The sequence below is a fragment of the Zingiber officinale genome, chromosome 1B (assembly GCF_018446385.1).
Source record: "Zingiber officinale cultivar Zhangliang chromosome 1B, Zo_v1.1, whole genome shotgun sequence".
Lineage (NCBI taxonomy): Eukaryota > Viridiplantae > Streptophyta > Magnoliopsida > Zingiberales > Zingiberaceae > Zingiber > Zingiber officinale.
Window position 1 is genome coordinate 98,270,786 of NC_055986.1, and position 72,089 is coordinate 98,342,874.

Sequence of the window (72,089 nt, forward strand, 5' to 3'; positions counted from 1 at the left end):
TACATACAACTGCGTGGTGGTGTTTTTATTGTATCAGCCGAGTAGGCTGCATATAAATTGTGTGGTTGTGTGTTTATTCCAACCGTCTGTGGCTGAGGTATATTGTGCATGTAGAAATGATTCAGATTGTCAGCCATACAGGGGAGGTGTTGCCGAAATATTTTCGGACAGGAACTCCCTCGGGGCGTGACAATTTAGTGGTATCAGAGCAGATATACGATACTTGCTATGTGTTCTAGATTTTTGAGATTTATTTGATACCAATTTATTTGGTATCAGTGCACGGTTTACGAGTTTTATGTCCCGTGTTTTGGATTTCGTGTTTTATTTTTGTCGATGTGACTTTCAGGTTTTGGGACCTGGCAGCAGCAGGACATCTCCAAGCTATAGGAGGTATGTTGGTATACTGTTATCCTACATTTTTGTTAGTATACGCACCGTTGACTATTACAGTTTATGACAAGTATTAGCATTCTTTATTAGTACCTGTCTAGTTGATATAGCATATATTTTATGTGTTAGGTAAACCCCTGATCATGGTCGACTTTAATAGAGATCGAGGATTACAGTCTCTGGTGATTTTCCATATCATATCACCAGTAGTTTTAACTTCTGTTACTACTAGTTGGTTAGAGGTTGGAGACACATACCAGTCTCTGTTGTTATTGGCTAGGTGTTAGGTAATGACTAGTAAGTACATATTTTCGTTGACTCAGACAGTAGTGTACCGATATACTTTAGTTAGTTTCGTCAGTAAATGATTTATTTACTCTGGTTAGATTGGTCAGTAGAAGACTGATTTACGTTTGTCGACTTGGGTAGTCGTAGATCGATATACCTTTGTGATTGCGGAGGATTAATGTACATTTGTAAGATTTAGATAGTCGATCACTAATTCATTATTTTTGGTTGGTCCGATCAGCAGGGGATTGACTTACTCTATTTTATAATAATGTTGATCTTTGGGTGATTCGTGCTTAGTTGGATATCTTGAGTACATTGGGTACATGACTTGTACTGACGGGGAGAAGACTGAATTAGCGGTATACCATTATCGGTTTGGTCAATCTACAAAGGATCGATGTATCCTATTTCATGGGTACATTAATTTTAGACTGTATGTACTGAAAATGAGCATTTTTATTGGTTATTTTGGCTCTTAGACTTAGCATTTTTACCTTCTCACATGCTTAATTTGGTGTTTATATTATATTTTGTGAGTAGGAATTTATTTTGGACTTAAATGTAAATTTTCTACAATTATGGAATTTAATTTCATGTTTTTATGTGGTTTTGTAGGAAATATAAAGAGCCATTGATGAGGGTCGAGGTGGATCGAATTTGGTTTGATTTAGAGGTCAAACGGAGGAGACCAAGCTGAATTAATGTGCACCGTTGATCAAGATCTAGTGAGATCCTATCCCTTCATTCAAATATAAGTGATCCAGCCCTCCATCAAGATTTAAAGCGATCTGGGCCGTTCATAGAGATCAAGGCATCCAAGGGTTCATTTAAAGCTTCAATTAAATTTGGGAGGAATCCAATTTCAAAAAAAACCCAATCCAATTCTCAAGCCCAATTTCATCCGTATTCATTATTGGATCCGGATCTCACTCAAACTATTCACCTCCTTAACCCAAAACCCGAACCCATTAAGAAAACCCACTTCCCCTTTTCTTCCACACACACGGAACAGAACGCCCTCTCTTCTCTTCACTGTACGTGTTTCTTCCTCGCGGCTAGGGCACGTGCGACAGCAACTCCCCCGCGCGTTCTTCTTCCTTCTCTCTGGCCGGCGGCTCTTTCTTTCTCTTTTCCCCGCCGCCGACCGGACCTCCACAGCCCACTTTCTTCTTCTCATATTCCAGCGGCGAGCGACAGCAAGTTTTCTTCCCATGGCAGCAAGCTTCGGCAGCGATTCCGGTCATCCACCTCACCGGAGGGGTTCTCCGGTGTGTTCTCCACCGTCCAGCTTCTTCCTGGCAGCTCCATTGCTTGGGGTTCAGGCGGCAGAGCAAGGAGCAGCAGGCGGCGGTTCGTTCCAGCATAGCATTCCACCATTTCCCGCCAACTTCACCTTGCCGGAGGGGTTCTCCAGCAAGATCCGTTCACCATCGTCGTTGTCGAAGATTGCAGCCACCAGCAGATTGCTTCTGTCCACTGGTTTTGGGGGTTCCAAGCTGGGTCTCCGTGTGACGACGGAGGTAGTCGTTGGTAATCGGAAGTGGAAGTGTGGATTGTGGTTGGATTAGCTTAGTTTCTCTTATGTTTATTGTCAATTTACTTGTGTTGATGCTTATTGTTGAATGCTTGTAGCTAATTTGATCTTTCATGTTTAAATTGCATTAATTACGTTTAATTAGATTCACACTTACAACGTGTTCGATGAATTGCTTCAACCGAGAGTTAGGTTTAATTTGATGCATTTTAGTTTGTTTAATTCTTGTTTTGTCTTGTTCTTTAAATTTAGTTAGGTTCTAGCTTTGATTTAATGCAATTAGGCTAGATTAGTTTAGACTTTCATTACATGCTTTAGGTTTCATTGCATTCTTAGTTTCGTTAATGCTTTACTTCATGTTATGCCCATTGATAGATAATCTTGTATCGTAGTGTGACAATGCGATGTAGGAAAATCGTCAATGGTTAGATAGGGATTTCTTTACTTGCAATGTCTTTTATTCATTAGGGTTAGTTTCATTACTTGTATTGTCTTTCATTATTTAGGTTAGATTTTATTTGATGCTTCGCTATTTCATTCCCTAGATTAATCGTGTTGATAATTAACCCATAGCGTAGTGTGGCAATGCATTGTGGATTAATTATTTGCACCTAGTTAGATTTCGTTCCGCATTAGAGTAATTTCTTACTTGTCTTAATTATTTGCATCGTAGTAATTATTTGCACGATCCTGACTGGATCATAGCTATGCAAGATGAGTTAGGTCAATTTGAGAGGAGCCAAGTGTGGGACTTAGTTCCTAGACCTAAGAAGACCACCATTATTGGAACCAAATGGGTCTTCAAAAATAAGTTAAACCAAAAGGGAGAAGTCATAAGAAACAAGGCAAGACTTGTAGCCAAGGGCTATAGTCAAGTCGAAGGCCTTGATTATGATGAGACTTATGCTTCCGTGGCCCGATTAGAGTCCATTCGTTTAATGCTAGCTTTTGCTGCACATAGAGGCTTCAAGCTCTATCAAATGGACGTTAAATTGGCCTTCTTAAACGGTTTCATTAAAGAAGAGGTCTTTGTTGAACAACCACCGGGGTTTGTGAATACCGAAGCTCCAAACCACGTGTACAAGCTCAAGAAAGCTCTTTATGGGCTTAAACAAGCACCTCGAGCTTGGTACGAAAGGTTGTCAACTTACTTACTAGAAAAGGGGTTTGTAAGAGGTCAAATAGATCCAACACTATTTCTGCGTAGAGATGGTGAAAACATATTTGTAGCACAGGTGTATGTCGATGACATAATTTGTGGCTCAAATAACAAGGGCTATTTGAATGAATTTATCACTCACATGGAAAGTGAGTTTGAGATGAGTCTGGTGGGAGAATTGACATTCTTCCTTGGACTTGAAATCAAACAAACTCGAGATGACATTTATGTCCATCAGACAAAATACACTCAAGAGATGCTCAAGAAATTCAAAATGAATGACTCTAAGGAAGTATCCACTCCAATGGCGACAAACACTCGCCTTGACAATGATGAGAATGGAAAACCAGTTGATCTAACGCAATATAGAAGCATGATCGGTAGTCTTCTATATCTCACAGCTAGTCGACCGGACATACTTTTTGCTGTGGGCATGTGCGCTAGATATCAAATATGTGCCAAGGAATCTCATTTAATTACAGTTAAGAGAATCCTGAGATACCTTAAGGGCACAATTAGAGTAGGTCTCTGATACCCTCGTACTGAGTCGTTTGATTTGATAGGCTATACTGACTCCGATTATGCTGGGTGAAAATTGGATCGGAAAAGCACTAGTGGGGGTTGCCAATTTTTAGGTTCATCATTGGTTAGTTGGTCAAGTCGGAAGCAACATTGCGTTGCTCTCTCCACGACCGAGGCTGAATACATTGCCATGGGAGAGTGTGTATCACAATTGTTGTGGATGATCCACACCCTAGAAGATTATGGGCTTTCGTATAATGGAGTGCAAGTGTTGTGTGACAACATTAGCACAATAAACCTAACGAAAAATTCAGTCCATCATTCAAGGACCAAACACATTGAAGTGCGTCATCACTTCATTAGAGATCACGTAGCTAGGGGAGACATTACGCTCACATATGTTGAGTCAAAGTCAAACCTAGCCGATATTTTCACCAAACCCCTTCCGAAAAATGAATTTAGCTATTTAAGGAGAGAATTGGGAATGTGTTTGGCTCAATAGGCCATTAGGACTTCATCATGATCAATAAGGACAATTAAAACGACAAGAGAAATTGGGAAATTAATTTGGACAACTTGGGGACATCTTACACAAACTATAAGGTTTAACAAATTATTTTTGTTTGCTAGAAATGGGGTGAGATGCTAGGATCAGCCAAATTATTCAAAATATATCATGCATCCCTTGAATAATTAGGTTGAAGAGACATAAATCGAGTATGGGGAAAATCATTACATAATTCATGTGTATTTGGTTTCTAGATCTTACTCATATATTTCAACCAAGGAAACTTGGTTGGACCTTTATCTAGAAATTAACTAACTTTGGTTGATGTGTTGATTGATACCTTTGATCGATACCTTTCATGATTTTGATTGAAAATAGGACAAGTTGTTGAAGTAATGATAGAAATTTGGATATATTTTAACAAACTCGAAACTGACCATAGCAAGGATGTGTTTTGAACCAGGTAATAAATAGCCTGAGTCTTGACTAATACATTAGTTCACTATAGATCATAGTTTCAGAAGTTTTTCTGATTTTGAAACCTTAAGGTTCAAAACGTCTGAACTCTATGAGTTTGGAGTTTGTCTGTGTTTTTTTTTTAATGTTTGAAACCTTCTGGTTCTGAACAATTTCAGACCATAAGACCTCATCGTTCGGAAATATTTATGTTTGTAGATTCTTTAGATTCTAGGTTCTGAATTTGGAAGTTTCTGAACTTCTTGATTTCTGAATCTTCAGAATTCTCGATAGAAAACTTCTACGAATTTCAATTACTGAAATTCCTGGAGCATCGTCAATTTGTCAGACACTGATTGGTCTACAGTCCGATCAGGAGAGACTGGATCGGTCTATCGACCGATCCAGAACTCTCTGTTTGCTTACTGATCGGCCCAGGGACCGATCAGGTCATTCTGGTATGCAAGAAGGCGTTCTGATCGGTCCAGGGACCGATCAGGAGGCTTCCTGATCAGTCCACCGACCGATCAGGGTATTCCCTAACCGATCAGGAGGTTCCCTGATCAGTCAGGATCTCTCCTGATCGGACAGCCGTCCGATCATATCACCACCTGGATTATATCCCTCTAAACTCTTCTCGATCCTTTCTCTTCCCATTGCACGTCGAAGCCCTAGCCAACACCCTCCTTTGCCTCAACTCTTCTCTCCTTTATCTGAAAGATACATAAATGGCACCAAGGTAACTCCATTCTCCCCGAGCTCTACTCAATTTGGCACTTCATTTTCATTTCTCACCGTATCTTTATGATTTGGCTTGGTTCTCGGTTGTTGGTGGCTTCCGTGCTCACCTATTTGCCCCGTTCGTGTCACATTTTTAACCTTTAGGAAGAAACAAGTTAGTGAGGGAACCTCTAAGTCGTCAACTGAGAAATCTAAATCTAAGGCTCCCTCCCGACCTCAACCATCCGTTTCTGGAAGATTTCCAAACCATCACTTTGAACAAGTTTTTCAACAAAGAACCTTCAAACTGCTTCCTTGTAGGTCTGTGGATCAAAAAATCATGGATGAATTTTGCTCATCTGTGTCTGAAATACTTGCCTATTACAAACTTGATTCTCTAGTCTATTTAGAACGGGACATCAATTACGACTTAGTATCTAAGTTTTATAATAATCTTCATCAAACTAATGATGTTAATTATAAAACTAGAGTTGCTAAGCAGACTATTGATTTCAATTTCTCGACCTTCTTTGATTATCTAGCTTGCCGGAGGTGTTCAGGAAATGTCTTTTCCATATATCCTGATTTACCAGACCCCTTACCTTCTTCCTTTGATGTCTCATCTGACTACATTTATGAGTATTTCTTTGGACATCCTAGACCGGGTGGACAAGATGAGTTAAATGTTGATTTTCCTACCTTTGCAGCCCTGAGACTATCTGCCCCAGATTACATTCTCTTTAAGATTGTCACAAATTGCCTTCTGCCAATCAAATCTAAACCCTTGTCAGAGATCTGACCATATCACTGCTTTATGCTTTATGGATTGCGTCGGCGTCTTGATTTTGACATCATGTCGAGCATTTATTCATCTATCATCTACTATAGTGAGCCTAACAACTTCACCGTTTATATGCCTTATGGGCATATAATTATGGATTGGCTCGAGACCCTATAGATTGATGTCTCCAAGGGAAGGATAGTCAAGATGGTGAGGCAGGAATGCAGACTTGGAAAACATGCATTTTCCAAGTCTGGCATCATAGGACAATATGGGGAGGTTCGTTGGAAGGACGGGAGAGCACTGGGTGAGTTACCACGGGTACCTCCACGACAGGTTGATGCTGCTCCTGTTGCTGCTCCTCCTGCTGCTGCTGCTGAGTATGGAGAGGCAGATCCTGATCTGCGCTGGCAGATCGCTGAGCTGGAGAGCCGCATCGATCAGCACGATGAGCTGCTGGCTGCTGAGCTCCATGGGCTGCGCGTTCGGATTGACCAGCGTTACGATGATCTACGCAGCAGGTGCTTCTGGGATGGATGGCCAGCTACCCACCTCCGCAGTATTACTCTTGCTATCCACCCTCGAGCAGCAGCATGCCGCCTCAGGGACTCACTCCTCCAGCTGATGATGATGATGCTCCTCATATTGAGGATGTTGATTGATACACCTTGTTTTATGTTGGTCATTTTGATTGCCTATGTTTCGGATACTGTTTGATAGATACATGAGTCTGACCTGGATATTAGCTGTTTTCATATATTTATGATACTTGTTTTTCTATTACTTGCTTCTCTTTATGTTTCAGTTCTTATTGGCTATTTATATGCTTTTCATATGCCATATCTTGCTTGTCTCTTATTTACTGTCCGATAATATAGTTAGAGGGAATTCTATGTGGATTAAGAAAGAGACAGTATGGGTTAAGGGGGAGTCCTTTAAGTCTTATTACATAATTCACACCTTTTCGGTGTTTGACAAAGGGGGAGAAGATGACTAAGTTTAGAGATGAATGAAGTTTTGATTTTAGGAGAGAGGATAACCTTGAGGATTATTGACTTCCTTACATAGTGTTGTATCCGTCTTAGGGGGAGGATCTTGATTCCCCTAAAATTATGGAAAATGAGCATTTCTGATCTAAACTTAAATCGTGTTGTCAAACAACAAAAAGGGGGAGATTGTTGATACAGTCTGATCTGGATGTTGTTTTGATGTTGACACTGATTTAAGTTTGTATCAGATATTAATTAAACTTAGATTGATTACTGATCAAGGTTGATCAGGTGGAAGGGAAAAGTCCAAGTATGGAAACTTGGCACGCGGAGTCGGAGAGGGCTCGGTAGCTCGTTCTCCGGACTAGGTCAGAGAGGGCTCGGTAGCTCGTTCTCTGGACCGGATGGAGTCGGAGAGGGCTCGGTAGCTCGTTCTCTGGACTAGGTCAGAGAGGGCTCGGTAGCTCGTTCTCTAGACCGGACGTGGAAGTCGGAGAGGGCTCGGTAGCTCGTTCTCCAGACTAGGTCAGAGAGGGCTCGGTAGCTCGTTCTCTAGACCAGGAAGGCTTTAGGGTTTAGGGCTGGGAAGCTCTAAACCTACATAGGCATTGGATCGGTCTGTTGACCGATCCAGTGATACTATGGTTATCGGATCGGTCACCAGACCGATCAGTAACCAATCAGTAACTCTCTGTGAGAATTACTGATCGGTCTGTAGACCGATCAAGAGGCAACGAATTTCGGGAGAAAGGATAGGGGGATCGGTCTGTGGACCGATCCAACTATAGCCTGATCGGTCCACAGACCGATTAGAGACTTCCTGGACCGATCAGGCTATGGCCTGATCAGTCAAAGAGGATGTGGATCGGTCTGCTGACCGATCCACGATAATCTGTTGTTTCTCTGCAACTTCTGATTCGTCTGATTTAACCATCTGCTGTGAGCTTTTTAATTTGCAGGTTGCAGGTATCATGCCAATGCTAAAATTCAAATTAAGATCCATCAGAAGAATAAGACAAAGTGTTCGTTCTACTGTATTTCGCTGCAAATGGTGCAATTGGAGCATCAACGGTTACTGGCTGCGATCTGGCCACGATCAGTTGGCAGTCAGTTTGACTCCTGCTTATTGGTTCAAGCTCAGAGACACCTGTGAAGAACATGGGTTCTATTGGTGTGAGTTCAGAGAACTAGATGAGAAGGAAGAGTGATTGGCGACGCCTTAGCTTACAGCAGTGATTCGGTGCAGGTTGACAGCGATTCGATACAGGCTGAACGCAGTGGAAAAGCAGAGGCATAAGAAGAAGGAAAAAGAAAAAGAAAAACCATCGATCGATCAAGCAAGTGCTAAGCTTTGAGCTCTTGGCTGAGAAGCTGCTTCCTTCGTGTGCTCTGCTTTCACCGTCGTCTTCGCGTGGCTGTGAACATATTCTCCATTTTCTTTAGCCACTGATCATTGTAAGTCTTGTGCTTTATTTACATATCATCTGAGACTTTGTGGAGAGGTTACTCCACCGAGAAGGAGAAAATCTTTAGCTGGAATCTATCCGAGGTGTGATCTACCGAAAGATCAAGGGATCGTCCACCTTACGGACACGCCAAGGAGTAGGGGCAAGTTATCCCCGAACCTCGTACATACTGGTGTTAGTGGTGTTTGTCTCTTTTTCTTGTATTATCTTTTCGTTTGCATATTTCCGCTGCGCTAACGATTTGTAGGAAGAAATTCTTTAAGCTTTTAGAGGAGGCTATTCACACCCCCCCTCTCTAGCCATCCGAAGATCCTAACAATATCTTCAGCATCAGCCTGAGCAACTTTTTAGGGAGCAGTCACAACAATATTTGCAACAACAAGAAGCATAGTTCAAGCCAAGGACATATTCATTGACACAGTTACAGTTGCATTCAGATCAATCTACCGCATCAATTCCTGAGAAGATGGATTGTAGAGTTTGTGATATTCCTGACTTTTATTCTGCTTCTCTGCATGATTCTTCTAGCTTTTTACATTGTGATGTTGTAGTTGATCTTGATAATATTATTGTTGATGATATTGTTGTTCCAGATAATCTTGATGTTGCAGATATAGGAGATGATGATGGAAGAGTAGGGGAGACCCAAGAATCGCTTCCTTCGATTATTCTACCACCAGTTGAGTCTACTCCTATTTTACTTAGTGATGATGGAAGTGTGGGGGAAACTCAAGAATCACTTCCATTGATTGAACCTATTCCAGAGCCAGTACCTTTACATGATCAAGATGATGCCTCATTCACTCAACTAGAGCCTCCAGGTATCTTTCAGAATGGTAAGGTTGATATTTCTTCTGAATTTTTAGGAAATACCATGGAGGTAGTTCATTTTGATTGTAGTGGATGTGACATGTCTTTTGATTCATGCTCTATTGATTTTGATATTGTTTATAGCCCATCTCACACAGCATACGTGCAGAAATTGCATCCTCTTTTTAGTGTGCAGGATTTATACAGATATTTCATTAACAGTCTATCACACACGGATGCATTCTATCATTTAAAGAAAGCCCTAACATTTTATGCAATAATGAAGCTTCTGGAGTGGACACTCCAATTGAACCGTCTTCGGCCACCGGAGAAAATTTTAAGGAGGCAAAGGTGGAGGGAGCATTCTTCACTTCACCTACAACCATTCCACTTCCAGAATGGCTTCTAGAACTGAATCGACTCCGACCATCAGAATTTTAGGGGAGTCTGTTCCATCTCATTTCTTCTTTTCCTTTTTGCTTGTTTTCATGTCTTTACTTTCTTTAGTTTCTTTACTTTGTTTGCATTGTTTGTTTTTATTTGGTAGTTCATTTTTAGTTTGCCTAGTCAGCTTTCATAATAAATTCTCTATGCATTCTTTTTATCATCTTAGAAATTGTGAAAGTTAGTTAAATTTGATTGTCAAATTTGATGATTTATTGTCATGATTGGATTCTTGGATTACATGTGATTACAACTTGATAATGGATTCTATGTTGATAGATTGAGATGATAATTTTTGATATACCTAGTGAGGATATTTTTAAGCCTATTATTCCTATTGATGTGTGATGCACTTGTGGTTAATGCTACTCTAGAACTTGCTTAATTCTTTCAAGACCACATTATTATAAGTTTGCATGGTTTTATGAAGGCTATCTCATTTCCTTTTATTCATTCCTTTTGTTATCACATGCTTCTTGAATAAATTCATATCATTTGTCATTTCATTCTTTCCTTCTTTCTATTTATTTCCCCCATTTACTTCTTTTTATTCTTCTTTGGGATGTGGATATTCTTGGATGTGCATGATGAGTGTTTTGCCCGAGACGGACAAAAATTTAAGTGTGGGGGGAGAGAAATAGCTTAGTGGAATTTAGTGGAAGCATAGGTGAACCATGCTTGATCACCATAGGTAAACCATGCTTTGTATCTTTTTATGTGAGCTATTGATGATGTTGTATAATGTTGCACAACATGTTGAAAAAAAAAAAATCAGAAAAAAAGGAAAAAAAACAAATCAGAAAAAAACAGAAAAGAAAAAAAAATAGAAGTGAAAAAAAAATAAAAAAAATTGAAAAAAATTGCTTTAACATATTGTGCCCTTTTGTATTTGTGTGTGGTAGAATTTTTTTTTAGAGAGACAATCTTTATTATAGCAATATCTCTATTCTATTGTATATCATGAGTATATTTTTATTGAAAAGCTATAGTAAAGGTTGTCTACATGTTTATTGGAGTTGTGAAAAATGTTGATATGTGCCATTTTTATTCATTTGTAGTAGAATTTTTATGATTGACAATTTTTACTTTAGCGATATTGAGGTATTATTGTATATTATGTGTAGATTTTTAGTGTGAAATGCTAGAGTAGGAGTTGTTCACATTTTTATTGTATTGGTGAAAGGTGATAGAATTTTTTGTGAGTAACAATCTTTATGGTAGCAAAATTTGGATTTTATTGTAGATCATGAGTAGATGTTTATTGAAAAGCTATCATAGAGATTGTTCATATTTTTATTGAGTTGTGGAAAGCTAGCTTGGATGTTTGGATGAGATATCTTTTTGGGCATTGTTTTCTTGTACTCATCTATGTAACATTCCAATATATCCATGTCTTCCACCATTATCTTGATTTATCTTCTTCATTTCTTTTCTTACCACTATCATTTGCTTTGATTATATTTCCCTTACATTTCAATAATGTCTTCATTATTTTATTATGCACTCTTGTGTATATAGTGGTGGAGATTAGAAGCAAAGCAAGCATATGGTAGTGCATTTATCATGAGTAGCTTGAGTGAGCTCCACTATTGCATGTATATGAGAGGAGAGTCACCATTACTTTCCTTGTGAGGTTATTTTATTATCATTTTCAGTTTATTAATTATGGATTGAAATTATCATGTTTGTTAATTAATGTATGAATTGAATCCATGAATGCTTTGGTCATTTGAATTAGACAATTCTGGGTAACTCTCTTCTCACTATTTTCTATGTATGAGTGAGAATTGCTAGGGGAATTCATCTTAGTCATTTTCTTGTTTTATTTACTTTCTCGAGACGAGCAAGAATAAGTGTGGGGGAGTTGATAGTGAGCATTTTTATTGGTTATTTTGGCTCTTAGACTTAGCATTTTTACCTTCTCACATGCATAATTTGGTGTTTATATTATATTTTGTGAGTAGGAATTTATTTTGGACTTAAATGTAAATTTCCTACAATTATGGAATTTAATTTCATGTTTTTATGTGGTTTTGTAGGAAATATAAAGAGCCATTGATGAGGGTCGAGGTGGATCGAATTTGGTTTGATTTAGAGGTCAAACGGAGGAGATCAAGCTGAATTAATGTGCACCGTTGATCAAGATCTAGTGAGATCCTGTCCCTTCATTCAGATATAAGTGATCCAACCCTCCATCAAGATTTAAAGCGATCTGGGTCGTTCATAGAGATCAAGGCATCCAAGGGTTCATTTAACGCTTCAATTAAATTTGGGAGGAATCCAATTTCAAAAAAAAAACCAATCCAATTCTCAAGCCCAAATTCAAAAGCCCAATTTCATCCTTATTCATTATTGGATTCGGATCTCACTCAAACTATTCACCTCCTTAACACAAAACCCGAACCCATTAAGAAAACCCACTTCCCCTTTTCTTCCTCACACACGGAACAGAACACCCTCTCTTCTCTTCACTGTACTCGTTTTTTCCTCGCGGCTAGGGCATGCGCGACATCAACTCCCCCACGCGTTCTTCTTCCTTCTCTCCGGCCGGCGGCTCTTTCTTCCTCTTTTCCCCGCCGCCGGCCGGACCTCCACAGCCCACTTTCTTCTTCTCAGATTCCAGCGGCGAGCGACAGCAAGTTTTCTTCCCATGGCAGCAAGCTTCGGCAACGATTCCAGTCATCCACCTCACCGGAGGGGTTCTCCGGTGTGATCTCCACCGTCCAGCTTCTTCCTGGTAGCTCCACTGCTTGGGGTTCTGGCGGCAGAGCAAGGAGCGGCAGGTGACGGTTCGTTCCAGCATAGCATTCCACCATTTCCCGCCAACTTCACCTTGCCGGAGGGGTTCTCCAGCAAGATCCGTTCACCATCGTCGTTGTCGAAGATTGCAGCCACCAGTAGATTGCTTCTGTCCACTGGTTTTTGGGGTTCCAAGCCGGGTCTCCGTGAGACGGCGGAGGTAGCCGTTGGTAATCGGAAGGGGAAGTGTGGATTGTGGTTGGATTAGCTTAGTTTCTCCTATGTTTATTGTCAATTTGCTTGTGTTGATGCTTATTGTTGAATACTTGTAGCTAATTTGATCTTTCATGTTTAAATTGCATTAATTACGTTTAATTAGTTTCACGCCTACAATGTGTTCGATGAATTGCTTCAACCAAGAGTTAGGTTTAATTTGATGCATTTTAGTTTGTTTAATTCTTGTTTTGTCTTGTTCTTTAAATTTTGTTAGGTTCTTGCTTTGATTTAATGCAATTAGGCTAGATTAGTTTAGACTTTCATTACATTCTTTAGGTTTCATTGCATTCTTAGTTTCGTTAATGCTTTACTTCATGTTATGCCCATTGATAGATAATCTTGTATCGTAGTGTGGCAATGCGATGTAGGAAAATCGTCAATGGTTAGATAGGGATTTCTTTACTTGCAATGTCTTTTATTCATTAGGGTTAGTTTCATTAATTGTATTGTCTTTCATTATTTAGGTTAGATTTTATTTGATGCTTCGCTATTTCATTCCCTAGATTAATCGTGTTGATAATTAACTCATAGCGTAGAGTGACAATGCGTTGTGGATTAATTATTTTCACCTAGTTAGATTTCATTCCGCATTAGAGTAATTTCTTACTTGTCTTGCTTTTAATTTGTTAAATTTAGAATTAAAATCGAAAACCCCAATTCTATATTGAAAACCCCAAAAAATAGGAATAATATATGATCCTAAGTTTACCATCCTATCGTTACTTTCGTTGACGGACGACCCGAGTCATTCCTATGCTACATTAGCGTAGGAGGGGTTTGATATTACATCATTTGATGCCCAATTCGCGATAAAATTGGGTTTTGGTCAATCTACAAAGGATCGATGTATCCTATTCCATGGTTACATTAATTTTAGACTGTATGTACCTAGTTGGATAACATAGAAGGTAGCATAGGGAATATCAGGTTGATTGGATTAAATATGCTGATTCTGCATATCTATGTGGTGTGTACATATGATTATTATGTGTTGTATGAGTGTTATGATGGACGGTCTAATTGCATATAGTAGGTGTATACTTTTCCAGTTATGATTGTTGTGGGTTTCTAGTAGATTATACCCGAGTGGTCTGATTGGTTTATTGGAGGTATTTTGTCAATTAAATCTATGTTGTGAAATGTACATATGTGTTTGAGTGTTTTATTGGAGGTATCTTATCGATTTAATCTGAGTTGTGATATGTGCAGATGTGTTCGGTGTAATATTCGAAGTATCTTGTTCATTATATTTGTTCTGTGTGTACACTCGTGTCGATTATGATTTGTTGGAAGTATTTTGTTGATTATACTCTTGGCATAGGTGTATATATGTCATGAGAGTGTTGTTTGAGGGGTATTGTCGATTATACCTATGTTGATATATACACACGGGTTCGGTATGCATTGTTGGAGGTATCATGATGATTTATACATATGTTGTGAGTATGTTTGGTGTGTACTAATTGGAGGATTATGTCGATCATACATATGCTGTGTGTGCATGTGTGCCAGGTGTATGGTTGGTAGCATCATGATGATTCTACCTATGTTGAATGTTGAATATAGAATGTTGAGTGTCTACATTATGTTATTGGTTGTATTACCCTGTCAACTAATTCTCCTATTAGTGGGTGACCGACCCACTAGGATGATGATAGAGTTGACTATGGATTTGATTTGCTTACTGGGTTGTGATACCCCTGGCTACCACAGTGATATGTGGTTGAGTGATCTCGTGCAATCTTTAGTTGGATAGTTTGAGGTCTTGTTCACTTATGGAATATTTTGGTGGAGCGTGCTCCTATATATTATGGATTGCTTGTGGTGGAGCATTGCTCCCGCATATTTTGGATTGTTGTGGTGGAGCGTTGCTCCCATATGTTATGGATTGTTTGTAGCGAGATGTCTAGTCTGTTAGCAGGTGAAGGCTAAGCACCAGATACCTGCCGGATTATTTCAGCGGATTCCTATTCCTGAGTGGAAATGAAAACACATTACCATGGACTTTGTGGTAGATTTGCTTAGGACACGACGAGGCCATGACGCGATTTGGGTAATCGTTCATCGATTAACCAAATCCGCGCACTTTTTAGCGATCCGGAGGACAGATTCCCTGGATCGATTGGCAGATCTATATTGCCGGGAAATCATCAGATTACATGGTGTCCCTTTTACTATCATTTCGGACAGAGACCCCCAGTTCACGTCTCGTTTCTGGCAGAGTCTGCAGCAGGCCTTGGGCACTCAACTCCATTTTAGTACAGCTTTCCATCTATAGATAGATGGACAATCAGAGCGGACCATTCAGACTCTAGAGGACTTGCTGAGATCGTGTATATTAGATTTTTGGAGGCAGTTGGGAGGACCATTTGCCATTGGTAGAGTTCGCCTACAACAATAGCTTTCATTTGGCTATCCAGATGGCACCATTTGAAGCGTTGTATGGTAGGCCTTGTCGGACACCCACCCTCTAGGATGAGGTTGGGGAGGCCCAGTTGTTGGGACCTCATAGAGCTCAGCATGAGGCAGAGTTGGTCCGTATTATCAGATGGAGGATGTCAGAGGCGCAGGACCGCCAGAAGAGTTATACAGATTGGAGACGTAGACCTTTAAAGTTCTCTACAGGCGACCATGTATTTCTGCGAGTTTCACCCACGAAAGGGGTGAAGAGATTTGGCCTCAGAGGTAAGCTAGCTCCGCGGTACATTGGTCCTTTCCAGATCCTGAAGAGGATTGGAGCAGTAGCTTACCGGTTGGCACTACCACCACCCCTATCAGGCGTGCACGATGTATTCCACGTATCTATGTTGAGGAGATACGTACCCGACCCAACACATGTGCTTACAGATATCAAAGTTCCTATTCAGCCTGACGTCGTTTATGAGGAGGTTTCGGTACGGATTTTAGACCGAAAAGAGCGTCAGCTACGGAACAAGACTATCCGACTGGTTAAAGTCGGATGGCAGCATCATACGGACGAGGAGGCTACTTGGGAGCTTGAGGATACTATCCGAGCTCGATACCCCCATCTTTTCACTTGAGGTATGTAAGTTGTGGTTCCGTTCAGCATTTATACTGTTTAGCATTTGCTAGTACTTGCTGATGGTAGATAACAAAATTTGGGGACCAAATTTTTATTAGTGGGGGAGAATTTAAAATACCGAAAAAAATGACGCATAATGATAAGGGAATTTACTAGAATTTTTAGAAATTTTTCAGAACTCGTATGGACAAGTTTACGAGAATAAAAACGGGGTTCAGGAAAGACTGTTTGGGCTTCCCCATTTAAATGAGGAAATGTTTAATTTTTCCCTTTAATTTAGTTTTCTTTTTCTTTATTTCTTTTTCCTTCGATCCTCTACTGTGCCATTTCCCTCACCCGAGCCTACCTCCGTGTGCCGCTTTTCTTCCCCCGCCGAACCTGAGCCCCTAACTGCTCCTCACCGGTTTCCTTTCTTCTTCCCGAACCGCCCTGATCAAATTCTCCCCTTCAATGTCGGCGCGAACCTTCTTCTCTCTCGCACGCGTGGGATGCCACTTCTCCTCTGCCTAGCTGTCACGGTGAGGACTGAGCCGACCAATTGATCCACTGCCTTCGATCTCCCCTTTACCGTCGCTACTCCACCATCGTTGTCCGTCCACGCGAGCAACCGACCACCGTGCCCTAGTCTTCCTTCTCACCGGTGGTTTCTTCCTCCTTCCTCGGCCATCTCTGCACGGACGCATCCCGACTCCACTACAGCCGCGCGTGCCCTAGCATTGAGCCTTCTCTAGGCATCTCTGCCTGAAGTCACCATCTGGACCGGTGGTCCTTGCGAGCAACCAACCCCATCGAACTCCTCTCGGCTGTCAAGCCGTCGACTACTGTTGAGGTCGGGTCCTAGTTGTGCCTTCTGTTCTCGGCACACAACGCACTCGAATGTGTATGCTGATTACATCATTGTTGGGGTCAACACCAGCCTTCTGCCATTGCCGAAGAACTACCACCGCAGGAGATTTGGGGTAACGACTTTGCCCTATCTAAGTTATTTCATGCAGATGATTTAAGCAAGTTGAATGTGAATTTGGAGGTTTATGGGTGTATTAATTGTGGATTGAGGTGTTGATTTGAAGGGACAATAATTTCGCCCGCTCCGGTTATCATTATCAACAGTAAGAACCTTCAGACAAAGTTCCTGGCAGCAGGCTTTTTTGGTTGTGAGTCATCAGTGGAGTATCTTGCTACTGATGATCACATTGGAGCTTCGCTTGGTCTTGACCACTGTTACTGATGTGAGGATGCTCCGGTAGTGAGGCAGCATTAGGGTGCACTGGCATTGGGTGAGTTTTAGAGTTGATTTTATCCCTGCTTTGGATTTGGTAAATGATTCATGATGCTTAATAAATTTAGGTGTTAAGAGATAATGGATGGATTGAGTGAAGATAAATGAAGTTTCCTAATTGAATTAGGAATTTGGTTTAGCTATTAGATACGTGTTGGTATAGCTAATTATACGTTTGATATATAGGACTTTGATTCAAGATGGGCGCCTCGACGTAGGATTTCTGGATACGATCTTCTTTTGAGGCGGGTACCTTGACTTATCTTTGATATAGTCATGTTGATATGTTTAGTAGGTTATAACCTTTAGTAATAATTATGTTCGTTCTGGTTTCGATATGTCACTACCGGATACCTATTACATGCTTGTTTGCTCACCTGTTATGCATTTATTGTTAGTACCCACATGATTTTATATATGCTCATATGGTAGTGACATACCATGCCTCATTATGCTCAGGACCTAGGTTTTTATACCCTACCTGACCTGTGTACCTTAGGTCTTCAGATTTGACCATCGATACAACGGTACATATTCTATATATATGGATATTGTTATGTTGATCAGGTTATTTCCATGCTTAGTGTCAATGCATCATCTCGCATGATTGCATGCTGCGCGATAGTCTGCTCCATTATTGTCGAGCACATCGCCAGTTACATGTATCCGTACACACCACCACTCATGGGTTAGTGGTATATCAGACAGGTGTGTGACAGTTCTGCTGTTTGGCTCCGTTGGTCTGGTGACTCAGCGTGGTAGCCGGCAGACAGTTCTGCTCTGTTTGGCTCCGCTGGTTTAGTGTAGCAGCGTGGTAGCCGGCAGGCGGTTGGACTCTGTTTGGCTCCGTTGGTCCGCTCATGGGTAGTGTGACGCAGCGTGGTAGCCGACAGAGATTTCCTCCCCGTCATCGTGTACCGGGAGATGAGAGCATTGAGCTCCCCCATTTATGATTTGGGGTAGGAGGATAGATGTACTCCGACAGCATCCCGTCTACTCGGTCACTCATCAGGAGCAGTGACGTCAGAGTGCACAGTTGTCACAGCCCTACCCACTCGGTCTCACTATTTTGTGTGAGATGGTTGACTGGCGTCAGGGGTGACCATGTCATTGACATCATATGAATTTATGCATTTACTGATTGTGTTTGTTGCATTTATATGTTGCATTTGGATGGATGCATATGTTTGACATGCATACAGGATTTATGATACTCTCGGTCTGACGACCTGATTATTCTGATAGGAGGCCCTGGTGAGTATAGTTCTCTTCAGCCTTTTCTATTGTGTATTTCCAGTTTTTGTCTAGGAGACTGTACTCCATAGTTATTACTGTCTATTATAGCTTACTATACGTGTCAACTGGTATCTGCTGAGTTGTTGAACTCACCCCCGTGGACACTATCTTTTTCAGGTACCAGGTCGTTATAGAGTCGTTTGGAGTATCCTGTTTGCCGGTCCCCACCTCACATCAGAAGATTTACAGTTTCCCTTTATGTTTATTTGATTTATGTGTCAGTGTATTTAGCTTTGTGCTCCGGTTTTGTTTCTGGGGTGTTGTTATTGTTACGTAGTATTTTGTGTTGTTGTGTGGTGTAAGCCTAGCCGGCTAGTAGTGTTTTGTTTTGTTTTGTATGGGCTTGTCTTTATGTTATTTCCGCTGTGTTTGATTTTGGTACAGCCGAGTGGGCTGTTAGTTTTACACACAACTGCATGGTGGTGTTTTTATTGTATCAGCCGAGTAGGCTGTATATAAACTGCGTGGTTGTTTGTTTATTCCAACCGTCTGTGGCTGAGGTATATTGTGCATGTAGAAATGATTCGGATTGTCAGCCTTAGAGGGAAGGTGTTGCCAAAATTTCTTCGGACAGAGACTCCCCTGGGGCGTGACATGTTCTATCCTGACCAATCATTAAAATTTGATGCAATCCTACAAATTATCTCATAAGCTTTCTCTAAGCTTTACTTTAAAAAAGAACCCCCAGAGGCTATATCTAATTTACCACTACAAGAAAAAAGTCTTACAACAACAGTTTTTCACCGTTGTCGTAGCCCCTTTCGGATTGTTGTTAAAGGCTGTGTTGTTAAAGGGGTGCTCAAAGACAACAGTTTTTAACCGTTTTCTTTGAAGGCAAAGACAACAGTTTTTAACTGTTGTCTTTGAAGACAGACAACAGTTTTACAACGGTAAAAACCCGTTGTCTTGTCATTGACAACAATTTTTCACCGTTGTCTTTGAACGTATGCCTTTAATAATAGGCTCTTCAACAACAGTTTTGAACTGTCTGTTGGTTGATACTCGGAAAACCTAATGGTTCCACTGTACAAAAATTTTGTACAAAGGTCTGAACCTTTTCCTAGCTACCATGTGTTCTTTTAAATTAAACTTGGATCGCCTGCGGAACTTAACACGTTTGATCCAAAGTTTAATCTATTTGTTCTTTTAGGTTTAGACTCGGATCTCCTGTGGAACTTAACACGTTCGATCCAAATCACCTAGGTTATTAATTTCATTAAATATTAATTTCCAAAATTGGCTTCCAGTACTGACGTGGCGAGGTACATAGCCTTCTTGGATATGGGAACAACCACCACCGACTAGACAAAGCCTTTTAAGGAAAGTTAATATTTAATTTCCTTAAATAACTTTAGGTCAACCGAAAAGAACAATCAAATCACAAGGAAAAGAAAAAAAACAAAAGAACACAACATCGAAAACAAATTCGAAATACTAGAATCGCATGCCTCTTGTATTTGGTATTATTTCCAAAAATAACTAGTATGATGCGGAAAGGAAAAATACTAGTTATACCTTTTAGAAAGACCTCTTGATCTTCTACCGTTTTCCTCTTCTAACCTCGGACGTTGTGTGGGCAACGATATTCTGAGATGAGAACCACTAAGCACCTTCTTCTTCCTTACGAGTTTCGTCCATCAAAAGTTCTCCTAGGATGAAGAGGTTCGGCCACCACCACCATGCTCCAAGGGATGCTAGAAACAAAACTTTCTTTCTCTCCTTCTTCTTCTTCTTCTTCTCTAAACTTGATCCGGCCACCATATGAATCTCCACAAGAAGGATGAGGTTCGGCCATCAAAGAGAAGAGAGGTGGAGAGGATGGCCGACCACACCAAGGAAGAAAAAGAGGGTGAAAATAGACTAGAGTTGTTCGCTATAAAGCCTTCTCTACCCCCTCTTTTATAATCCTTGGTCTTGGCAAAAAAGGAAAATTTAATAAAAACTTCCTTAATTCTTTTGCCATTGAAAAGGAAAATTTATTTAAAAACAATTTTTCTTTTCAATTTACAATGGCCGGCCACACCATAAAATTTCCAAGCAAATAAAATTTTAAACACAAATTAAAACTTCCTTATTTGCTTCCGGAAATTTATAAAAAATTTCTCCAATAATTTTTTCCTTCATGATTGGTTAATAAAAAGGAAATTTTATAAATTAAAATCTTTCTTTTAACATGTGGATAAAAAGAAAGTTATCTCTAAAAATTAAAATCTCTTTTAATCTACAAATAAGGATTGATATTAAATCTTTTCTTAATCTTTTGTAGAAACTAATAAAAGAGAATTTTTAATTTTTAAACTTTCTTTTAAATAATAAACATGATTAATAGGAAAGTTTTTACCAAAATTAAAATCAACCTTTTAATCTACAAATAAGGAAAGAGATTTAGCTCTTCTCTTAATCTTTTGTAGAATCTTATAAAATGAAAGATTTAAATTTTTAAACTCTCTTTTAAATCATGTTATCCACATAAGAAAAAAAAATTAAAATTAAAATTCCTTTTTATTTTAATACGGCCGGCCACCTAAGCTTGAGTTCAAGCTAGGGCCGGCCACATGAATTCACCCATGAACCAAACCATGGCCGGCCCTAGCTTGGTCTCCAAACTAGCTTGGCCGGCCCCTATAGGATGGGTAAGAAGGTGGGTATGTGGTGGGTATAAATCTATATATACAAGAGGCTACGATAGGGACCGAGAGGAGGAATTGGTTTTGGTCTCCCGATGAAATTAAGCATCCCGTGTTCACCCCGAACACACAACTTAACTTCATCAATAATAATTCATTCCACTAAAGAATTATTATTGAACTACCGCACCAATCCCAAATTACATTTTTGGGCTCCTTCTTATTATGAGTGTGTTAGTCTCCCTGTGTTTAAGATGTCGAATGTCCACTAATTAAGTGAGTTACTGACAACTCATTTAATTAATATCTTAGTCCAAGAGTAGTACCACTCAACCTCATCGTCATGTCAGACTAAGTCCACCTGCAGGGTTTAACATGGCAATCCTTATGAGGTCCTCTTGGGGACATTCTCAACCTAGATTACTAGGACACAGTTTTCTTCTATAATCAACAACACACACTATAAGTGATATCATTTCCCAACTTATCGGGCTTATTGATTTATCGAACTAAATTTCACCCATTGATAAATTAAAGAAATAAATATCAAATATATGTGCTTGTTATTATATTGGGATTAAGAGCACACACTTCCATAATAACTGAGGTCTTTGGTCCTTTATAAAGTCAGTATAAAAGAAACGACCTCTAATGGTCCTACTCAATACACTCTAAGTGTACTAGTGTAATTATATAGTTAAGATAAACTAATACCTAATTACACTACGACCTTCCAATGGTTTGTTCCTTTCCATCTTGGTCGTGAGCTACTGTTTATAATTTATAAGGTACTGATAACATGATCTTCTGTGTGTGACACCACACACCATGTTATCTACAATATTAATTAAACAACTACATTTATCATAAATGTAGACATTTGACCAATGTGATTCTTATTTCTAGATAAATGTTTATACCAAAAGCTAGGCTTTTAGTATACATTCTAACAATCTCCCACTTATACTAAAAGACTAAGCTGCCATAACTGCTACCATACATATGATTCCCAAACCTTCAACATGCCCATCAAAAGCTCTTGCCTTAAGGGCTTTAGTGAAAGAATCTTCTAGGTTATCACTTGATGCAATCTAGGCAGCAACAACTTCTTCTCGTTTATACGATTTCTCGTATTGGGTGGTACTTGCGCTCTATTGCGTTTACTTGCCTTATAGACTTATGGTTTCTTCGAGTTTGCTACTACACCACTATTATTACAATGAATTGTAATAATCTTTGGACAAACCAGAAATCATATCTAAGTCCATCTTGAGTTTATTGAGTCATTTAGCTTTTATGGCTACCTCAGAGGCTTGCCATATACTCAGCTTCTATGGTGGAGTACGTCCAGAAAAACACCTATGCTTATCACTCTTCCATAGTTATGACTTTTCCTCCTAAAGTAAACACAAAACCCTGAGGTTGACTTATTATTGTCCCTATCTGATTGGAAGTCAAAATTCGTGCAACCCACAGGGACCAAATTAATTGCCTTGTAAGCTAGCATATAATCTCTAGTGCCTCTAAGGTACTTTAATATATGCTTTACTGCAGTCCAATGTCCTTGTCTAAGGTTACTTTGATATCTGTTAACTATGCCCTTGGCAAAACAGATTTCTGATCTCGTGTATAGCATACATTAGGCTGTCTAACTTTTGAAGCATAAAGAACTGCCTACATGTCCTCAATCTCCTTTGATGTCATCGGAGACATCTCTTTAGATAAAGACACTCCATGCTTAAAAGGTAGAAAACCTTTCTTGGAGTTTTGCATGCTAAAACGAGCTTGTTAAATAAAGCTTTAGATAAGCACAACATTCTTTTCTTGCGAACCTTGTTCCCAAGAATATGTGCTTATTTTCCTATGTCCTTTATAATGAATTGCTTGGACAACCATACCCTTACTTCCGATAACACCATGATATTGTTTCCAACTATCAAAAATGTAATCTACGTATAGTACAAGAAATACCACCACGTTTCCATCATACCTTTTGTATACACAAGACTTATCCGGTTACTAAATAAATCCATAGGTCTGGATAACTTTGATAAACCGGATGATCCAAGACCTTTGAAGTTTTGTCTAAGTCATAGACTGATTGAGCTTGCACACAAGATGCTCTTAGCCCTTTGCAATGAACCCTTCTGGTTGCTTTATATGGATAGCTTTCTTCAAGACTTCCATTAAGGAATGCTGTCTTGACATCCACTTGCCAAATAGATAAAAGAATCCAGATAGATTTAAGCATGGCTACCAATGAAAAAGTTTCCTTTTTCATCAAGCCTTGCTTTGAAAGTTTCTACCTTCCTGTCTATCCCTCTTTTCCTATTATAGACCTTTTTATACCCAAAGGCTTTTACACCATTTGGTGGTTCTACAAGCTTCCAGATTATTTTAGATTACATATATTCTAATTCTGTTATTCATTACTCTTTGCCAAGATGCTGCATCTTTATCTTGGAGTGCTTCGTCATTTGTCCGGAGATCAGGTTCATGTCCTCCAGGGATCGAGTCCAAAAACTCTCCCAAAACATTAATCTTTTTAGGTTGCCTAACAACACTCCCACTACGACGAGGCACTTTCTGCAATTGTGTATCATTTGTGATACGTGTTGCAGTTTCTTGTGATATTTCATCTTGTACAGTTGGTACTAGGTTAGACATGTCCTTTATTATTTCCTTAAGAACAAATTTACTTACGGGCACGTGATTTATTACATAGTCCTTTTCTAAAAATTGGTCATTGATGCTAACAATGACCTTCTGATTTTTAAGACTATAATCCTACTTTCATTTCTCTAGGATAACCCACAAACAAGTGAATTCCTGTCCAACTTATCATTATCTCTCTTCAGCATATGTGCTGGACTACCCGAATCCGAATATGCTTCAAAATAGGCTTATACTTATTCAGCAATTCTATATGAGTAGAGAGTTCTGACTTTGGAAGGTACTATATTCACTTCCGTTTCCAAAGTATATCCTTAAAATGAATTTGGTAATAACTCATCATCAATCTACTTATTTCCAAAAGAGTCCTATACCTTCCTTTTTCTACACCATTCTGTTGGGGTGTACCAGGTCCAGTTAGTTGGGATTGAATCCCTACTTCTGATAAGTGACTCCTAAATTCTCCCAAGAGGTACTTGCCACTACGATCTCACCGTAGTATCTTGATACTTTTACTTTGACGTTTCTCCACATCAGCCTTGTACTCTTTGAACTAATCAAAGCACTTAGTCTTGCGACACATTAAGTAAATGTATTTGTATCTTGAATAGTTGTCTATAAAATAGATGAAATATTCGATACTACGTCTTGTCTGGATAGTCATAAGATCACACAAATCAGAATGAAACAATTCCAACATATCTTTGGCTCCATACCCCTTAGACTTAAAAGCTTCTTGGTTATTTTTCTTCCAAGTAAGACTCATAGGTTGGAAAGATTTCCACTACCAATGAACCCAAAAGTTCATCAGCTACCAATGAATCCTACTCAAGTTAATATAACCTAGCCTTAGATGCCAAAGATATAATTGGTTCATTTCCGAAGGTTGCTTTCTCTTAAAGTTAGAAGATGTGTTATAATTTCCATTTATTGCATCGTGGAAGTTATTGGATTATAAATTGTCAACCAACATACCAGAATAGATAACTTCTCTATTTTTCTTGATAACAGCTTTGTTATCAAAATAGACACAATATCTATTCTATAATAGTTTAGAAACTGAAATCAGGTTCTTTCTAAACTTTGTACGTAAAGACAATTTCTAATAATCCATATTTTATTCCTATTAAAGGATAAACATCTCCCACTGCAACAGCAGTGCCCACGTGGACGGTGTTTTTATTTTCATTTAGTTGTCGGGTTTCCTGGAACCCTGCAATGAATTGTGAACATGATTAATGGCATCTGTATCTACACTCCAGGTTCTGGTAGATAACACCATTAAACATGTTTCAACTAATGAATACACCTATATTGTTCTTTAGTTCTAAAAAGACAGACTACCTTAATGTCCAAGTCCTATTTCTAATTTTTACAATCGGGACTACTAAGTCTTTTCTATAGTATAACAGCTAGGGAATTGACAAACATTTTAAATCCTAAGAATCACAAAAATATTTGGTCAAGATCAATTCCTTAAAATCCCCATGAATTTTGTATGCCACGATAGTGTGGACATATACAAAATCAAAGAAGAGATTTTATCCATTAATTTTATTATCTCGTCAACTTTACTTTATGACGAATAAAATTAATAGTTGATCTTTCTTTGATCAAATATTTGGTCAAAACTTTTGAATTTAAAATAACATTGATTCCTCAAACAATATTATTTAAATTCTCCAACACCTCAAACACCGTGAATTTTGCATGCCACGATAGTGTGGAAGTCTACAAAATTAAATATTTGTAAGAGGAGGGATTTACCCATTAATTATCTTGTCAATAAATCTTTATGACAAATAAAATTACCTCAAACACGATGAATTTTGTATGCCACGATAGTGTGGACGTATACAAAATCAAACATTTGTAAGAGGGGTTTTAATTTTATTATCTTGTCAACTTATTTATTTGACAAATCAATAGTTAGTTTTCTTTGGTCACACAAATAATAGCAGTGACTCCGATGGGGAGGATACTATTAGACGTGCCTAAGTGTATACCATTACTTGACACTAAGTCCGTTAATAAGATTGTGTCCCTTCCGATGGGGAAGATCACACGCTCTTAATTAACTTCCTATAGTCATCCAAAATGGAAGTTTAAGCTAGTGATCCGCAAACAAGCTCATCCGATATGGAGGAAGACACTCAGAGCCAACGCGCAAGCTTGTTGCATCACTTATAAACCAGTAATGGAGACCGTGGAATTTATTTAAAAATAAATCCCTCTCCCACTTAGTTATTTAAAGTGAGGAATTTTGACTATGCTAGCCTACTTAGCATGCATACTAACAAACACACACAACACAACATAAAAAGCAATAAATAGAAAAACTAATTTTCAACTATTATGACTTTTATCTATTGCTGTCCTCCGTGTGTCGCCAACCCTAGCTGCTGCCATCTTTGGCCACCGCCACTGGGTCTAGTTGTCGCATCCATCTTGCTCCTTGTTCCGCTGCGCCTCTGATCCTCAAAAGGTTCCACGCCTTGCAAGATTCGATCCGCGACATAAATAGAATTTTACATTTTTCGATCCTATATTCCTCGAAGGAATATACATGTAAACTAGATCGAACATAAAATAAAATTTACATCCATCGATCCTATATTCCATAAAAGGAATGTACATGTAACTAGATCAAAAAATAAAATCCTAATAAAACTAAATACAGCTCCTGCTATATTTTATAATACAATCATGCACACACAATAAAATTCCCTTGACATATCCAAGGGTCCAATCACACACATAATAACTATAAGTCATAATAGTTGGATCCTGCATCCACAAAGTTAGCACATCCTACTATAAACCTGCCTAAATTATGTATGACATGTGCATAATTAAACTAATACCAAATACACAGAGGTAAAACCCTAGCTCTGATACCACTTGTTGGTTGCTACTCGGAAAACCTAATGGTTCCACTGTACAAAAATTTTGTACAAAGGTCTGAACCTTTTCATATCTACCATGTGTTCTTTTAAATTAAACTTGGATCGCTAGCGGAACTAAACACGTTTGATCCAAAGTTTAATCTATTTGTTCGTTTAGGTTTAGACTCGGATCTCATGCGAAACTTAACACGTTCGATCCAAATCACCTAGGTTATTAATTTCATTAAATATTAATTTCCAAAATTGGCTTCCAGTACTGACGTGGCGAGGCACATGGCCTTCTTGGATATGGTAACAACCACCACCGACTAGACAAAGCCTTTTAAGGAAAGTTAATATTTAATTTCCTTAAATAACTTTAGGTCAACCGAAAAAAACAATCAAATCACAAGGAAAAGAAAAAAAACAAAAGAACACAACATCGAAAACAAATTCGAAATACTAGAATCACATGCCTCTTGTATTTGGTATTATTTCCAAAAATAACTAGTATGATGCGGAAAGGAAAAATACTAGTAATACCTTTTAGAAAGACCTCTTGATCTTCTACCGTATTCCTCTTCTAACCTCGGACGTTGTGTGGGCAACGATCTTCCGAGATGAGAACCACCAAGCACCTTCTTCTTCCTTACGAGTTTCGGCCATCAAAACTTCTCCTAGAATGAAGAGGTTCGCCCACCACTACCATGCTCCAAGGGATGCTAGAAACAAAACTTTATTTCTCTCCTTCTTCTTCTTCTTCTCTAAACTTGATCTGGCCACCATATGAATCTCCACAAGAAGGATGAGGTTCGGCCATCAAAGAGAAGAGAGGTGGAGAGGATGGCCGACCACACCAAGGAAGAAAAAGAGGGAGAAAATAGACTAGAGTTGTTCGCTATGAAGCCTTCTCTACCCCCTCTTTTATAATCCTTGGTCTTGGCAAATAAAGAAAATTTAATAAAAACTTCCTTAATTCTTTTGCCATTGAAAAGGAAAATTTATTTAAAAACAATTTTTCTTTTCAATTTACAATGGTCGGCCACACCATAAAATTTCCAAGCAAATAAAATTTTAAACACAAATTAAAACTTCCTTATTTGCTTCCGAAAATTTATAAAAAAATTTCTCCAATAATTTTTCCCTTCATGATTTGTTAATAAAAAGGAAATTTTATAAATTAAAATCTTTCTTTTAACATGTGGATAAAAAGAAAGTTATCTCTATAAATTAAAATCTCTTTTAATCTACAAATAAGGAAAGATATTAAATCTTTTCTTAATCTTTTGTAGAAACTAATAAAAGAGAATTTTTAATTTTTAAACTTTATTTTAAATAATAAACATGATTAATAGGAAAGTTTTTACCAAAATTAAAATCAACCTTTTAATCTACAAATAAGGAAAGAGATTTAGCTCTTCTCTTAATCTTTTGTAGAATCTTATAAAAGGAAAGATTTAAATTTTTAAACTCTCTTTTAAATCATGTTATCCACATAAGAAAAAAAAAATTTAAAATTAAAATTCCTTTTTATTTTAATAGGGCCGACCACCTAAGCTTGAGTTCAAGTTAGGGTTGGCCACATGAATTCACCCATGAACCAAACCATGACCGGCCCTAGCTTGGTCTCCAAGCTAGCTTGGTCGTCCCCTATAGGATGGGTAAGAAGGTGGTATGTGGTGGGTATAAATCTCTATATACAAGAGGCTACAATAGGGACCGAGAGGAGGAATTGGTTTTGGTCTCCCGATGAAATTAAGCATCCCGTGTTCGCCCCGAACACACAACTTAACTTCATCAATAATAATTCATTCCACTAAAGAATTATTATTGAACTACCGCACCAATCCCAAGATATATTTTTGGGCTCCTTATTATGAGTGTGTTAGTCTCCCTATGTTCAAGATGTCGAATGTCCACTAATTAAGTGAGTTACTGACAACTCATTTAATTAATATCTTAGTCCAAGAGTACTACCACTCAACCTCATCATCATGTCGGACTAAGTCCACCTGTAGGGTTTAACATAACAATCCTTATGAGCTCCTCTTGGGGACATTCTCAACCTAGATTACTAGGACACAGTTTCCTTCTATAATCAACAACACCCACTATAAGTGATATCATTTCCCAACTTATCGGGCTTATTGATTTATCGAACTAAATCTCACCCATTGATAAATTAAAGAAATAAATATCAAATATATGTGCTTGTTATTATATTGGGATTAAGAGAACACACTTCCATAATAACTGAGGTCTTTGGTACTTTATAAAGTCAGTATAAAAGAAACGACCTCTAATGGTCCTACTCAATACACTCTAAGTGTACTAGTGTAATTATATAGTTAAGATAAACTAATACCTAATTACACTACGACCTTCCAATGGTTTGTTTCTTTCCATCTTGGTCGTGAGCTACTGTTTATAATTTATAAGGTATTGATAACATGATCTTCTGTGTGTGACTCCACACACAATGTTATCTACAATATTAATTGAACAACTACATTTATCATAAATGTAGACATTTGACCAATGTGATTCTTATTTCTAGATAAATATTTATACCAAAAGCTAGGCTTTATTATACATTCTAACACTGTCTACGACAACGGCTAAAAACCGTTGTCTTTTTAGCCAATGACAACGGTTTGACAACGGTTTGACAACGGTTAAAAATCGTTGTCTTTTTAGCCAACAATATTATTTAACATCAGTTTGACAATGATTTTTCACTGTTGTCTTTTAATGCCATTGACAACAGTTTCACATATTTAAACTGATGTTTTTGGGTACAATATACAATATTTTGACAATAAATAAAAAACTGCATTTTTTCCATCATTTAATAACCATTATTTTATTTAAATAATATATCTACAAAATATCATATATCAAAAACCTACAATCTGATCCAAACATCATCATCCAGTGCAAATTTCATTAAAGTACCAAACTTCATCATCCAAACATCATTAAAGTACCAAATATCAACATCCAAACATCACAAAAGTTTACAAAACTAAATAGTACCCATAACAATATATCACACATATATATGAAGTCCAAAATATCTTATTTTGTTGGATCAAATCTTCTCTACCTGTGCATCTTCTAAATACCCTGTGCATCTTCTAAACACCATATCGAAAACTGCATCCTTTTCCCTGAGGTATTATGCAGAGTTTATATATGCTTTCTAAACACCCTGTGCTTTCTCCTCCCTCCTAGCTTCTCTCCTCTTCTCCTTTCTGGGTATGGTCATTATCTTTTCCCTGAAGTAAATAGCATATGATTGCAAGTTAAGTCATTTCCCCAGAGTAAATGGCATAAAGATGATGATGACAAAGATGTTGTACACAATTGAATATGATAACAATACTTCTTTCTAGGCACAAACAACAACAACAAATTAATAAGACAAACTTTATTTTGGTTTCCATTGTATTACAGCAAACTTATCTCAAAATCTCAATATTATTCAAGCTGATTTTTTTTTCTAATGTTCTCAAAACCTGAGCTTGATTTCCTTAGATATATGCCTAGGGAAACATTTCATTAATTCTCAGTTAAAGTATACTTCCTTCATTTCAATTCAATTCTCAGCCTTTACAAGACTTGCACAGAATCTGCACTGCATAGAATTTACACTATATTGCAAATGCTATCTTCACTGTTTTCAGTTCCAAAACTCAGACTCCAAGTTCTTTTCCAATTGTTTCCTTAATTTGCTAATTTATGAACCTATAACTCCTTCCATTCTGCAATTCAATTCTGATTCATATAAATTGGCTTCTATATTCAGATTCTGCAGTACTATAATTCTACAATCTAGCTAACTTCTGATCTCCTTTAACCATTCGGTCACATAATGATTCTCACATCACATTTCTTTCAATTTAATCTTGAACACAATAATTTTGAAATTAGGTACCCAGTCTTAATACTGGATACAAAATTCTAAACAATTTAGTTTCAGATTATAGTTGTCACGCCCCAGGTAGTCCCTGTCCGAAGAAATTTCGACAGCATCTCCCCTGTACGGGTGACAATATGAATCTCAGTATACATATATCTATACCTCGGCCACACTCGGCCGGAACGATACACACAAATAGTAAACAATCCACGAAGTTGTATTCAACATTTCTACACAGATATAATATGAACAATCCACGCAGTTGTATAAAGAAAAGATGATATAGAAATCAACGAAGATATACGTACACATCCTACTCCACTACAACGAAGAAACGAAATCCACGAAGTAATGAAATATTCGCAGCGGAAAACACAGTAACAAACCCGAATGTTCGATATAAAGTCCACAATACAAACCCACATCACAAGTATACGTATAAAAGCGAATACATAAAACGATATCTAGAAATCTTCGCGACAAAGGGCCTAGCGACTGGAATCTCTCCTGACGGCCTCAACCTGAAAAATAGTAACAACGGGGTGAGTTCAAAGAACTCAGCAGGTAATCCAATAGATATGTACAGCAATATATAACCACCAGTAACATCCTATGGTACAGTACACTAAACCATAGAGCCTACAGTACAGTTTCCTAACAGTACAACCTACGGTACAGTCTCCTAACAGTATAACAGATATGCATAGCTGAAATAAACTGTAATAACCAGCAATAGGCATAAAGTACAGTCTATAGCAAGAATAATAAGAAAATGCATAACTGAAATAAACTGTACTCACCTGCGAGGCTTGTGCAACTGACTGTGAACATACACAGATAAAAATAGTCAGAGCAAAAGCATGTATCCTGTATGCATGTCAATCATATGCAATCACCAAAATGCATCAATCATAACGAATGTAATCCGTGCATATGATGCAATATGACATGGTCACCCCTGTCAACCAGTCAGTCATCTCACACACAATGGTGAGACCGAGTGGGTAGGGCTGTGACACCGTGCACTCTGCCATCACTGCCCCTGAAGAGTGACCGAGTGGACGGGATGCTGTCGGAGTACACCTATCCTCCTACCTCAAACATAGTGAGGGAGCACAATGCTCTCAACTCTCGGTACGCGATGACGGGGAGGGATCACGGCTGCAACCCCGCTGTATCGTGCTACCCATGAGCACCCCGGCGGTGCACCACCGAGCAACCTGCCATACACACCCCGAGTGTTGTGCCACTACCCATGCAGTGGTCACGCTGTGTGCAGACCCTCATGTAGTCGGCCAACGAGCTCAACAATAATGGAGTCGTCAATCACCCAGCATGCAATCATGCAATATGGTGCGTGCGGCTACAGTATGTCATACCTGAACATATCCTCCTCCGTAGGTGCCAAAAAGGTAAACGCATATATAACAGAGATATAAGCAACATAAATCGAACAACATATAACAAGTACCTACAACAACTAGTCCAGTGGAAAGTAACACTAAATATACCTATCCATCTCCATAAACATATATACACATGGCAAAAGATAAAAGCATCCAGTTCTAAGGTAAAGCAACGAACAGAAGAAGCATGTGATAGGTATCAACTAAGCTAAGACCAGGTAAGAGATAAATCTACCATCTACCACTAGTAATTATATATAAACTATATATATCATAAGACAGTATCAAAAGATAAGTCAAAGGGTACCCGCCTCAAATAGAAGGTACAATCCCAAATCCGAAGTCAACGTCGAGACGCCTGTCTCGAATCAGAATCCTGTGTCAAACAACATATATATTTTATTTAGCTAAATCCAAATGAAATAGCTAAATAAAATTCCCAAAACTAAATTAGGGAAAAACCCTAATCACCACAATCACAACTTACCAATTTAAATCTATTGGTCGATTAGGGTTAGTGACCTAATCCCTAATCACCAATTAGATTATAAATCCAACGGTTGACTAGGGTTAATTACCCTAACCCTAACCATTCCATTAGATTTATTCTACACAATTAAATCTACACAATTTAATAACTAATTACAACATGTATCAACTAATGATATATTTCTCCAATTTATTCCTACACATAACAACTAAATCAAATCTAATACAACAAGTATCAACTACCTCTCCACATACCTCAATTCAACCACTGGAATACAAGGTAATCTGCTGGAACTAGGGGAGTTGTTGGTTGGAGTATTGCTAGACCAAGTACACCCACAATACACAGATCCTCACTGATCGGATCAAGAGAAGAGATCAACAATCCACTCCCTATTGATCCTCAACCATAGATGGTTGCTACCGGAAGGAAAACTACAGGAAACCAAGATCCCCTTCAGATCCTCACTGGATTCAATCCTTCCTACTGCTCGGATGAAAATAACATCTCAGGCGATCAAGAAATCAACACCACAGAATAGAATCGGATGCTCGGCTCTGCTCTCAGTGAGCAGTTGGTGATCTCGGCCAAAAAATCTGTAGCCGGCGGCCAAGATCCCTCTTCGACGCTGGTTCTAGGGAACAGATCAGAGAGAGCGAGGATAAATGTAGAGAAGAGCCCTAACTTAGCTAAAACACAAATCTAGCAACACCTTACCTCCAAGATTGCTCCTCAGTGGCGTCTCTCGATCCAAATCTGGCCTTGAAGAGGTGGATTGCACTGTGAGCGGCACAAGGAGAGGAAAATAGAGGTCAATTAATTGAGAGACGACGTGAATCTGGCTTCTCACCGTGCCCTAGCCACCAAGGAATCACCGTTCGGCCGCATGCACCACCGGAGCAGACTCCTCAGCCGAAGACTTGAGTAGAGTAGATCAGGATGATTCGAGCCTCCTGGTTCGGTCTCCGGCAAGCTCCGGCGATAAGCTCCCCTAATCTCGGCGCTGAGTCGTCCACGAGAGAGAACAAAGGAAGGGGAGAAGAGGGAATCGGGAAGGAGGAGAAGGTTCGGGTGAATAGGTTCGGCGATGGGTTTGGGTAAGGAAAAGAAAAGAATTTATAATTAAAACATTTCCTCTTTTAAATGTGTATCCCAAACAGGCTTAATCCGTACCCGAAATTAATCCCCTCAAAACCCGTCATACGAACTCCGAAAATTCCAAGAAAATTTCTAAAAATTCCGAAAAATTCTATAAGGCTATTTCCCAAATAACCCTATTATTAAATTTTTTCGAGATCTCACATCCTCCCCTACTAATAAAAATTTGGTCTCTAAATTTCACTATAACCAACAGCAAACACTGAAATATAACCATGCAGTATAAATGCTGAAGAAACTCTAACCCACATACCTCAAGTAAAAAGATGAGGGTATCGAGCTCGGATCGTATCCTCCAACTCCCAAGTAGCCTCCTCGTCAGAATGATGCTGCCATCCGACTTTAACCAGTCGGACAGTCTTGTTCCGCAGCTAACGCTCTCTATGGTCCAGAATCCGCACCGGAACCTCCTCATAAGTGACATTAGGCTGAATAGGAACTGATACATCTGACAGAACATGTGCCGGATCGGATACGTATCTCCTCAGCATAGATACATGGAATACATCGTGGATGCCAACTAGAGATGGTGGTAGCGCCAAATGGTAAGCTACTGCTCTAATCCTCTCCAAGATCTGGAATGACCCAATATATCGTGGAGCTATCTTACCTCGAAGACCAAATCTCTTCACCCCTTTCGTGGGTGAAACTCTCAAAAATACATGATCACCAATAGAGAACTCTAGGGGTCTCCGTCGCTGATCAGCATAACTCTTCTGACGGTCCTGAGCCTCTGACATCCTCCGTCTGATAGTACGAACTAACTCTGCATCCTGCTGAGCTCTCTGAGGTCCTACCAACTGGGCCTCCCCAACCTCTTCCCAGAGAATGGGTGTCCGACAAGGCCTACCATACAACGCCTCAAACGGTGCCATCTGGATAGCCGAATGATAGCTGTTGTTGTAGGCGAACTCCACTAATGGCAGGTGGTCCTCCCAACTGCCTCCGAAGTCCATGACACAAGACCTCAGCAAGTCCTCCAATGTCTAAATAGTCCGCTTTGACTGCCCATCTGTCTGCGGATGGAATGCCTTACTGAAATGAAGCTGTGTGCCCAAGGCCTGCTTCAGACTCTGCCAGAATCGGGACGTGAACCGTGGGTCTCTATCAGATATAATGCTCAACGGAACTCCATGCAATTTGATAATCTCTCGACAATATAACTCAGCTAATCGATCCAGAGAATCAGTCTTCTGGATCGCTAAAAAGTGTGCGGATTTGGTTAATCGGTCAACGATTACCCAAATCGCATCATGGCCTCGTCGAGTCCTAGGCAATCCTACCACAAAATCCATAGTAATATGCTCCCACTTCCACTCTGGAATAGGGATCCTCTAAAGTAAACCAGCAGGTCTTTGGTGCTCAGCCTTCACCTGCTGACAGACAAGACATCTAGCTACAAAATCTGCAATGTCTTTCTTCATATCGTTCCACCAATAGGAACGTCTCAAATCACGATACATACGGGTCCCACCTGGGTGGATAGCAAATCTAGAACGATGAGCCTCCTAAAGTAACTCCTCCATGACCGGGTGAGACTGAGGTACACATAATCTGCCTCGGAAATAAACAATCCCCTCATCATCTCGTGTAAACTCAGTCTGTTGTCCGGAAGCTATCTGGCTGCTAATGAACTGTAAATGCTGATCTCCGGCCTGGGCCTCTCGAATCCTCATCCTAATCGACCACTGAGCAACCATGGTAATAAGAATACCCTGCTCTGTCCGTCCCTGCTCCTCAAGGCCCAACTCGGAGAATCCCTGAAACAAGTCCGTGACTAAAACTCGGTGACAAGCTAAAGTCCCTCTGGACTTCCTGCTAAGTGCATCAGCAACCACATTAGCTTTACCCGGATGGTAGCTAATTATACAATCATAGTCCTTCAGGAACTCCATCCATCTCCTCTGTCGGAGATTGAGTTCCTTCTGTGTGAAAATATAATTGAGACTCTTATCATCAGTAAGAATCTCAAAAGTAATACCATAAAGATGATGTCGCCAAATCTTCAAAGCAAAGATAATAGCGGCTAGCTCTAAATCATGTACTAGGTAGTTCTGCTCATGCTCCTTCAACTGACGAGAAGCATAGGAGACTACCCTACCGTGCTGCATCAAAACAGCGCCCAAGCCTTGAAGAGATGCGTCTGTATAAAGTACTAATCCGTCATCACCAGAAGGTAAAACCAAAATTGGTGCTGATACTAATCTCCGCTTCAGCTCCTGGAAGCTGGTCTCGCAAGCCTCTTACCACGTGAACTTCACGCCTTTCCTATTCAGACGTGTCAATGGCATAGCAATGCTGGAGAAACCCTCAACGAATCGTCGGTAATATCCAGCCAAGCCCAAGAAACTACGAATCTCCTGGACTGACTTCGGCTGCTCCCAGCTAGTGATAGCCTCGATCTTCTAAGGATCTACTGAAATACCTTGGCTTGACACCACATGTCCTAGAAAACCAACTGAGGGAAGCCAAAATGCACACTTGCTGAACTTCGCATACAGATGATGTCGTCGAAGAGTCTCCAAGACTATGCGAAGGTGCTGCGCATGTTCCTCCTCGGAACGTGAATAGATCAATATGTCATTGATAAATACAATCACAAACTGATCCAGATACTCCAAAAAGATACGGTTCATCAAATCCATAAATACTGCTGGAGCATTGGTAAGCCCAAATGACCTTACCAAAAACTTGTAATGTCCGTATCTGGTGCGAAATGCTGTCTTCTGAATATCAGAATCTCTAACTCTCAGCTGATGATATCCAGACCGCAGATCAATCTTAGAATACACTGATGTAATTCTAAGCTAATCAAATAAATCCTCAATCCGTGGCAAGGGATACTTATTTCTGATAGTCACTACATTCAGCTGCCTATAATCGATGCACAACCTCAGAGTACCATCCTTCTTCTTGACAAATAGTACTGGAGACAGTAAGGTGGAATACCGTGGGGTTCTCCACAAGGACATCGAAATGCTCCTGCCCGTGCATGCCATATACAGCTGCTGCAGGGGAAGCTGTCCTTTGTTGACGATGCGAAGATTGGCCTTTCGGCCCAACTCACTGAGTCCCGGACTGACCAAACCGTCCTCCCGGAACAGAAATCCCGGAAGCTACATGCCGAGCCTTTAGCGAACAGTCTCAGGCAGTTTACAATAATAGCAAACTGACTGTCCCAGAATGCATACAGCGATGATGTGATCTCAAGACCCGCATCGGGTGCAGTGAGAATCACCGGTGGACTGTTTCCGGTTCTGCTTAGAAGACCGGGAACGTCCAGATGAAGATCGTCCTGACTTCCGGGGTCGGCCAGATGACCCAGAAGTACCCTGACCCATCTGAGTGCGACTGCTCTGCTGCTGTCCAGTAGTCTATGGCTGCTGAATCTGTCCGGAAGTCTGATCAGTCTATTTCCTCTTCTTGTTTGCATTTGCTCTCTGCTGAGCTGACTCAATCATAAGAGTCATATCCAATGCCTCTGTGTATGATACTATACCAAGACCGGCAATCTTCACCTGAAGATGCCCGTCCAGTCCTTGGACAAACTTATGCATACGAGATCTATCCTCGGCAACTAACTCAGGACAGAATCTGGCCAACCGATTAAATTCGGCATTATACTCCATTACTGAGCGATTATTCTGCCGAAGACTCAAAAAATCCTGCCGTCGTGTCATCTGATACGTCCGGGGAAAATACTGACTCTCAAATGCCTCCCTAACTCTCGTCCAAATAATATGCTGCTCGCCTATAATCGAGCGATGAGTGTCCCACCAGATCTCTGCCTCGTCTCGTACCTCAAGTACGCAGTAGTAGGCACGACTGGAGGGGGTGCCGGGTATACTGAAGGTGATACCACTAGTGGTACGTCAAGGTATGTACCTATGAAGTCGGAACCGTCGGGATCTTATAATCCGACGTGCCTATAATATCCATACGAGTCTATCCCTAACGGACAGGCTCGACCCTAGCAGATCTCTCTGAAGACTCTGTCTCCGGAGCATCTATTGGCCTCTTACGTGGATGACCACGTCTCGGTACCGGAACACGTGTATGTGTCATATCTGTAAACAAAATGTTACCCAGATATCACTACAGGTATAAAAACTATGAAATTACCTGTTTTACTTATTTGCCGTCCGGAGATGTCCTGTCGCTACTTAGCCCCAAATAGAACCAATAAAACCTCGTCAAAATACCTCGGAATTCCGAAACGAGTAAGTCGACGAAAATCCATACAAATCCAAAATACCGAGAAATGCTCACGAAAGTAAGTATCGTAAATCCGAAACCCGACAAGTAGGTATCGCAAAATTTTGCTCTGTTACCAAATAAATTGGTATCAGATAAACCTCAAAAATCCAAAACGAAGAGCAAGTATCGTGTACCTCGCTCTGATACCAAATAAATTGGTATCAGATAAACTCAAAAATCTAGAATACAAAAAACATGTATCACAGACCTGGCTCTGATACCAAATAAATTGTCACGCCCCAGGTAGTCCCTGTCCGAAGAAATTTCGGCAACATCTCCCCTGTACGGGTGACAATATGAATCTCAGTATACATATATCTATACCTCGGCCACACTCGGCCGGAACGATACACACAAATAGTAAACAATCCACGCAGTTATATTCAACATTTCTACACAGATATAATATAAACAATCCATGCAGTTGTATAAAGAAAAGATGATATAAAAATCAACGAAGATATACGTACACATCCTACTCCACTACAACGAAGAAACGAAATCCACGAAGTAATGAAATATTCGCAGCGGAAAACACAGTAACAAACCCGAATGTTCGATATAAAGTCCACAATACAAACCCACATCACAAGTATACGTATAAAAGCGAATACTGAAAATGATATCTAGCAATCCTCGCGACAAAGGGGCTAGCGACTGGAATATCTCCCGACGGCCTCAACCTGAAAAATAGTAACAACGGGGTGAGTTCAAAAAACTCAACAGGTAATCCAATAGATATGTACAGCAACATATAACCACCAGTAACATCCTATGGTACAGTACACTAAACCATAGAGCCTACAGTACAGTCTCCTAACAGTACAACCTACGGTACAGTCTCCTAACAGTATAACAGATATGCATAGCTGAAATAAACTGTAATAACCAGCAATAGGCATAAAGTACAGTCTATAGCAAGAATAATAAGAAAATGCATAACTGAAATAAACTGTACTCACCTACGAGGCTTGGGCAACTGACTGTCAACATACAGAGATAAAAATAGTCAGAGCAAAAGCATGTATCCTGTATGCATGTCAATCATATGAAATCACCAAAATGCATCAATCATAACGAATGCAATCCGTGCATATGATGCAATATGACATGGTCACCCCTGTCAACCAGTCAGCCATCTTACACACAATGGTGAGACCGAGTGGGTAGGGCTGTGACACCGTGCACTCTGCCATCACTGCCCCTGAAGAGTGAACGAGTGGACGGGATGCTGTCGGAGTACACCTATCCTCCTACCTCAAACATAGTGAGGGAGCGCAATGCTCTCAACTCCTGGTACGCGATGATGGGGAGGGATCCCGGCTGCAACCCCGCTGTATCGTGCTACCCATGAGCACCCCGGCGGTGCACCACCGAGCAACCTGCCATACACACCCCGAGTGTTGTGCCACTACCCATGCAGTGGTCACACTGTGTGTAGGCCCTCATGTAGCCGGCCAACGAGCTCAACAATAATGGAGTCATCAATCACCCAGCATGCAATCATGCAATATGGTGCGTGCGGCTACAGTATGTCATACCTGAAAATATCCTCCTCCGTAGGTGCCAAAAAGGTAAATGCATATATAACAAAGATATAAGCAACATAAATCCAACAACATATAACAAGTACCTACAGCAACTAGTCCAGTGGAAAGTAACACTAAATATACATATCCATCTCCATAAACATATATACACATGGCAAAAGATAAAAGCATCCAGTTCTAAGGTAAAGCAACTAATAGAAAAAACATGTGATAGGTATCAACTAAGCTAAGACCAAGTAAGAGATAAATCTACCATCTACCACTAGTAATTATATATAAACTATACATATCATAAGACAGTATCAAAAGATAAGTCAAAGGGTACCCGCCTCAAATAGAAGGTACAATCCCAAATCCGAAGTCAACGTCGAGACGCCTGTCTCGAATCAGAATCCTGTGTCAAACAACATATATATTTTATTTAGCTAAATCCAAATGAAATAGCTAAATAAAATTCCCAAACCTAAATTAGGGCAAAACCCTAATCACCACAATCACAACTTACCAATTTAAATCTAATGGTCGATTAGGGTTAGTGACCTAATCCCTAATCACCAATTAGATTATAAATCCAACGGTTGACTAGGGTTAATTACCCTAACCCTAACCATTCCATTAGATTTATTCTACACAATTAAATCTACACAATTTAATAACTAATTACAACATGTATCAACTAATGATATATTTCTCCAATTTATTCCTACACATAACAACTAAATCAAATCTAATACAACAAGTATCAACTACCTCTCCACGTACCTCAATTCAACCACTGGAATACAAGGTAATCTGCTGGAACTAGGGGAGTTGTTGGTTGGAGTATTGCTAGACCAAGTACACCCACAATACACAGATCCTCACTGATCGGATCAAGAGAAGAGATCAACAATCCACTCCCTGTTGATCCTCAACCATAGATGGTTGCTACCGAAAGGAAAACTACAGGAAACCAAGATCACCTTCAGATCCTCACAGGATTCAATCCTTCCTACTGCTCAGTTGAAAATAACATCTCAGGCGATCAAGAAATCAACACCACAGAATAGAATCGGATGCTCGGCTCTGCTCTCAGTGAGCAGTTGGTGATCTCGGCCAAAAAATCTGTAGCCGGCGGCCAAGATCCCTCTCCGACACTGGTTCTAGGGTACAGATCAGAGAGAGCGAGGATAAATGTTGAGAAGAGCCCTAACTTAGCTAAAACATAAATCTAGCAACACCTTACCTCCAAGATTGCTCCTCGGTGGCGTCTCTCGATCCAAATCCGGCCTTGAAGAGGTGGATTGCACTGTGAGCGGTGCAAGGAGAGGAAAAGAGAGGTCAATTAATTGAGAGACGACGTGAATCTGGCTTCTCACAGTGCCCTAGCCACCAAGGAATCACCGTTTGGCCGCAGGCACCACCGGAGCAGACTCCTCAGCCGAAGATTTGAGTAGAGTAGATCAGGATGATTCGAGCCTCCTGGTTCGGTCTCCGGCAAGCTCCGGCGATAAGCTCCCTTAATCTCGGCGCTGAGTCGTCCGCGAGAGAAAACAAAGGAAGGGGAGAAGAGGGAATCAGGAAGGAGGAGAAGGTTTGGGTGAATAGGGTTCGGCGATGAGTTTGGGTAAGGAAAAGAAAAGAATTTATAATTAAAACATTTCCTCTTTTAAATGGGTATCCCAAACAGGCTTAATCCGTACCCGAAATTAATCCCCTCAAAACCCGTCATACGAACTCCGAAAAATTCCTAGAAAATTTCTAAAAATTCCGGAAAAATTCTGTAAGGCTATTTCCCAAGTAACCCTATTATTAAATTTTTCTGAGATCTCACAATAGTTCTTGAATTATTCAGTATTGCTCAAATTCCTTCTCAACTTGAGTTCCTGTTTTTCTTAATAAGCTGCTCTTGTCTTATTAATATTAAACACCCTTTTACTTCCTCTGAAAATAAAAATCACATGATTTTAATCCAATTTAACAACAAGAAGTCTAGCTAGTCTCCAGTAATATAGAGCTTTAGAGTTTGTAAAGTATATAACAACAACTGGCTAACAAGGTTTATTATTTTCTTCATTGTGATATACTGTAAATTAAACTTCTCATATAGTATTTTCATATAACAGATCCTAAAAAATAGACGTTGGTTTCCTATGTTGAAACATTGCCAATTTGTTTAAATTTAACTGAATATTATCATTGTCAAATTCAATAAGATGAACTCATGTATATACCTATTCATAAATATGATCTTGTATGCATTCGGCTATTTCAGAGCGCACTTCATCAATTTCTTCTTGAGATTATTCCGCTTTTGTGAACTGTGAACACACATAAATTATATGATCTTAAAAAACAAAATATAATTAATTGGAAAAAAATAATAACTAAATAACTTCTAATTATTTGAGATGATAAAGATAATATTACTATTGATGGTAGTGTATCCCCCTCGATCATTGCAATTTCTTCAGTAATTTGTCTCATAAATCTCATCACGTAATAACCACATTGTTTCGCATCTGGCTGCCTAGGAGCCTTCGTTAAAGGCAATTCATATTGTTAATGATAAATATACACATTAAAATATTTGATTGAAATAGAAGTACCCATACCTTGATTACTTCCCATTGTACATGCTTTCTTCCTTTCCTTCCATTGTTCGAATTAAATAATCTTAATGCCCTTCATATATACATTCAACATAGTTGATATATAAGTGTTTTATGACTAAATTAAATACATAATAAAAAGCATATATAAACTCACATTTCCATAACATATTTCCAATCTTCATCACAAATGCGATGACTTAAAGAATCCAACACATAAACAATCTCCTTATGAGGTTTAATGACAGTCAAATTCCAATGGAAACTACACACAAATACAAAATTAGTGCATACAATTCACTAAAATAGTCAATTGAAAATGATATTAAAGATGTTCATTACCCATTGCAACTTGGCACCAAAACTAATTGATTAATTGATGCACCACTCATCCTATCTACTAATTGATTATGTATGTCTGCATAGGAAATAGGCCAATGAAGGACAGAACCTGCAAAATATTATGTATGTTGTCAAATCCTGGACAACATTTGATGTTACTTGGAACGTTGGTGGCACGCTAGGAAACTTTGTCAATAGAACCTACAAAATATAAACATATATTAGAAAATAAAAATATCCAAAACAAGGTCATTATCCCCTCAACTAGTTAGGTTTCATCTTTGCAAGGCTTGCCACTTATCCCAATGATTTTAAATTCTTGATTTGTATGAGTTGTCTTCACTCTCGAATTTTCAAAACTCTTCTAGCTTAGCAACAACAAACAGTGAAAAAATAATTTTAGTAGACACAATATGAAGAATGAAACAAGCAAGCTAAAATAAGTTACCTCAATAGGTATATTATATATAGGCATTCAATAACCTAGAAAATAAAAATAAAGAACAAATTATTAATCACCTTGTTTCAGTCCAGTTGGTATGCATCCTTGACATTTTGATTTGCAAGTAGAAAACCAACCAATAGTCCAGGACACACAGTCATAGTAGTAGAGACATCTATGTTCAACAAATAAGAAAGATAATAATATTTTTAAAACAATAAAGTGATTGAATGGCAATGCAAGCAAAAGCAAATAGCAAAGGTGTAGAGACATTGTAAGTTCTTACCAATACTCAAACAAAGACCTCCTTGTGAAGTCCTCAAATTAGAAGGAAAACCTCTGTATCCCATGACTCCACCACCAAGGTCAATAAAGTTTTTAGGATTGTTTTGAAAAAATAATTGTCTCACAAGAAGACATTCCCTAAAAATGTATTTTGGTAACTATCAGAATGCAACAAATAAACCCACAATTATGTAATCCATAATTTCAACAATAAATGACTAGAAGGAAATTCACATACTATTTTTCCGCATGCTGCCGCAAAATAATGTCAGGAACCTGTAAGGCCTCCTGAGAGTTCTCAGTTTCATTGACCACTCAGATAGATTGTTCCTGAATATGATGGTTGTATCATTGATTCACATATGTGGAGTAATCATTCTAGTCTTTGACAGCTTGATCATAACATGAAGAATGCAACAGAAATGACATTTATATAACTAGGAACAAAAGATTGCATATAAGTGCAGTGACCAAGCAATCTTCAATACAATTCACCACCTCCAAAGAAATAGGCTGGGGATGCATAACACGCATGTACATAATAATTGCCACCATTAGTAAATTCAGACAGAACAGTAGGCTGAAATGTTGGTGCCTAGCACTGACCTGTTTCGAGAGTTTTCGATTCTTAAATTTGAATGGGATGGTGTCTAGCACTGACATGTTGGTGCCATGTTCATTGCTGTAGCAGTCATCAGCATTGAGGAAGTTCAGTATCAGTGCTTGTCTCATAGAATCAGTGCATGAGTCCCTGCCAAAGTAGGCTGAAATGGCCTTCGAGAAAACCAGGGTTCGAACCCAACCCAACCTCTCAGTCTTGCGTTCGGGTTTGAATATGAAAGAGGCTGCTAAGAAGAAGTCCTCCAACAGGGTTCTTCTGCTCACACCATGCCATCCCAGGCCTGCCTCCTCGTACCACCTTGAGTGGAACCACACAATTGAAACTTGAATAGGTTGACTACTTGTACAACACTGAACCAATGCAGGTCTCAATTAGAATAAGAAATATTTGACATACTTTTGAAGATAGAGCCACTCCAGCTGATGGTGAGCTTGGCAATGGTTAAAGTCCAACCTAGCCAACTCCAAATACATATCATTGTTTACCAGAGGCATCCTGCCATATCACTCTTTCAGTTAATCATTCAGTTAAGTAAACAAGTTTAGTAAGTAGATATCTTAAAGTAAGGAACTGCGATCAGTAGATGAGCTTACCTGTAGAGAGTCTTGCCAAACCAAATATCATTTCCCCCTCCATACTGCTCCAAGTAGAGTCTTGCCTCAACGCGAGGCAGGCTCGCATACCAGGGGAAATCCAGAGCATACTCCACCTGCTCCGTTGATCAAACTAGGATATGGTACTAATTCGACACAAGTAGAAACTGAAATTTATCTATTTTAGTTGGACAATTACCTCCCCGGGCAAATCCTTGGTGATGATCCATTTGTCGAGCAGCTGGTGTGCAACTTGTTTCTCTCGCAAGAAGGCATAGGAGAAGCTCTTAGCTCTCGCCAGTATCTCTTCGTCGAGGAAGGCCAATTGCGCCGCCCGGTTCAAATTGTACAGAGAGGATGAAACTGTCTCCAAACCCAGAATCGATGGGACAAGGAAGTAGGAGCAGCACGTTCCGGCAGCACCATCTGATCTACAGCGTCCAAGAAATTAGGGTCCTCCGCGCAGGCCGCCTCGGAGCAGAGCCGAAGCGCCAGAGCTAGCTAGAGCTGGTACGTCTCCTCAGCCTGCTGCACCCAGCTCTTGGCCGCCGCCGACGACAGACCGACAGCGACGCCGTCCTGCCCCCTCCCCTCTGCTCCTGCCTCTCGCCGCCGTATCTCTTCGTCATCATCCATCTCATCGTCCTCATCATATGGAAGCTCTCCGACCAAAAGCACCACCACGGGCCGCCGGAGGCGACGGAAGCCGTGAAGATCAAGTCTTTCGAGAGTGCCCCTCCTCCTCCCGCTGCTCAAGTCGTCCCTCTCTCGCCCCGACCTACGCCAGCAACGCCTAAACTCCTAGATCCATATTCCGACGGCGATCCATTGGACAAGGAGGCGGAGAGCTCGGAGGAGAACGACTCTATGGAAACAACTTGGAAGGCAATCATGGAGAAGAGCCACCAAGGCGGAGAGAACCCAGGACCGAGGAGGTCGCCTCCGCTTCCATCGCCACCTCCACCCAGCAATCTGCACAAGCAGCAGCAACCACCCACGCTCCTACCTCGCGTTTTAAAAAAGGGGCATACTTCCACACTCGCCAAGATCGTATGAGGAGAGCAGTATGAAGATCGTATGACGATAGAGGTTTAGGGTTTGGATAGGCTAAGGGGGGAAAATAGGGCGCTAAAAAATTTTTGGAGAGAGGGAAGCAAACCATTGCTACAACAAAAATGACGAATGAGAAAAACGGCGAATAAATAAAGTCAAAGACAACAGTTTAATAAACTGTTGTCTTTGACCCCTAAAAAAACACTTAAAGACAACAGTTTTAGAAAACTATTGTAAAAGGTGTTGTTGATTTTACAAAAAGTCGTTCAACAACAACGGTTTTTACAAACTGTTGTCTTTTATTTTTTTTGGGCGCTCAAAGAGAACGGTTTTGTCAAAAACTGTTGTCTTTTACCAAATTAACAACAGTTCTTTCTAAAACCGTTGTCTTTGTGGTGTTGTCTTTTAACAATTTTGTTGTAGTGTACTTTTATTTGAGAAAGAAAGCCCAATATAGAATAGGTGCATGATTAACCATCCCTCAATACCATAATGTGGGCATAACTGTAAAAGAGATGAATATCTTTCCCAGGCTTGATGTAACTCCTCTCTAACCAGTTGCTTAAAATTCAAGATTTGACTTCTCAAATAAGTAGTCTTCTATGAAGGAAAATATTTTTCCAGGAATCTCTGCTCTAACTCATCCCAGGTTTTGATACTTTGAGATTTCAAAGAATCATACCATCTCTTTGCAGCATCTTTCAGACTAAAAGGAAAAACCAGTAGTTGTATAACATCAGATGGAACCTCGTTATATTTCAAAGTATAGCAATATCTATAGAATTCCATGAGATGTGAATAAGAGTACTCAATCTCTAGACCCCCAAACTGAGCTTGCTGAATCATTGAGATAAAGGATGGTCTAAGCATAAAATTTCTTGCTTGAATTTCAGGGTAAACAATTGGCCCAAATTCTTTAGTAGACTTTGGGGCTCCATAATCTCCTAATGACCTGAATACCATGGTTGATGTGCAAAAGAAGAAATATATGAGATACAAATTACAAGAAAGAAATATGACAACAGAATTCTAAATATTAGTTTCAACTATGTAATGAAACAAAAAAACAGGTTATGTTTAGTCTAAGGCAATTGATAATCCCTAATGTTATAGCGCAGTCCCTGGCAACGACGCCAAAAACTTGTTGACGTTCTGCAAGTGTACGGAAATGTCGTAAGTAATAATAAAAATATCGTATCCACAGGGACTGGAATAACCACTAAAGATGTCTCAACGTGAGTTAGCTAAACAACTAATCAATTTATTCACAAAGGCAAAGTGTAACTATGAAAAGTAAAACATAGAAACAAAAGAATAAGAAACAAGAATAAGGGCAATGATAAAGGGATGTTCTAGGAGCTTTGGTTTCTTTTTAAGGATATTCAATGTAAATGATCTACCAAATCTTATTCCTCAATTGTTCGTCATTTGTAGAAGGTTGTCGGTTCTCTCTTGCAATAGACAACCGGCCTAAGACTGAAATATATCTAAATGTGATCAATTAGGAATGAACCCTATGTTGTCCTTACACGGGCTTGCCTGTCACGTGCGTCCCTCGGATAATCAACATAAGAATTCATCACTTCTCAACCTCATTGAGATATAAAGATTAATGCATACAATCTATTCTACCCTCTTGAATAACCTAATTTCCCCTTCAAGATTATGTTGGTTGCTACTCGGAAAACCTAATGGTTCTACTGTACAAAAATTTTGTACAAAGGTCTGAACCTTTTCCTAGCTACCATTTGTTCTTTTAAATTAAACTTGGATCGCCTGCGGAACTTTACACGTTTGATCCTAAGTTTAATTTATTTGTTCTTTTAGGTTTAGACTTGGATCTCCTGCGGAACTTAACACGTTCGATCCAAATCACCTAGGTTATTAATTACATTAAATATTAATTTCCAAAATTGGCTTCCAGGACTGCATGGCGAGACACATGGCCTTCTTGGATATGGGAACAACCACCACCGCCTAGACAAAGCCTTTTAAGGAAAGCTAATATTTAATTTCCTTAAATAACTTTAGGTCAACCAAAAGGAACAATCAAATCACAAGGAAAAGAAAAACAAAAGAACACAACATCGAAAACTAATTCGAAATACTAGAATCGCATGCCTCTTGTATTTGGTATTTTTACAAAGAAATAAAACTAGTATGATGCGGAAAATAAATACTAGTATACCTTTTCTTTTGCAAACAAAAACCTCTAGGTCTTCTACCGTATTCCTCTTCTAATCCCGGACGTTGTGTGGGCAACGATCTTCCGAGGCGAGAACCACCAAGGCACCTTCTTCTTCCTTCCTTCAAGTTTCAGCCAAGCATATCTTCTAAAGGATGAAGAACTTTTTTTCACCAACCAAGCTCCAAGGGATGCAAGCTTTCTCTCCTTCTTCCTCAAGCTAGATCCGGCCACCTCCTCCAAGCTCCAAGAGATAAAGGATTTCGGCCACACAAGAGGAAGAGAGAAAAGGAGAAGGGTCGGCCACACCAAGGAAGGAAAGAGGGAGAAAATAGAATAGAGTCGTTCGTTATGAAGGCACCTCTACCTCCTCTTTTATAATCCTTGGTCTTGGCAAATAAGGAAATTTAAATAAAAATTTCCTTAATTCTTTTGCCATGAAAAGGAAAATTTATTTAATTAAAAATAATTTTCTCTTCTCTAATTTATTTGGTCGGCCACTCTTCTCCCCAAAACAAGGAAAGTTTTAATTAATTAAAAATTCCTAATTTGTCTCCAGAAATTTATAAAAAATTTCTCCAATAATTTTTATCCCTTCATGATTGGTAAAAAGGAAATTTTTATAAATTAAAATCTTTCTTTTAAACATGTGGATAAAAAGAAAGTTATCTCTAAAAATTAAAATCTCTTTTAATCTACAAATAAGGAAAGATATCAAATCTTTTCTTAATCTCTTGTAGAAACTTATAAAAGAGAATATTTAATTTTTAAACTCTCTTTTAAATCATGAACATGGTTAAAAAGGAAAGTTTTCTTTAAATTTAAAATCCACCTTTTAATCAACAAATAAGGAAAGATTTCAAATTTTAAACTCTCTTTTAAACATGTAGATGATTTACAAATAAGGAAAGTTTTTACCAAAAATTAAAACCATCCTTTTAATCTACAAATAAGGAAAGAGATTAATCTCTTCTTTTAATCTTTTGTAGAATGCTATAAAAGGAAAATTTTAATTTTTTAAACTCTCTTTTGAAAACATGATATCCACATAAGAAATAATTTTAATAAAAATACTTTTTAATATTCTAGTCGTCGGCCACCTAAGCTTGGGACCCAAGCTTTGGCCGGCCCTAGCTTGGGCTCCAAGCTAGCTTGGCCGGCCCCATTGGATGGGTAAGAAGGTGGGTATGTGGTGGGTATAAATCTCTATATACAAGAAGCTACGATAGGGACCGAGAGGAGGAATTGGTTTTGGTCTCCCAATGAAATTAAGCATCCCGTGTTCGCCCCGAACACACAACTTAATTTCATCAATAATAATTCATTCCACTAAAGAACTATTATTGAACTACCGCACCAATCCGAAATTACATTTTGGGCTCCTTCTTATTATGAGTGTGTTAGTCTCCCTGTGTTTAAGATGTCGAATGCCCACTAATTAAATGAGTTACTGACAAGTCATTTAATTAATATCTTAGTCCAAGAGTAGTACCACTCAACCTTATCGTCATGTCGGACTAAGTCCACCTGCAGGGTTTAACATGACAATCCTTATGAGCTCCTCTTGGGGACATTATCAACCTAGATCACTAGGACACAGTTTCCTTCTATAATCAACAACACACACTATAAATGATATCATTTCCCAACTTATCGGGCTTATTGATTTATCGAACTAAATCTCACCCATTGATAAATTAAAGAAATAAATATCAAATATATGTGCTTGTTATTATATTAGGATTAAGAGCACACACTACCATAATAACTGAGGTCTTTGTTCCTTTATAAAGTCAGTATAAAAGAAACGACCTCTAATGGTGCTACTCAATACACTCTAAGTGTACTAGTGTAATTATATAGTTAAGATAAACTAATACCTAATTACAGTACGACCTTCCAATGGTTTGTTCCTTTCCATCTTGGTCGTGAGCTACTGTTTATAATTTATAAGGTACTGATAACATGATCCTCTGTGTGTGACACCATACACCATGTTATCTACAATATAAATTAATTGAACAACTACATTTATGACACCATACACCACGTTATCTACAATATAAATTAATTGAACAACTACATTTATCATAAATGTAGATATTTGACGAATGTGATTCTTATTTCTAGATAAATATTTATATCAAAAGTTAGGCTTTTAGTATACATCCTAACAGATTACCCCTCAAATGTCCTTAAACGGGCTTATTCCTGTCACAAACATCCCTCGAAAAATAGAATGAGAAACAATCTCTACAAGATCCACAAGATATTCGAACATTCAACCAAGCATGGTAATTAGGTCCAAACACAACAATCCACACAAGATCAAATGGATACAAATAGGGAAAAATCATAGAAATAGGAATTTGGCAAATCCACAAAAGTTTTACATCAAATCTCCATTACAAATACACCCTCCATCCTAGAACAAGAGATCTACTCCATAAAATGAGGTAAGAAATCCGAAGAGAAGAAGATTACAAACATTCTTGATCTCAAATCCAAGAAAAGAGAGAAAGAAAGCTTATCTACGATGAAGAACGTCTTCGGATCCAATCCTCGATTCCAGAGTCGATGCCTCGAAGATCTCCCCTTGAATCGCTGCAAAATCCCTCCAAGATGGAGAAGAATCACCCAAATTTTGCTCTCTCTCAAAGGGGAGAAGATCCCCTTTCAAATCTTGAAGAAGGCCTTATATAGAAGGGAAGTTTGGGTGCCACACGACCCTGAGACACTACCGTGTGAAGCTCATACGGCCTGGCTCACTCCCCTCACTGCCTATCTCACACGACCATGTGGTATACACGGTCGGGCATGCACCTGCCACTGCTCCCCTTGCACGATCGTGTAGATCTACACGACCCGCACTACCTCCAGCTCTGGAGCTCTTGCACGGTCGTGTGGTGCACACGGCCAAGGCATTCTTGGGCTCTGGAAACGCTGCACGACCGTGTAGATCTACACGACCGTGTACAGCTTCGATTCTGGATGGCTTGCAAGGTCGTGTGGTGGACACGACCATGAACCTTCTTGGCTTCAAACCTGGCACGACCGTGTGATGCTCACATGGCCATGGCTTCTTCCTTCTCTACTGCAGCCACACAAGTAGTGATCACCACATGGCCTGGGCAACCCCCCATGTCATGGTCGTGTGGCACACAGGGCTTGCGCCTTCCTTATTCGTTCAAGCGTCAAATCTTCTCCAAAATCGACTCCTGCAAACAGAAAATGTCCCAAAATTAGATCTCTGAACAAAAAGAGTAAATATGCTGAAAGAAAAGCTGGAAGTATGAAAATGCATAGATAAAGCATGCTCAAAGTACGTGAATGTGCGTCAAAACATGCAAAACAAGTGTATACAATCTACACACATCATCGATCAATCAGTGTAGTTTCCTTCTGCTCCTGATCGTTATTGTCTGTGCTGAGTCATCAGGGTTCGGTCAACCAATTTTACTGTTCGGTTGATTGATCATGGCTTGATCGGACTCGGTCTATTCTGGTCTGATCTGAACACTGCTTTGATCTCTTCTTGTTCGGTCGACCGATCCTCCGGTTCGATCGATCGATCCAGCCGGACCTACAACATAATGTTAGACAGAAAAGAATCCTGTAAAATAAATGTTAGCACAATAATAATATTATAATACATGAGTAATATAAAAGACAGTAGAACTGTCTTGATCTCAACTTTGAAACCTTCCTAGTTTCTTCAGTTGGATCAGCGACCTTAGGTTGTTCCCTTCAGGAACCCGACTTCACTGTCGCTCCTCCAGTTGTTTACCTCAACTTACCTGCTAAACATGGTCCTCCAGACATGTTTGGACTTTGCCTGCTCAGTGTCTGATCACCTGATCCACTAAGATCTTTCCTGCAATACTATATTAGCCAACAGTAATAATAGTAATACAAAATATAATGGTAAACCTAATCCTAGATTTACCGAGATTCGCTGGTCTAGTCGATTGCGCACGGTTGACCGGAAACCATCCGATCAACCTTGCTCGGAGTTCACTCCTCCAAGACTTCTCGTTACCTAAGGTTATCTCCCCCTAGGTTTTTCACTACTTGGCTTCAGTCACCAAGACTCAGTATTCGGCTACCCAGGGATCAGGTCCTCCAGACCTATCCACCTGGCTTCCACGATATATCGAGATTTCCCTTGCCTCAGTATTCGACAACCCAAGGATCAGGTCCTCCAAACCTATCCACCTGGCTTCCACGATATACCGATATTTCTCTTGCCTAGCCTCCAACTAGGACTTCCCTTGCCTAGCCTACAACTAGGATTTCCCTAGATCAAGCTCCATACTTAAACATATTTGTCTGACATTAAAACCTTGGAGGTCGATTGCACCAACAATCTCCCCCTTTTTGATGTTTGACAAATATGTTTAAGTTAGGTGTATTCATAAGATTTAGATTTCTAAATTAAAACCTTCTTCTCTCCCTTTCTTCATTCATCAAAAAGAATCCTTCATAAATTGATTTCTAAGGTATCCCTAAGTTTTGCACCAACAATGATGTAGTACCTTAAACATTCTTACGATAGTTCTTAAGGTATTTCCTCACTCTTTTGAAAGACAATAATAAGATGTATAATAGGTTTTAAAAATTGAACATGCATCAAAATTATTTTGAAAAATATTGATTCTTAGTGTCAAAAATTCTTTTGAAGAAGTTTTCAATATTGTTTTCAAAATAAAGATAAAATATTTCTAGGCTAATTTTTAAAAAAAAAATTCAAGGATTTTTTTTTTTTTTTGCAAAACCAAGATATGGATGCAAAAAAAAATATTTATCAAGAAATAAGAATGTCATAAAAATAATTTTCAAAAATATTTGCAAAGAATTTTTCAAAGTATGAAACATAAATTTTTAAAGGAAATTTCAAAGTATTTTTTAAACTATGATTTTTCAAAGAGTATGAGTTTGAAAAATCTGATTTTGAAAAGATAATGCTTGAAAAAAATAATTTTGTAAATGTAATTTTCAAAAAGTATTTGATTAAGAGATTTTAAGATAATTTTCAAAAAGATTTGTAAAGAAGTTTTATCAAGCATTTTTCAAAGAGTGTTTTGAAATATTTTTCAAAGGATGTTTTCAAAAGTAAGATTTTGAATAATCCATGAAGAATATTTAAAAATATGTCCTTCAATAAACTCGCTCAACCCTTAACCAGACACTCATTTTAGATATCCTTGTTACCCACAAGGAAGATATTCCTAGATGTGTCTAAAGGTCATGGTTGACTTAAAGATCTAAAAACTTAGGTAGTGAATTATAATAATTTATATATATAATACACCCAATCAATCATCAATCAAAATTTGAAAATATTTCTTAAGAAAATAGATATATAAGTTTTCAAAACATGTTTAAAAATATTTTAAATTTTAATTTTCTAAGCACCTCGCCTATTCTAAATTTTCAAGTATGGTAATCCTATAATTGTGTGAGAAGACTTTATTGATTGTGAATTTAATTGTAATTAAGTTAAAATTGAGTTTTAGTTGAACTTTGATTATGTTAAATTAATTTTGGGTTAAAATGGATTATTAATTAATTCAATATTAATGATAACATTTATTTTTATTTTGTGAATTAATTGAATTTATAAATTAATTTTAGTTTAGAAATTGTAAGGTTATTTGTTATAGATAATTAGCTAATTAATAAAAGATTTAATTTAGGGACAATTAAGTTGATTTATAATTTAATGATTATTAATTAGATTAAGAATTAATTGTAATTGTTATGGTTATAGGTTGAATTTTTAGATTAATGATCCCGTTAAACTTAATTTGGAATAATTCAAAGTTAGTTTCAATTGAGTTTAATTTAGTATGATTATTAATTAAGGATTAAAAATTTGATTTATAATTGTTAGATTATTGCTTATTTCAATTAAGGTTGATTATAATTTTCATAATTAATAGTTATTAATTGATTATGAATTATTATTAATTTAATTAGTTTCTTAAGAATTAATTTGGTAAAGTTTTAGAATTAGTTTTAATTAATTTTGTTTAAGGTTAAAGTACTTTATTTGTTGATTAAAGTTATGATTTCAAGTTGAAATTCATTAATTAAGTGCATTAAGTTAAGTTAATGATTAATTTAATTAAGTTAAAGTTATTAATTATTGATTAATTTATTTATTGAAGTCATTAAAGATTAATTATGTCTATTAAGGTAAATTGATTAGGTTTAATCAATTAATAATTAATTTAGTTTTATTTTTTAGTTTGCATTTAAAGTACACTTAATTTAAGTTTAAGTTTAGTTTAAATTTATTTAATTTTATTTTAGTTTTATTAATTTAATTTGAGTTTTAAAGAAGTTTGAATTAAATTTTGATTAATTTAAAGTTATAATTAATTTTAGATTTTAAGTTATGTTTTTACATTTTAGTTTACATTTAAATTAAATTCGGTTTTCATAATTCGGTTTAATATTTGAATTAAAGTTTTAAAATAATTTTGATTAAGTTTAATTTTTTTTAATTAAATTTAATTTTATTGAATAAGTATTTTGAAAAAGGTTATTGAACCCATGTTAGATTCAAACTTAGCTTTGAGTTAATCAAGCAGGCTTTCTAAGGATAAGTTTTCAGTTCAATGGCAAGACATATGACCTTCTTGTGTATCAACGGTGGACCACTTGCTGAAGACTTTCCAAACTGTTCTCGCTCAAAAATCTTAATACTAAATTTTGGTCTAACTAGCCCATGTTTGACTTGGGTAGCTTCGGTCAGATCCACTAAGTCTAGTGCACCAGGTAGAATACACAAGATTCAGCCTAGACATACCTTCGACAAAGTTTCCTTGACGTACTATCATCCCAATCCATTATGATGCTATGTTGTTAGGGTTTGGTAAACCTTTTTAACTAACCGTTCTAAATTAAGAGAAGATGCATGACATATTATATAATAGATAAGTATGCATGATCATGGCAAATCAAACAAGTCAAACAAGTCATGCATGATACAAATTATTTGTGTTGTTGATGTTGCTGTTGTTGTTTTATTATTGTTTATTAATATTATTGTTTTATTGTTGTTGTTGTTGTTTTAATATTATTTTATTGCTATTGTTAATATTATTATTGTATTGTTGTTGTTTTAATATTATTGTTTTATTGTTATTGTTAATATTATTGTTGTATTTTTGTTTTATAGTTATTATTATTATTATTATTATTATTATTGTATTGTTGTTGTATTGTTATTATTATTATTATTGTATTGTTGTTGTTGTTGTTTTATTATTATTATTATTATTAGTTTCATAATTAAAGGGTACATGATTATAATTAAGTTTATGAAAGTTTTGTTTTAGATTTGGTTTTGATTTATAACTTAAATCGAGATTTTGTGAGTTGATAAAATTATTAATAATATTTTCTAATTTATCAATTTTATTTTTCAAAACATTATTTTGTTTTTCTAGTTTTCTAAAATTTAATTTTGTATTTAATTTATAGTTTTGTTTCTTATTTTTATTTTTTTAAATTTTTAGTTAAGTTCTGTTTATTGTTAATTAATTTTAGGTAATTATCATTTTGATTTAAATTTAAATTATCTTGAATAAATAAGTTTTGATTAACTAGATCTAGGTCTTGATTATTGTTTGGATTGAATTGATCGATTTTAGTTACATTCAAATTAATTAAGTTTTTATTAATTAAATTAGTTTTGTTAAGTAATGTAAGATTTTCATGCTTTTTAAAATTCATAGTACAATTCAAACAAGAAGAATCTAAAGCATGCAAATTTTCAAATAATTTAAATTTATTTACCATAATTGCTCCCCCTGAATCCTTGGGTATTCTCTCCGAACATTGAGATTTGTAATGTCCCATCTTTTTGCACTTGAAACATTCGATGCGGTCCTTCGTTTTCCAGACTCTAGGCATTGGTTCCTCCTTTGCCTCCGGTTGTGCAGATCGATTCATTGGACATTTATTTTTGTAGTGTCCTTTTTCACTGTAATTAAAATATGTTATATGAACCTTAAATTTAGAATTGATAATTTTACCTTCTGAATCCTCATTAGGATTCTCCCCCTTGATCATTGCCATTTCAGATTCAGGCTCGTGCATTTGGTCGGACTCAGGTTCGGGTTTGGACACTTGTTCTGACTTGAGTTCGGATCCATCAGCCTCCTCCTCAGCCACTAAAGCGATGAAGTTGATTTTGTCTTGTTCTTCTAGATCCGGCTCTGAGGATAGCTCTTCGGATTCGGACTCAAATTCGAACTCACTTTCGTCTTGATCTTCTAGCCTCGACGGAGTCTCGTGAAGCTCGATCAATTTGGTCCACATCTCGAATGCGTTCTTGTAATCTTCTAATTGACACAAAACTTTATTAGGAAAAATACTAATTAAAATGTCTATTGCCTTTGTGTTTGTTTCTAAGTTTTGAGAAGGTTGTTTCAGTGCGATCCAGTTGTCGAAATTGTTGCTTCCAACGAAGTATTCCATCATTTGACTCCAGGAATTGAAGTAGACTTGATCGTACGGTGGAGGGTTGTAGATACTTCGCCCTTCTTGATATGACATCGAGATTCTTGCAATCAAAGAACTAAAAGAAAAATATTTCCAAGACTTTCATCTTGGGATTAGTAGTGTGGGGAAAACGAGAATGAAAGAAAATTCAAAAAATAATAAATGAAAGAAAAGTTTTAAAAGTACTTTGAAAAAAGGTTAAGTTATTTCAGAGTTTACAAGGCTTTGATACCAATTGATAGATCAAATGAGTGCGATAGAGGGGGGGTGTGAATATCACGCCTTTTTAAAAACTTCTCTTTTCCTTTGAAATCAGAGTCGTGAGCAATGGAAAGTAAATAGACAAGTTTGTTTACTGCATTCGGAGTCTAGGTTGACTCCTACTCGAAGGCCCGCGATCCTTGACCGCACCGATGAGCAATCCACTAAGATTCTTCTTCCCGAAAACCTCGGAAATAAGTAATGCGTACAAAATACAATGATATAAGATAGTAACAACCTACTATCTTATATAAGATTAAGTGCAATACAAAAACAATAAAGTATACCGACTGTGTGTAGGAGTTGAAGCTTAGTTGTCACTTGTTTGCGTGTAGAGGAATTGTAGAGTAGTCACACAAGTAGAACTAGCACAGAATTGAACCACAACAGATTGCATACATAGCCTCAGACCTTGAGCTTCAAATTATAAGATTGTCAATGTTTGGTCGACCGATCCCTGTGTTCGGTCAATCGAACCAGCTCCCTTCATTCCTGGCTGAGATCTTATTGCTAATTCGATCTTCGACATTAACTGTCTATTAAGGGTTCGGTCGACCGATCCCTTTATTCGATCGACCGAACAGGCTCCTTCCCTGTTCATCGAGATTCGCTAAGATTCGCATTTACTGTGCATTTAATGTTGATCATTCAGTCGACTGATCATCTGTAACGCCCGAAAATTCTCAAAATTATTTTAGAAATATTTTATGATTTTTCTGGAATTTTAGGATATTTTTACATAATTTTTATAATAGCAGAAGTAGCAAAAATAAATAGAATCGTAAAACAGCTTAAGCGGGAATTGAACCCGAGACCTATTGGGTTCTATGACTTAAGGTGAACTCTAGTAACCAAGTGAACCCAGCAGGGTCGTGCTGAAAGAAAAGGGGAACAATTATATTTATATTTGAGTTGGGCTGAATTACCCACTTAATATAAATAGGGAAGAATTAAGTGAAGAGTTATTTTTAACGTAACTCTCCTCTCCCTCAAAAAACCCTTACACGCCGACCCCTTCTCCTCTTCTTCTCTCGACGCACCAAGCCCCAAGGGCTAGGGTTCCGTCTCAAGGGTTCCAGGAGCACCTTCCGGCGAAGACTCCGACACGAGGACGTTTCTCTCCGCAAGAAGAACGCGTGGACGCTAGAAAATCGTCGGGAAGATCGTCTCCACCGGAAAATTAGCAACTAGATTCATAAGAAAACTAGTGCAGGAGGTAAGAAACCCCTCATATGCAGTATAAGTAGCTTCCGTGTGAATTTTATGCTTCAGTTTTGTCACGCCCCGAGAGTAAGGTTGTCCGACGAAAATCGGACAGCACCTCCCCTGTAGCAGTGACAAATAGAACCGGTATACAACACCACAGATAATACATATACAAATATATATATCACAACCACGCAGATAATATACAGCCCACACGGCTGGACAAACAAACACAGCGGAAAACAAGAATAACAAAGATAAAATAACAAAAACTCACCGCGGGCCGGCCCGGCTTGACTCATCGGCAAAACAACCAAATACAAATAACAAGTCCACAGCTCAATTATTACAATGCTAAATTCAAAGGTTTAACTCACAATAAAATGAAAACCAAAACCGTAAAACCATCCTCAGAAGTGACATGGGACCGGCAATCGGGATCCTCCTCCAAGCGTACTAGCATCGCTATCAGCTACCTGGTGAAATTACCAATGCGGGTGGTGAGTATAAAACTCAGCGGGTAATAGGATAGACAGTGCATGAGTAACATAAAGATCAGGAATACAAAAAAAGGATACAGTCTCGGAAAGATAAATAGCAGATACTGCAGGGTAAACAAAGTATATATATCCATACCTGAAACCATATCCTAGGCTAACAGTGTAAGGTCTGAGATAAAGTAAACTGCTACAGTACTGCTCATAACTACCAGAATCACATATAAAGTATACTGCAATAGTAATCAGTGTCCAAGCATATATAACAGGTATGTGATAACAGAACTACATAAGTAAGCATGAACAGCATAAGCAGGTATATCAAAAAAAATAGCATATGCACGGATGGTCACTCCCGCCCACCCCTCAAGTCCATGACCCCAGTATGGACGAGAGGCCGGGACAATGACAAACTATACACACTCCAGCTACCACTACTCTCGAGTGGCCAAGCGGACAGTTGCATAGTAGCTGAATAGCTACGTCTGCGACGGGGGTCCCTGCTGCCCGCGACTCCAGCAGACACTACCCATGAGTGAGCGAGTGGGGGGCACGACAGGACATGCGGCACGCTCCAAGCTACCACTACCCATGAGTGGCCGAGCGTGCGGCCCAGGCCAACGACCGTCTCAACCACAAGGGAGCCAAAGTCGTCGGCAATGCATGCAATGACATGATGCGAATAATGCAACAGTCATCATATATATATAACAGAAAATCAGGTATGCTACATGAATCCGCATGCTCAATACTAAGCATAAATAAACAGTAATCAAACAGGTAAGCATGGCATCTAGTATCTGCTAGGTATCAAGAATAACAACGGGAGACTGTATAGATAAGAAAGTGATCATCTCGAAGATTGAGTGGATAAAGTATCAAGCACAAGAAATAAAATGAGTGGAGTCAAAATAAATACTGCATATATGAAACTAACTCATGCACTTATACCGATATCTAAAGGAGCAAGTTAAGAAGTACCCGCCTCAAATGTAGGTCGAATCCGACGTCAACCTCGTCACAATACCCGCCTCGATCAAAGTCCTGTGTCAACGTACAAAATTTAACTGAATACATAGAAAACAGAATAACTAGACTAGTGTACAAGGCATGCGAATTTAATCTGAGTCCCAGTCATTATCCAAACGAAATCGCACTAATTTGCACAACCCAAACCAAAACCATAGTTTATGTCTTCAGATCAAACAATTTCCAACCGAAACTATATCCATTTGAATTCCCAAATCATGCATTTCGTCCCCAATGCACGAGTACGTATTCGAAAAACCTAAAGCTTTACCTCACAGAAGTCTCCCCACTGATAACTTGCTGTCAGAAGTTGAAATCGCCGGCACTAGTACACGGATGCTGCCCACATTGTAGATCCACATATCTGAGCTCTTAACAGAGCTATACGCATCACAAACATCCCAATTGATGCATAATCAGTATCGAATTCAATCTAAAACCAACATTAAGGTCTACAACCTAACATCTGTATTGGCAGGGGTCTTACCCAAGGAATCCCGGATGAACAACAGTAGCGGGAGATTGTGGCAGAACACCTCACGGTATGCCACTGCTAGAAACGAAACTCAATCAATAAAATCTCACTGAATTCCTCACTAGATCTACAAATCGAACTTCTGGAGTGGTGTATAGCTTACCTGATGTTTCCCGGGTGAAGAACAGCAGCTGAGAGTTGTGGCCGAGCCCCTCACAGCAAGCCACTGCCCAAAACCATCCCACAAAATCCGTTCACCCTCTCATCCGACATCAAATCGCAGATCCCATGGCTAAAAGAAAAACCCTAATCAAACAAACCTCACCTCAAATACCTTGATGCCGGGAACCTCTGCCGTGGACAAAGAGAACTCCGACGAACTCAGCTCAGTTCTAGAGCTCGGGAAAGCGAGACCTCCGTCTGGAGTGTACCCTCTCCACCAAAAACGACCCGGAACTCGGCGATCCAATCTCCAGCGACGCCGAAGCCCAAACCTCCTCGCCCAACCGAGAATCCCTTGTGTGAAACCGCAATCTGGAGAGGGGAGGAGGAGTTGTAGACAAAGGGGAAAGAGGCTCCGGCGATCGACCGGGGACGTGCGTCGGCGCTGATCCCGTCGACGGATGGAGTGAGCTCGAGGGGAAATCGGCAGTCTTCGGGCAGAGTGGACACGAAGGAGAGGCGGCGTTTCTCTTTAGGGCACTGTAGCTTCTCACTTATATAGGTAGGGTTTAATTACTCTACCTAATTAACTCCCTAATAAGCCTCTCAAATGGTGATTTCCATTATCCCTTTAAACACTGTCATAATTCCTCCAAAATAAATCCAGAAAAATATCCACAAATTCCCTTAAATCATTTTAGGTTATTTTCTTTTGTCGTATCTCACATTCTCCCCCTCTTATAAGAATTTGTTCCCCAAATTTATGACGTAAATGCAATAAACGACATGCGAAGTAAATCATTTTATGAAATAACTTACATACCTTCATCAAACAACTGTGGGTACCGCGCTCGGATCTCATCCTCCAGCTCCCAGGTTGCCTCGTCATCGGAATGATGCTCCCATCCAACCTTGACCAATCGGATTGTCTTGTTTCGCAGCTGGCGTTCCTTACGATCCAATATCCGCACTGGAGCCTCCTCATATGCTACATCTGGCTGAAGGGTGATCGAGACATCAGCCAAAATATGCGTAGGGTGTGGTACATATTTCCTCAACATAGATACGTGAAATACATCATGCACCCCGGCAAGTGAAGGAGGCAGCGCCAGTCGATATGCTACCTCACCGATCCTCTCAAGTATCTGAAAGGGTCCGATGTAACGAGGAGCTAACTTCCCTTTCAATCCAAATCTCCTAACTCCCTTGGTAGGAGACACTCGCAGGAACACATGATCACCCACAGAGAACTCCAAAGGTCTCCGTCTCCGATCTGCATAGCTTTTCTGTCGGTCCTGAGTTTCTGTCATTCTGCGTCTGATGGTGCCAACCAACTCTGCATCACGCTGAATACGCTGGGGTCCCAAGACTGACGATTCTCCAACCTCGTCCCATAAAGTAGGAGATCTACATGCTCTGCCATATAATGCCTCGAATGGTGCCATCTGAATCGCTGAGTGGTAACTGTTATTGTATGCAAACTCCACCAAGTGCAAGTGATCCTCCCAGCTACCGCCGAAGTCCATGACACAAGATCTCAATAGATCCTCCAATGTCTAAATAGTCCGCTCCGACTGCCCATCCGTCTGAGGGTGAAATGCAGTACTAAAACGGAGTTCCGTACCCATGGCCTGCTGGAGACTCCGCCAAAATCGAGAGGTAAATCGTGGATCTCTATCTGATATAATACTCAGAGGTATACCATGCAATCTGGTGATCTCTCTGCAGTACAACTCTGCCAATCGATCCAGCGAATCCGTCCGACGGATCGGTAAGAAGTGTGCAGATTTGGTTAACCGATCAACGATTACCCAAATCGCATCATGACCCTTCCGGGTCCGGGGTAGTCCTACCACAAAGTCCATCGTGATATGCTCCCATTTCCATTCTGGTATTTCTATCTTCTGCAGTAACCCAGCTGGTCTCTGATGCTCTGCTTTAATCTGCTGACAAACTAAACACTGTGCCACGAATGTCGCAATATCCTTCTTCATACCATTCCACCAGTATGATCGTTTCAGATCCCTGTACATGCGAGTACCTCCTGGATGAATCGCAAATCTAGATCGATGTGCTTCCCGTAGTAAGTCCTCCTGGACAGGATGTGACTCAGGGACACATAATCTGCCGCGGAAATACAGAATTCCACTATCATCACAAGCAAACTCTGTCTGCTGTCCTGAGGTAACTCTGCTACGTAAAAACTGCAGATGCTGATCTGTAGCCTGAGCCTCTTTGATACGCTCTACTGTAGGTGACTGAGCAACCATGGTGACTAGCAAGCCTCACTCTGTCTGTGCTTGCTCCATCAACCCCAACTCAGAGAAGTTCTGTATCAACTCTGTAACCATCACTCGGTGACAAGCCAAAACTCCACGGGATTTCCTGCTCAAAGCATCAGCCACCACGTTGGCTTTCCCCGGGTGATAGTTAATTGTGCAGTCATAGTCTTTCAAGAATTCCATCCATCTTCTCTGTCGCAAATTCAGTTCCTTCTGGGTGAACAAATATTTGAGACTTTTATGATCAGTATAAATCTCAAAGGTGATCCCATATAAATGATGTCGCCAAATCTTCAGCGCGAAGATGATAGCTGCTAACTCCAAATCATGGACTGGATAGTTCCTCTCATGATCCTTCAGCTGACGTGAGGCATATGACACCACACGATCGCGCTGCATAAGTACGGCACCCAGCCCCTGATATGATGCATCCGTGAAAAGTACAAATCCATCCACGCCAGAAGGAAGTACTAACACTGGTGCAGTAACAAGTCTCCGTTTGAGCTCTTGGAAGCTCTGCTCACAAGATTCTGTCCAGCTAAACTTCTCTCCCTTCCGGGTCAATCGAGTCAATGGTAAGGCTATGCTGGAAAAGCCCTCAACAAATCTCTGATAATACCCAGCTAATCCCAAAAAGCTACGAATCTCCTGTACGGTCTTCGGCTGCTCCCAACCAGTGATGGCCTCAATCTTCTGTGGATCCACAGATATACCTCTGCTGGAGACAACATGTCCAAGAAAACCCACCGAAGGTAGCCAAAAGGCGCATTTACTAAACTTCGCATAGAGGTGTTCTCACCGAAGCGTCTCCAAAACTATGCGAAGATGTCGCATGTGCTCCTCCTCAGATCGTGAATATATCAGAATATCGTCAATGAACACAATGACGAACCGATCTAAGTACTCAAGGAACACTCTGTTCATCAGATCCATAAACACTGCTGGGGCATTGGTAAGCCCAAATGGCATTACCAAGAACTCGTAATGACCATAACGAGTGCGAAATGCTGTCTTCGGAATATCCGCATCTCCAACCCTGAGCTGATGATAGCCTGAGCGCAAATCAATCTTTGAATATACACAGGTATCCTTCAGCTGATCAAATAAATCTTCTATACGTGGCAGCGGATATTTGTTCTTGATAGTGACCGCATTCAATTGTCGGTAATCAATACATAGTCTCAGTGATCCGTCTTTCTTCTTAACTAAGAGTACTGGTGCTCCCCACGGAGAAACACTGGGACGAATAAATCCTCTGTCCAACAGCTCCTGTAACTGAACCTTCAGCTCCTCTAACTCCTTTGGTGCCATGCGATAAGGGGTCTTGGATACCGGTGCGGTTCCCGGAACCAACTCAATCGTAAACTCGACTTGCCTTTTAGGAGGCAAACCGGGGAGTTCGTCAGGGAATACATCTGAAAATTCTCGAACAATAGGAACGTCCGAGAGTCGTGGTAATGCATCTGTATCAGCTTTAACCATAGACAGCAAATATCCCTGACAACCCTGCGACAGCAATCTTCTCGCTTGCATTGCTGATATGACTGATATCCCATCACCCCCGGTTCCGATGAATGACCACGATGGTAAACAGGGAGGTCGGAATGTGACTACTCTTGCTCTGCAGTCAACTGTGGCATGGTTCATGGCCAGCCAATCCATGCCCAAAATAATGTCAAATTCCACCATCTCCAATACCTGCAGATCCACCATAATAGTCTGACCATTGAAGTCTAAAGGACATCCTTTGACTTCCAGACTAATACTTAGTACCTCGCCAGATGGTAGAGATACTGTCAGCCCGTGTGTCCGATGACTAGGCAATCTCCCGATTTTACCCAGAAATACTCGAGATATGAATGAATGGGAACTACCAGTATCTATCAATAAATCTGCCGTAAATGTATAAACTAAAATAGTACCTCGGAAAACCGATCCCTCAGCTCGCTGCGCCTCCTCCCGTGTAACCGCATAAACACGACCCACCTCTGAGCTCGGCTGTGGTATCCCTGAAGTGGCCTGCGCTGGCATCTTAGGTGTGGGAACCGGCTGCTGATACTGAGACTGAGGCTGCTGCTGATATGCTGAGTAAGGCTGATGTGGATGAAAATCCTGCTGTGCTGGAAATGCCTGATGAGAAAACGCTGCGGCAGAATACTGTGTAGTCTCTGGCTCCTGACCCTGCACATGGTATATCTGTCCCTGAGAAGGCTGTGGTCGTTGCTGACGTGGGGCACTCTGGGTCTTCTGCGATCTCCTCTGTGAACGTGACTGAGAGGATGATTCCCCCTGAGATGTAGCTTTAGGAGCCTCCAACTGTGCTTTCAGAGTACAATCCCGACTCTCATGCCCCGGAAGTTTACAGTAGAAACATATAGCATGATCCAACGGGCAACTATTCCTGGTGTGACTCTTGGACCCACATTGAAAACACCTGGTCCCACCAAAGTTCTTCTGATCATGATGAGGGGGATGAGAACCTCCATCCGATGTTCGCCCAGTCTTCTGAGGCCGAGAAGATCCTCCGGAAGGAGCCCGAGAACTCTGACCTCTATTCCCTCTCTTTTGCGACGACTGCTTTTCATGTCCTTTCTCCTGATTTACTTGCTGCTGAGTCATCTCTATGAATAGTGCTCGATCTAGAACCTCCCGATAGGAACTACCTGGAAATCCTGACATCCGAATCCGAATGTATGCTGCAAGACCCTGAGTGAACTGCTGCATACGATCATAATCTTGTGCCACTAAGTGAGGACAAAATTCTGCCAACCTACAGAATTCAGCATTGTACTCCATCACTGACCGGTCGCCCTGCTTGAGATTCAGAAATTCCTGGCGTCGAGCTAGACAGAAAGTCGCTGGGAAATATTGCCACTCAAACGCGTCTCGGAACATCGCCCATGTGATGCGCTGCTCTCCAAAGATCGTCTTCTGCATGTCCCACCATGTGACTGCTTGATCTCGGAGATGATACGCTGCCAGTTCCACTTTCTCCTCATCCGTGCAACTCAGGTACTCAAAGGTGCTCTCTACATTCTTCAACCAACTTCGAGCAGCCCAAGGATCTGCTCCGCCCAAATATAAGGTAAATCTGTCCTTGACGGACCTCGCCAGCAACGGTATCCGAGCTCTGTCCCTCATCCAATCAGTAGTAGCAGGAGTAGGAAATGTTGATGGTATCCCAGAGGGAATACCCTGAGGCTGAAATTCCCGATTCCTACCAGATGGTATGACTGAAGGGATCTCCTGAGGCTGACGTCCCTGATCTCTAGGAGTCTGATGGGTCTGTCCCCGACTAGCCGTCTCAACATCCGTTGGATCCCTAGAAGAATCCGCCTCCTGAGTTGCTGGTTCTGGTTCCTCAGCCTCAATAGGTTGTTTCCGTGGTCGTCCCGGACCACGACGATAACCAGCTCCCGCTCGACCACGCCTCATACCTGATGTAAACCACTAATAAGTATTACACACAGTATAAGTTCATACTTATAAAACTTACAGCCAATTACTTGGAGGTGTTCCGCCGCCGCCTGGTCCCAAATCCCGAAAAGTCACTTCAAGGAATAAAATCACGAAAAATCCAAAACGTATGAATCTGACATCGTAAACCTGTAGCTCTGATACCAATAAATTGTCACGCCCCGAGAGTAAGGTTGTCGACGAAAATCGGACAGCACCTCCCCTGTAGCAGTGACAAATAGAACCGGTATACAACACCACAGATAATACATATACAAATATATATATCACAACCACGCAGATAATATACAGCCTAAAGACAAACACAATGGAAAACAAGAATAACAAAGATAAAATAACAAAAACTCACCGCGGGCCGGCCCGGCTTGACTCATCGGCAAAACAACCAAATACAAATAACAAGTCCACAGCTCAATTATTACAATGCTAAATTCAAAGGTTTAACTCACAATAAAATGAAAACCAAAACCGTAAAACCATCCTCAGAAGTGACATGGGACCGGCAGTCGGGATCCTCCTCCAAGCGTACTAGCATCGCTATCAGCTACCTGGTGAAATTACCAATGCGGGTGGTGAGTATAAAACTCAGCGGGTAATAGGATAGACAGTGCATGAGTAACATAAAGAACAGGAATACAAAAAAAGGATACAGTCTCGGAAAGATAAATAGCAGATACTACAGGGTAAACAAAGTATATATATCCATACCTGAAACCATATCCTAGGCTTGTTGGTGCAACATCCCTCAGGTCAAGGTTGACCTGGTTGACCAAGCTGAGTCTTGGTTTGAGTTTAGATGTTTGACAATAAGATATTGATTGAAGAAGAGTCAAGTAGGTCAAGGGAGTGACCGGATACTTGACTGGGAAGTCCTAGTGAGTGAAGCTAGGCAGATGGAAAGTTCTAGTGAGTGAAGCTAGGCAGATGGAAAGTCCTAGTGAGTGAAGCTAGGCAGATGGAAAGTCCTAGTGAGTGAAGCTAGGCAGATGGAAAACCCTAGTGAGTGAAACTAGGTGAAAGTCCTAGTGAGTGAAGCTAGGCAGATGGAAAACCCTAGTGAGTGAAACTAGGTGAAAGTCCTGGTGAGTGAAGCCAGGCAAGGGAAAATTCAGATGGATCAAGGATGATCGGACATCTGGTGTTGGGAAGTCCAAGTAGGTCAAAGGATTGACTGGATACTTGGCATGAGGAAATCCAGATGGGTCAAGGTTGACCAGACATCTGGTGGAAGTCCAAGTAGGTCAGATACTTGGCACGACTAGAAAAGTCCAAGTGGGTCAAAGGGATTGACCAGACACTTGGTGGGAAGTCCTAGCAGTCAAGGGTGACCAGATGCTAGGCATGATGTACCAACGGTCAAGGTTGACTGGGTGTTGGTTTGGTAGGCTTGGGACTTGGTTTTGGGCAAAACCAAGATCGGATCGATCGATGGATCGATCCAAGCCTTTCCTAGCGATGAAAGTCGGATCGATCCGTGGATCGATTCAGATGTCCCAATCGATCGGTGGATTGGGACTCTCTGGAATAGCCTGGATCGATCCGTGGATCGATCCAGCGCTTTTCGCGATAAGCACTGGATCGATCCATGGATCGATCCAAAGCCTCCCGATCGATTGGGAACATTCGAATCGATCGGGATCCGACCGTTGGCGTCGTTATAGCCGCAGCGACGTTGTCTTCGGCATCTCTTCTCCGATTCACTCTAGATCTTTCGCCAACTTCTCCACAGCGCTCTCAAAGATCAGATCGCCAGTTCCTGAAGGATCTTGGAAGCTTTCCAAGTCAAGAGGCGGATCAAAGGCAAGAAGAGAAGCTAGGGTTAGGGTTTTCTGTACTCATTGTAAGCTTTGCGCTTGTATTTTGTTTCCCTTTCCTTTCTTCTTGTATTGAGAGTCTTGTAGGGCTTCTCCGCCCTCGGTAGTTACCGAAAAGGAGTGTTTTCATAGTGGAGGGTGCGTGCGTGGTGTGGATCCTTGGATTAGTCACCTCTTGTGAGGTGGATACCAAGTAAACCAACCTTGTTAGCGTTGTGTGTTTGTTTCTGTTATTTTCCGCTGCATATCCTTGAAGAAACAAGCCACGCCGAGCGACGAGCGAGCAACGAGCTATTCACCCCCCCCCCCCCTCTAGCTACTTTTGGTCCTAACAAGTGGTATCAGAGCGAGGTTGCTCTTCACCGGAATCATCGCCGGAAGGGTCAAGCATATCAAGAAAAGCTAGAGGGTGAAGAAGTTGGATCAAATTCTTCAAGTTCAAGACTTCATCAAGCTCAACTTCAAGATGCAATTCCAAGATGGACTTGGATTTGACACAAGGGTGGCTCCACCATACACTTCCACGAGTTTTGATTCTTGGAGATCAAGAATCGAAAACTTTCTTATGATGGAGATAGAGCAATGGTTTGCTCTAATGGAAGGCTTCAAAGCTCCAACGAACTCCAAGGGCAAGCTTCTAAAGAAAAGCAGATGGAGCTCGGAGCAAATTCAAAGGGGCGAGGCAAATGACAAAGTGACCAAGCTTTTGGTCAACGTATTGCCTAGCCACATCTTGGCTCAAATTGGAGAATTCGAAGATGCCAAGGAGCTTTGGAGCAAATTGGCCAAGCTTCATGAAGAGATCCCCTCCACTGTACGAGATCAAGAAGAATCCAGAGAGGGTGACTCTTTGGAGCAAGACCAAGAGGAGGACTCCGAGGTTGAGAGATGCTCAACCTCCGAAGAAGAGGAAAACCAAGAAGCTTCATCCTCAAAGGAATGCAACGAAGGGAACAAGGAGGGAGCATACTCCTTGTTTCATATTCAAGATGATGAAGCCTCCACCTCTAGGATTGAGGGGGAGCAATCCTCGGTGACACCGGATCAAGAAGAAGGAGAAGCTTCTACATCCGGGACAAGAGAAGAAGAGGAGGAAGAAGCTTCTACCTCCACAAGTCAAGAAAAATCGAATGGAGGAGGATCAAGGGTTGATCAAGAGGAAGCTTCTACCTCCGGATCCAAAGAAAAAGATGCCACCCCTACAAGCAAAGGTATAAATATTTCAATTAATAATAAAAATCATATCATATGCTTTGAATGTAGGGAACATGGGCACTACAAGAGTAAGTGCCCTAAATTGGCCAAGAAGAAGGGCCAAGTGGCACATAAGGACAAGGTGAAGCCCAAGGAGACCATCCCCAATACAAAGAAGAGCAAGGAGCATATTATATGCTTCTCTTGCAATCAAAAGGGGCATTACCGGAGTCAATGCCCCAAGGGGAAGAAGGTGGTCAAGGCTCAAGGAGGCACTAGTCAAGGGGGAGCCTCCAAGGTAAAAAGGAAGGTAACTTTCATTGAGCCTATTCCCTTGCAAAATGGTAAAAAGCATGCTAGGTCAAATTTTTATCATTTTAATGCAATTTACCATAAGAATAGAAAGCATGAGGGCTTTAAGGAAAAGCATGTGGCCCTACATGCCAAAACTACTATCCCTAAGGCTAGGAATGTAGGTAAAAACCTAGGCGATAACTCTAAGGATTTAAGATACAAGCCTAGAAACAAAAATGCTCATGAATCAAACACTAAGAACTTAGTGAGAGAAAATCAAGTCTTGAGGTCAAGACTTGATAAAATGGAAAAGACCCTAAAAAGGATGGAAAATATCCTATTAGGGCAAAATGAGCATAACTTAGGGTTAGGAAAATCAAAGCCATCCGATGGCCATAAAGGTTTGGGATACAAACCAAAAACTAAGAAGGATGTGCCTAGCTATCATAGGGTTCCATATAGTTATGGCAAAAACCCTAGGTCTAGTGGTCAAGCCAAAAATACTAGGGAAGTCATCCCTAAGAGTATTTTTGCAATAAATGTGACTAAGGCTTCTAAGAAGTCTAAGAAAGTCACAAACAAGGTCACAAGGGAGGCTATCCCTAGAGTTGACCTAGAAAGTGTGACCAAGGCCTCCAAGAAGCCAAACAAAGTCACTAGGAAGGTATCTAGGGAAGTTATCCCTAGTGAATACCTAGAGCATCCAAGGAGCACCAATAGGTGTTGGGTTCCTAGGAGCATCTTCTCTACCCCATAGATGGGTTAGAGAGTGTCAACTCCGATTAGAAGGGTAGTTAACCCAACTTTGAGGAAATTGACACTCAAGGAGCATTTTCAAGGTTTTTGTTAACCTTTGAAAATGAAATGAAATTTTTATTTACTCCTTGAAAGAGTAAAATGTGCCTAATGGTGGAAGAATTGATTTTAATCTTAAATGGCACATATTGGGAAATTCATAAGAACTACCAAGTTGGGATTTTGGTATGCTCTTAGGAAATTTAAGGCAATCCGGCCCTAAATTTAACTGTGCTACTCTTGTGGAAAAATGAAATATGCCAATATTTGAGGAATATGCTTGATTTCAATTGGCATAAATTAATCAAGGGAAGTAGAAATGCCAATTTAGGCTTTGGCATTTTCATAAAGCACTTTAGGGCAATCTAGGTTTTAGTTGTAAGTTTAACTAAGATTTCAAGGATACTTAGATAGTTAATCTAGGTATATTTTAGTTAGGCTAAATCTTGCCATGATTGTTTGCCTATCATATGCCATGACATCATGTCTATTTTTGCATTCATGTTTTATTATGCAAAATCCAAAAATACCATGTCATGACATTCATACATCATGTAGTTATAGGAATCTTTCTTTTGAAAGTTATTTTATTTTGATGTATGCCATAACATTATCATGCATTAGTTTAATTCCTTGTAATTAAGGATAAATGGCATTTAACAACACTTATTAACAAGTGACATCCTAGGTGGATGTCTAATATCTTTGAAATGCCTAGATAGATATGCATGATCCCTAGATTAGGGCAAAACCAAAATCTACATCTCACAAAGACTATAAGGTGACTTGTATGTGCTTTAGTGCACATTAGATACAAGTGAGATGTTAGGATGATGAACAAAGCTCAAGATGTTGATTTAGTGCATTCATTTGAGTTTTTAAGTTCATCAAAACACATAGTTATGTGTTTTCCCATCATTGGAAAAGCTAATGTACAAGTCATGTGCATTATGCCCAAGGAACATGATGGGATATTGGTTTTGAAAATATTTTTAAAATGTTTTTGGAAAACTTTGGTGAAGGCTATCTTTTGATAGTAATCACCATTGAATAGTTAGACATAAACTTGAAGAAAACGCTAAAGTTTTTGCAAGTTTTCAAGTTTGTGTCAATCTTTGAAAACATGATGTATTTTCATAGAAAATTATTTTTCCTTGATTGTATATACCCTAAATAATGTCTACATGAAATTTCATAATTTTTGGATTTTTGTAGAATTTTCTAGGGGTTTCTGAAGTTGACTGAAATGGAATTTCAGCAACTATCAGAGCTCTGATCGATCCATGGATCGATTGGAGTGCCTGAAACGATCCGTGGATCGATTCAGAAGGCAACTCTCGCGAGCAGTAGCTCGCTGGATCGATCAGCCGATCGATCCACAAGGCCTGAATCGATCAGTGGATCGATTCAGACAGGTTCAATCGATTGGAACCCAACTCCAATCGATCCAAGTTGCTGATTTTGGCTGGGAAGGCCTGATTTCAGTATCTTTGAACCATGTTGAGTCTATGTGACCATTCCAAACCCTTAAAATACATTTGTATACATAAAAAGGGTGTTTTCGTGTTGAAAACAAGGATGGAATGGTTAAGGAAGACTTTAGTGAAGTTTAGGTTGAGGTTTGTTTCAAATTTTGAACATTTGAACCTCAAAACTTCTAAATCTGGGTTTCCTAAAGGTTTAGGGATTCCAAGTCATTGTTGGTGCAATGACAGAAGTTACCACCATGTCTTTAGGGGGAGGGACTCTTTAAAGGCATGAAAATTATTTTTCCTGAACCTTGGAAGGTGGTTAACCTTCTTTAAAGAAAATGCTCATGGACGAGCTTTTGAACTTGAAAAGGGGAGTGGATATCCTCATTATTTCAAGTGGGAACTCAAGATGTTAGAAAATGCTCAAGGTTGGGTATTTGTCTACATTGAGGAAGAAGTTAAGGATAAATGAAGGGTATGGGACCTTCATTATCATGTTGGTTCAACGAGTGAAGTTGTAACCAATGATGAGCAACTCTTCAGGGGGAGAGTTTTCAACAAATGGATTTGTTGAAGTGTGCCCAAAGAGGGGGCATAGGTTGATGTGTGCCAATAGGGGGAGAATGAAAGGACGTGTGAAAGCGAGTAAGTTAGGCTTTCATTATCTAAGAGGGAGTTTTCCCTCTTAGGGGGAGAATGAAAAGCTTAACTTATGTGTTCATTACCTAGTGGCATGAAGAATGAGGCTATGGGATTAGCTTAATTTACATGTGGTATTGTAAGTGTTATTGTGGTATTGTCAAACATCAAAAAGGGGGAGATTGTTGGTG

General features: G+C 39.6%; 1 protein-coding gene and 1 long non-coding RNA gene across 2 annotated transcripts; both read right to left on the reverse strand.

The window, feature by feature from the left end:
* Positions 1 to 41,957: 41,957 nt before the first annotated feature.
* On the reverse strand, positions 41,958 to 42,718 carry LOC121980873. Its single transcript, XR_006111674.1, has 4 exons — positions 42,423 to 42,718; positions 42,269 to 42,338; positions 42,084 to 42,191; positions 41,958 to 41,974 (listed from the first exon to the last, which is right to left on the reverse strand). It is a non-coding gene; the product is annotated as an uncharacterized LOC121980873 (long non-coding RNA).
* A 16,848-nt stretch (positions 42,719 to 59,566) lies between these two features.
* LOC122040311 lies at positions 59,567 to 61,457 on the reverse strand. Its single transcript, XM_042599640.1, has 4 exons — positions 60,755 to 61,457; positions 59,933 to 59,995; positions 59,754 to 59,844; positions 59,567 to 59,675 (listed from the first exon to the last, which is right to left on the reverse strand). Exons 1-4 carry the CDS (start codon positions 61,455 to 61,457, stop codon positions 59,567 to 59,569), a joined length of 966 nt encoding a protein of 321 aa, XP_042455574.1.
* Positions 61,458 to 72,089: the final 10,632 nt, after the last annotated feature.

What these genes read in the sequence shown, in the direction of transcription:
- LOC122040311 (XM_042599640.1), bottom strand. Translation starts at nt 61,457, where the DNA reads ATGGACTTCGGCGGTAGCTGGGAGGATCACTTGCACTTGGTGGAGTTT. An exon ending in CCCACAGTTGTTTGATGAAG is followed by an intron (nt 59,996 to 60,754) that starts GTATGTAAGTTA and finishes GGTTTTGGGCAG; the next exon opens with TGGCTTGCTGTGAGGGGCTC. An exon ending in CCTGCCAATACAGATGTTAG is followed by an intron (nt 59,676 to 59,753) that starts GTTGTAGACCTT and finishes TGATGCGTATAG; the next exon opens with CTCTGTTAAGAGCTCAGATA.